This window comes from Somniosus microcephalus, unplaced genomic scaffold, assembly GCF_052327205.1.
Source record: "Somniosus microcephalus isolate GS21.2 unplaced genomic scaffold, FLI_Smic_1.0 unresolved_chr2, whole genome shotgun sequence".
Classification (NCBI taxonomy): domain Eukaryota; kingdom Metazoa; phylum Chordata; class Chondrichthyes; order Squaliformes; family Somniosidae; genus Somniosus; species Somniosus microcephalus.
The window spans coordinates 89955097-90024662 of NW_028225180.1; the positions used below are offsets into that span (position 1 = coordinate 89955097).

General features: G+C 54.5%; 1 protein-coding gene across 1 annotated transcript; it reads left to right on the forward strand.

Moving 5' to 3' along the window:
• The first annotated feature begins 43039 nt into the window (after positions 1 to 43039).
• On the forward strand, positions 43040 to 52430 carry LOC147092987 (putative transcription factor Ovo-like 1). The gene is made up of 4 exons (XM_085976329.1): positions 43040 to 43700; positions 46174 to 46355; positions 47569 to 47755; positions 51150 to 52430. The coding sequence occupies exons 1-4, from the start codon at positions 43601 to 43603 to the stop codon at positions 51440 to 51442; spliced, it is 762 nt and encodes a 253-aa protein (XP_085832455.1). The 5' UTR covers positions 43040 to 43600; the 3' UTR covers positions 51443 to 52430.
• The last annotated feature ends 17136 nt before the right edge of the window (positions 52431 to 69566 follow it).

Genomic DNA, 69566 nt, shown 5'->3' on the forward strand with positions numbered 1-69566 from the left:
ACTCGGGAAAGGCGCTATCCAGAAAGGATCAGAAAGCCTCCCCAAAGACTGAATTTATAAATAGACTATTTTCAGCTAATGTTGCATGTTAAAAGTGTAAATTGTAGTTAGTTTGATATTTAATTGTTAAATGAGTGTTATGGTACTGTTAATCTAAAAGGGGAGGAATTGTAATGTATGTACCTTTAAGGGGGGGAACTACATTTTACAGCTCATGAATACTGAAGTACCGGCAGTGACCACACCTGTATATAACGTTGAGTAGTAATCTGTACAGATCAGTTGCAGTCTGAGCCACGTTGAGTAAACACCGTTTGTACCGTTCTCCGCAGTCTGTGTCTTATTATACACGGACACAACAGGTTCCACACACACAGGCTCTCGCTGGGGTACGGGTTCCACACACACTGACTCTCACTGGGGTACGGGTTCCACACACACTGACTCTCACTGGGGTACGGGTTCCACAGACACTGACTCTCACTGGGGTACGGGTTCCACAGACACTGACTCTAACTGGGGTACGGGTTCCACACACACTGTCTCTCACTGGGGTACGGGTTCCACACATACGGACTCTCACTGGGGTACGGGTTCCACAGACACTTACTCTCACTGGGGTACGGGTTCCACAGACACTGACTCTCACTGGGGTATGGGTTCCACAGGCACTGATTCTCACTAGGGTACGGGTTCCACACACACTGACTCTCACTGGGGTATGGGTTCCACACACACTGACTCTCACTGGGGTATGGGTTCCACAGACACTGACTCTCACTGGGGTACGGGTTCGACACACACTGACTCTCACTGGGGTACGGGTTCCACACACACTGACTCTCACTGGGGTACGGGTTCCACACACTCTGATTCTCACTGGGGTACGGGTTCCACACACGCTGACTCTCACTGGGGTATGGGTTACACAGACACTGACTCTCACTGGGGTACGGGTTCCACACACACTGGCTCTCACTGGGGTACGGGTTCCACACACACTGACTCTCACTGGGGTACGGGTTCCACAGACACTGATTCTCACTGGGGTACGGGTTCCACACACACTGACTCTCACTGGGGTATGGGTTCCACACACACTGACTCTCACTGGGGTACGGGTTCCACACACACTGATTCTCACTGGGGTATGGGTTCCACAGACACTGACTCTCACTGGGGTACGGGTTCCACAGACACTGACTCTAACTGGGGTACGGGTTCCACACACACTGTCTCTCACTGGGGTACGGGTTCCACACATACGGACTCTCACTGGGGTACGGGTTCCACAGACACTTACTCTCACTGGGGTACGGGTTCCACAGACACTGACTCTCACTGGGGTATGGGTTCCACAGGCACTGATTCTCACTAGGGTACGGGTTCCACAGACACTGACTCTCACTGGGGTACGCGTTCCACAGACACTGACTCTCACTGGGGTACTGGTTCCACACACACTGACTCTCATTGAGGTACGGGTTCCACAGACACTGCCTCTCCCTGGGGTACGGGTTCCACAGACACTGACTTTCACTGGAGTCCTGGTTCCACACACACTCACTCTCACTGGGGTACGGGTTCCACAGACACTAACTCTCACTGGGGTACGGGTTCCACAGACACCGACTCTCACTGGGGTATGGGGTCCACAGGCACTGACTCTCACTGGTGTACGGGTTCCACACACACTGACTCTCACTGGGGTACGGGTTCCACAGACACTGAATCTCACTGGGGTACGCGTTCCACACACACTGACTCTCACTGGGGTACGGGTTCCACACACACTGATTCTCACTGGGGTACGGGTTCCATACACACTGACTCTCGCTGGGGTACGGGTTCCACACACACAGTCTCTCACTGGGGTACGGGTTCCAAACACACTGACTGTCACTGGGGTACGGGTTCCACAGGCACTGACTCTCACTGGGGTACGGGTTCCACACACACTGATTCTCACTGGGGTACGGGTTCCACAGACACTGATTCTCACTGGGGTACGGGTTGCACAGACACTGACTCTCACTGGGGTACGGGTTCCACAGACACTGATTCTCACTGGGGTACGGGTTGCACAGACACTGACTCTCACTGGGGTACGGGTTCCACAGACACTGAATCTCACTGGGGTACGGGTTGCACACACACTGACTCTCAATGGGGTACGGGTTCCACACATACTGACTCTCACTGGGGTACGGGTTCCACAAACACTGACTCTCACTGGGGTACGGGTTCCACAGACACTGAATCTCACTGGGGTATGGGTTCCACACACACTGACTGTCACTGGGGTACGGGTTCCACACACACTGACTCTCACTGGGGTACGGGTTCCACACACACTGACTCTCACTGGGGTATGGGTCCAACACACACTGACTCTCACTGGGGTACGGGTCCCACACACACTGACTCTCACTTGGGTACGGGTTCCACACACACTGACTCTCACTGGGGTATGGGTTCCACACACACTGACTCTCACTGGGGTACGGGTACCACACACACTGACTCTCACTGGGGTACGGGTTCCACACACTGACTCTCAGAGGGGTATGGGTTCCACACACACTGACTCTCACTTGGGTACGGGTTCCACAGACACTGACTCTCACTGGGGTACGGGTTCCACAGACACTGACTCTCACTGGAGTACGTGTTCCACAGACACTGACTCTCACTGGGGTATGGGGTCCACACACACTGACTCTCACTGGGGTACGGGTTCCACACACAGTAACTCTCACTGGGTTACGGGTTCCACAGACTGTCACTGTCACAGCGGTACGGGTTCCACACAAACTGACTGTCACTGGGGTACGGGTTCCACAGACAATGACTCTCAATGGGGTGCGGGTTCCACAGACACAGACTCTCACTGGGGTACGGGTTCCACACACACTGTCTCTCACTGGGGTACGGGTTCCACACACACTGACTCTCATTGGGGTACGGGTTCCACATACACTGACTCTCACTGGGGTACGGGTTCCACACACACTGACTCTCACTGATGTACGGGTTCCACAGACACTGACTCTCACTGGGGTACTGGTTCCACAGACACTGACTCTCACTGGGGTACGGGTTCCACAGACACTGACTCTCACTGGGGTACTGGTTCCACACACACTGACTCTCACTGGGGTACGGGTTCCACAGACACTGACTCTCACTGGGGTACGGGTTCCACAGGCACTGATTCTCACTGGGGTACGGGTTCCACAGACACTGACTCTCACTGGGGTACGCGTTCCACAGACACTGACTCTCACTGGGGTACTGGTTCCAAACACACTGACTCTCACTGGGGTATGGGTTCCACACACACTGACTCTCACTGGGGTACGGGTACCACACACACTGACTCTCACTGGGGTACGGGTTCCACACACTGACTCTCACAGGGGTATGAGTTCCACACACACTGACTCTCACTGGGGTACGGGTTCCACACACTGACTCTCAGAGGGGTATGAGTTCCACACACACTGACTCTCACTGGGGTATGAGTTCCACACACACTGACTCTCACTGGGGTACGGGTTCCACACACACTGACTCTCACTGGGGTATGGGTTCCACACACACTGACTCTCACTGGGGTACGGGTACCACACACACTGACTCTCACTGGGGTACGGGTTCCACACACTGACTCTCACAGGGGTATGAGTTCCACACACACTGACTCTCACTTGGGTACGGGTTCCACAGACACTGACTCTCACTGGAGTACGGGTTCCACAGACACTGACTCTCACTGGGGTATGGGGTCCACACACACTGACTCTCACTGGGGTACGGGTTCCACACACAGTGACTCTCACTGGGTTACGGGTTCCACAGACTGTCACTGTCACAGCGGTACGGGTTCCACACAAACTGACTGTCACTGGGGTACGGGTTCCACAGACAATGACTCTCAATGGGGTGCGGGTTCCACAGACACAGACTCTCACTGGGGTACGGGTTCCACACACACTGTCTCTCACTGGGGTACGGGTTCCACACACACTGACTCTCATTGGGGTACGGGTTCCACATACACTGACTCTCACTGGGGTACGGGTTCCACAGGCACTGATTCTCACTGGGGTACGGGTTCCACAGACACTGACTCTCACTGGGGTACGCATTCCACAGACACTGACTCTCACTGGGGTACTGGTTCCACACACACTGACTCTCACTTGGGTACGGGTTCCACAGACACTAACTCTCACTGGGGTACGGGTTCCACAGACACTAACTCTCACTGGGGTACGGGTTCCACAGACACTGAATCTCACTGGGGTACGGGTTCCACACACACTGACTCTCACTGGGGTACGGGTTCCACAGACACTGACAGAGATAGGGAGGGTTGTAGGGCTGGAGGAGGTTACAGTGATAGTGAGGTTTGTAGGGGCTGGAGGAGGTTACAGAGATAGGGAGGGGTGTAGGGCTGGAGGAGGTTACAGAGATAGGGAGGGGTGTAGGGGCTGGAGGAGGTTACAGAGATAAGGAGGGGTGTAGGGGCTGGAGGAGGTTACAGAGGTAGGGAGGGTAGTAGGGGCTGGAGGAGGTTACAGAGATAGTGAGGGTTGTGGGGGCTGGAGGAGGTTACAGAGATAGGGAGGGTTGTAGGGCTGGAGGAGGTTACAGAGATAGGGAGGGGTGTAGGGCTGGAGGAGGTTACAGCCATAGGGAGGGTTGTAGGGACTGGAGGGGGTTACAGAGATAGGGAGGGTTAGTGGGGTGGAGGAGCTTACAGAGATAGGGAGGGTTGTATGGCAGGAGGAGATTAGAGAGATAGGGAGGGTTGTAGGGCTGGAGGAAGTTATAGAGATAGGGAGGGTTGCAGGGGCTGGAGGAGGTTACAGAGATCGGGAGGGTTGTAGGGCTGGAGGAGGTTACAGAGATAGGGAGGGGTGTAGGGCTGGAGGAGGTTACAGAGATAGGGAGGGTTGTGGGGCTGGAGGAGGTTCCAGAGATAGGGAGGAGGGAGAGGAAGCCATGGAGGGATTTGAACACCAGGATGAGACTTTTAAAATCGAGGCGTTGCTGGACCGGGAGCCAATGTCGCTCAGCAAACACAGGGGGTGATGGGTGAACGGGACTGGGTACGAGTTAGGACACGGGGCAGAGGCAGAGTTTGGAACGAGCTGGTGGACTTAAATCCGAAGCAAGCTCAGGGGGTTAACAGCAGAGCAGTGTTCAGTTGCCAGTTATAGCACAGCACCGGGCTTGCATGACATGAGAGTGCGAGTAGCTGTTGTTTGTCAGAGCACACGCTGTGGGCGAGAGCGCAGACCGGATCGACCGGTTTGATGGCAGCCTGCAGCATTCTGTAGAAGCAAACAGCAGACATTCTGTTTTTTTAGCAGCCCTGGGTGTCTTGTTATAGCTTGTTTTTATTTCCAGGGACCTATGAGGACGCTCGGGTGAATTCCACCTCATTGCAAAACCAACAACCACCTTCTTTGACACATCATAGGTGGGTATTCAAGATGCTGCAGATGATATATAAATTGCTCTAAAATTGCAGGGTTGTGCACACCCCGCCTTACCAATTAAGCATTGTGTTATAACAGTACCGCAGTTACAAGGCTGCTGATTAACAGGCTAATGGTGTCGGCCGTAGTTCAGTAGGTAGCATGCTCTCGCCTCGGAGTCAGGAAGTTGTGGGTTCGAGCCCCACTGCAGAAACTTGAGCCCAAAAAATCTAGGCTAAGACTCCAGCCCAGTACTGAGGGAGAGCCGCACTGTCGGAGGGGCAGTACTGAGGGAGAGCCGCACTGTCGGAGGGGCAGTGCTGAGGGAGCGCCGCACTGTCGGAGGGGCAGTGCTGAGGGAGCGCCGCACTGTCGGAGGGGCAGTACTGAGGGAGCACCGCACTGTCGGAGGGGTAGTGCTGAGGGAGTGCCGCACTGTCGGAGGGGCTGTACTGAGGGAGCGCCGCACTGTCGGAGGGGCAGTACTGAGGGAGCGCCGCCCTGTCGGAGGGGCAGTACTGAGGGAGCGCCGCACTGTCGGAGGGGCAATACTGAGGGAGCGCCGCACTGTCGGAGGGGTAGTACTGAGGGAGCGCCGCACTGTCGGAGGGGCAGTACTGAGGGAGCGCCGCACTGTCGGAGGGGCAATACTGAGGGAGCGCCGCACTGTCGGAGGGGTAGAACTGAGGGGCAGTACTGAGGGAGCGCCGCACTGTCGGAGGGGCAATACTGAGGGAGCGCCGCACTGTCGGAGGGGTAGTACTGAGGGAGCGCCGCACTGTTGGAGGGGCAGTACTGAGGGTGCGCCGCACTGTTGGAGGGGCAGTACTGAGGGTGCGCCGCACTGTCGTAGGGGCAGTACTGAGGGAGCGCCGCACTGTCGTAGGGGCAGTACTGAGGGAATGCTGCGCTGTCAGAGGGGCCATCTTTCGGATGAGACGTTAAACCGAGGCCCCGTCTGCCCTCTCAGGTGGACGTAAAAGATCCCATGGCACTATGTCAAAGAAGAGCAGGGGGAGTTCTCCCCGGTGTCCTGGGGCCAATGTTTATGCCTCCACTAACATCACTAAAACAGATTATCTGGTCATTATCACATTCCTGTTTGTGGGAGCTTGCTGTGTGAAAATTGGCTGCCGCGTTTCCTACATTACAACAGTGACTACACTTTAAAAAGTACTTCATTGGCTGTAAAGTGCTTTGGGACGTCCTGAGGTGGTGAAAGACGCGGCAGAAATGGGAGACTTTCTTTTGTCTATCCAGTTAGTCCCACTCCCCCCTGCTCTTTCCCCAGAGCCCTGCAAATTTGTTCCTTTTCAAGTATTTATCCAATTCTCTTTTGAAAGTTACTATTGAATCTGCTTCCACCGCCCTTTCAGGCAGCGCATTCCAGATCACAACAACTCGCTGCGGAAAAACATTCTCCTCATCTCCCCTCTGGTTCTTTTACCGATTGTCTTCAATCTGTGGCCTCTGGTTACCGACCCTCCTGCCACTGGAAACACTTTCTCCTTATTTACTCCATCAAAACCCCTCGTAATTTTGAACACCTCTATTAAATCTCCCCTTAACCTTCTCTGCTCTAAGGAGAACAACCCCAGCTCCTCCAGTCTCTCCACATAACTGAAGTCCCTCATCCCCTGGGACCATTCTAGTAAATTCTGGGGAAGAGCAAAACTAGAGGCCATTAATAGAAGAGAGTCACTAATAAATCCAGTCGGGAATTGAGGAGAAACTTCTTTACCCAGAGAGTGGGGAGAATGTGGAACTCGCTACCACAGGGAGTGGTTGAGGCGAATAGCAGAGATAGATTTAAGGGGAAGCTGGATAAACACATGAGGGAGAAAGGAATAGAGGGTTATGCTGGTCGGGCCAAAAGGCTTGTTTCTTTGCTGTATATCCTATGTAATCCAATAGGAACATAGGAACAGACGTGGGCCATTCAGCCCCTCGAGCCTGTTACACAGGAACAGGAGGAGGCCATTCAGCCCCCTCGAGCCTGTTACACAGGAACAGGAGGAGGCCATTCAGCCCCTCGAGCCTGTTACACAGGAACAGGTGGCCATTCAGCCCCCTCGAGTCTGTTACACAGGAACAGGAGGAGGCCATTCAGCCCCCTCGAGCCTGTTACATAGGAACAGGAGGAGGCCATTCAGCCCCCTCGAGCCTGTTACACAGGAACAGGAGGAGGCCATTCAGCCCCTCGAGCCTGTTACACAGGAACAGGTGGCCATTCAGCCCCCTCGAGTCTGTTACACAGGAACAGGAGGAGGCCCATTCAGCCCCTTGAGCCTGTTACACAGGAACAGGAGGAGGCCATTCAGCCCCCTCGAGCCCGTTACACAGGAACAGGAGGAGGCCATTCAGCCCCTCGAGCCTGTTACACAGGAACAGGAGGAGGCCATTCAGCCCCTCGAGCCTGTTACACAGGAACAGGAGGAGGCCATTCAGCCCCTTGAGCCTGTTACACAGGAACAGGAAGAGGCCATTCAGCCCCTCGAGACTGTTACACAGGAACAGGAGGCCATTCAGCCCCCTCGAGCCTGTTACACAGGAACAGGAGGAGGCCATTCAGCCCTTCGAGCCTGTTACACAGGAACAGGAGGAGGCCATTCAGCCCCTCGAGCCTGTTACACAGGATCAGGAGGAGGCCATTCAGCCCCTTGAGCCTGTTACACAGGAACAGGAGGGGGCCATTCAGCCCCTCGAGCCTGTTACACAGGAACAGGAGGAGGCCATTCAGCCCTTCGAGCCTGTTACACAGGAACAGGAGGAGGCCATTCAGCCCCTCGAGCCTGTTACACAGGAACAGGAGGAGGCCATTCAGCCCCTTGAGCCTGTTACACAGGAACAGGAGGAGGCCATTCAGCCCCTCGAGCCTGTTACACAGGAACAGGAGGGGGCCATTCAGCACCCTCGAGCCTGTTCCGCCATTCAATGAGATCCTGACTGATCAGTGACCTAACTCCATATACCTGCCTTTGGCCCATATCCCTTAATACCTTTGGTTAACAGAAATCTATCAATCTCCGGGTATCACTGCTGCTCTGTAGACCATGAGCTTAGTGCCGGGTTTGAGGTCCTGGTCTTCAAACACTCTCTTCCTCAGGTAACCGAAGGCTGCACTGGCACACTGAAGGCTGTGTTGGACTTCGTCATCGATGTCTGCCCTTGTTGACAGTAGGCTCCCGAGGTATGGAAAGTGGTCCACATTGTCCAAGGCCTTGTCGTGGATTTTGATAATCGGGGGGCAGTACTGTGTGGCGGGGGCAGGTTGGTAGAGGACCTTTGTCTTACGGATGTTTAGTGTAAAGCCCGTGCTCTCGTACGCTTCAGTGAAGGTGTTGACGATGGTTTGGAGTTCGACCTCAGAGTGTGCGCAGATGCAAGCGTCGTCTGCATACTGTAATTCAATGACATATCCTTCCTAAGGTGTGGTGCCCAGAACTGCTCCCAGTGCTCCAGGTGTGGTCTAACCAGGGCTTTGTACAGCTGCAGCATAACTTCTACCCCCTTGTATTCTAGTCCTCTAGATATAAAGGCCAGCATTCCATTAGACTTTTTGATTATTTTCTGGACCTGTTCCTGACATTTTAATGATCGATGTACCTGGACCCCTCAAGTCTCTTTGGACTTCCACTGTTTTTAGCTTTTTACCATTTAGAAAGCCCCCTGTTTGATCCTTTTTAAGTCCAAAGTGGATGACCTTACATTTGCCTACATTGAAATCCATTTGCTACAGTTTTGCCCATTCACTGAATCTGTCGATATCCCTCTGTAATTTTATGCTTCTATCTTTGTGTCATCAGTGAATTTGGATATATGACTTTCTAGCCCATCATTTAAGTCATTAATAAATACTGTGAATAGTTGAGGCCCCAACACAGTAACCTCCTGCCCATTTGAGTACCTGCCCATTATCCCTACTCTCTGTCTCCTGCCGCTCAGCCAATCTCCGAACCAGCTCAATAATTTGCCCTCAATTCCGTGGGCTTCTACCTTAGGTAACAGTCTCTTATGCAGGACTTTATCAAATGCCTTCTGGAAGTCCATATAAATAAGATCCACAGTATTAAGGGTTACAGAACCAAGGCGGTTAGATGGGAGTTGAGATAAAGATCAGCCATGATCTGATTGAATGGCGGAACAGGCTCAAGGGGCTAAACGGCCTCCTCCTGTTCCTGTGTAACAGGCTCGAGGGGCTGAATGGCCTCCTCCTGTTCCTGTGTAACAGGCTCGAGGGGCTGAATGGCCTCCTCCTGTTCCTGTGTAACAGGCTCGAGGGGCTGAATGGCCTCCTCCTGTTCCTGTGTAACAGGCTCAAGGGGCTAAACGGCCTCCTCTTGTTCCTGTGTAACAGGCTCGAGGGGCTGAATGGCCTACTCCTGTTCCTGTGTAACAGGCTCGAGGGGCTGAATGGCATCCTCCTGTTCCTGTGTAACTGGCTCGAGGGGCTAAATGGCCTCCTCCTGTTCCTGTGTAATAGGCTCGAGGGAGCTGAATGGCCTCCTCCTGTTCCTGTGTAACAGGCTCGAGGGGCTGAATGGCCTCCTCCTGTTCCTATGTAACAGGCTCGAGGGAGCTGAATGGCCTCCTCCTGTTCCTGTGTAACAGGCTCGAGGGGGCTGAATGGCCTCCTCCTGTTCTTGTGTAACAGGCTCGAGGGAGCTGAATGGCCTCCTCCTGTTCCTGTGTAACAGGCTCAAGGGGCTGAATGGCCTCCTCCTGTTCCTGTGTAGCAGGCTCGAGGGGCTGAATGGCCTCCTCCTGTTCCTGTGTAACAGGCTCAAGGGGTTGAATGGCCTCCTCCTGTTCCTGTGTAACAGGCTCGAGGGGGCTGAATGGCCTCCTCCTGTTCCTATGTAACAGGCTCGAGGGAGCTGAATGGCCTCCTCCTGTTCCTGTGTAACAGGCTCAAGGGGCTAAACGGCCTCCTCCTGTTCCTGTGTAACAGGCTCGAGGGGCTGAATGGCCTCCTCCTGTTCCTGTGTAACAGGCTCAAGGGGCTAAACGGCCTCCTCCTGTTCCTGTGTAACAGGTTCAAGGGGCTGAATGGCCTCCTCCTGTACCTGTGTAACAGGCTCGAGGGGCTGAATGGCCTCCTCCTGTTCCTGTGTAACAGGCTCGAGGGGGCTGAATGGCCTCCTCCTGTTCCTATGTAACAGGCTCGAGGGAGCTGAATGGCCTCCTCCTGTTCCTGTGTAACAGGCTCGAGGGGCTTAACGGCCTCCTCCTGTTCCTGTGTAACAGGCTCGAGGGGCTTAACGGCCTCCTCCTGTTCCTGTGTAACAGGCTCGAGGGGCTTAACGGCCTCCTCCTGTTCCTGTGTAACAGGCTCAAGGGGCTAATCGGCCTCCTCCTGTTCCTGTGTAACAGGCTCGAGGGGCTGAATGGCTTCCACCTGTTCCTGTGTAACAGGTTCGAGGGGGTTAAACGGCCTCCTCCTGTTCCTGTGTAACAGGCTCGAGGGGGCTGAATGGCTTCCTCCTGTTCCTGTGTAACAGGCTCGAGGGGCTCAACAGTTTCCTCCTGTTCCTGTGTAACAGGCTCGAGGGGCTGAACAGCCTCCTCCTGTTCCTGTGTAACAGACTCGAGGGGCTGAATGGCCTCCTCCTGTTCCTGTGTAAAAGGCTCGAGGGGCTGAATGGACTCCTCCTGTTCCTAATTAGCATCAGTGCCCCCGTGCTTTAGGGAGGTGGAAGATCTGCCAGGGTTCGTGCGCCCTGATTGCTACCCAGTGAGACCTGCTGGAAGTCGCACATGGGTGTTCGCAGGGTGAGGACGCAATCGGACTTGGCTACGATACGCCCCATCCCCCACGCATGCTCCCTCAGTACTGCCCCTCCGACAGTGCGGCGCTCCCTCAGTACCGCCCCTCCGACAGTGCTGCGCTCCCTCAGTACTGCCCCTCCGACAGTGCGGCCCTCCCTCAGTACTGCCCCTCCGACAGTGCGGCGCTCCTTCAGTACTGCCCCTCCGACAGTGCGGCGCTCCCTCAGTACTGATCCCCGACAGTGCGGCGCTCCCTCAGTACTGCCCCTCCGACAGTGCGGCACTCCCTCAGTACTGCCCCTCCAACAGTGCGGCGCTCCCTCAGTACAGCCCCTCCGACAGTGCGGCGCTCCCTCAGTACTGCCCCTTCAACAGTGCGGCGCTCCTTCAGTACTGCCCCTCCGACAGTGCGGCGCTCCCTCAGTACTGCCCCTCCGACAGTGCGACGCTCCCTCAGTACTGACCCTCCGACAGTGCGGCGCTCCCTCAGTACTGCCCCTTCAACAGTGCGGCGCTCCTTCAGTACTGCCCCTCCGACAGTGCGGCGCTCCCTCAGTACTGCCCCTCCGACAGTGCGGCGCTCCCTCAGTACTGCCCCTCCGACAGTGCGGCGCTCCCTCAGTACTGCCCCTCCGACAGTGCGGCGCTCCCTCAGTACTGCCCCTCCGACAGTGCGGCACTCCCTCATTACTGCCCCTCCGACAGTGCGGCGCTCCTTCAGTACTGCCCCTCCGACAGTGCGGCGCTCCCTCAGTACTGCCCCTCCGACAGTGCGGCGCTCCTTCAGTACTGCCCCTCCGACAGTGCGGCGCTCCTTCAGCGCTGCCCCTCCGACAGTGCGGCGCTCCCTCAGTACTGCCCCTCCGACAGTGCGGCGCTCCCTCAGTACTGCCCCTTCAACAGTGCGGCGCTCCCTCAGTAATGCCCCTCCGACAGTCCGGTGCTCCCTCAGTACCGCCCCTCCGACAGTGCGGCACTCCCTCAGTACTGCCCCTCCGACAGTGCGGCGCTCCCTCAGTACTGCCCCTCCGACAGTGCGGCGCTCCCTCATTACTGCCCCTCCGACAGTGCGGCGCTCCCTCAGTACCGCCCCTCCGACAGTGCGGCGCTCCCTCAATACTGCCCCTCCGACAGTGCGGCACTCCCTCAATACTGCCCCTCCGACAGTGGGGCGCTCCCTCAGTACTGCCCCTCCGACAGTGCGGCGCTCCCTCAATGCCGCCCCTCCGACAGTGCGACGTTCCCTCAGTACTGGCCCTGGGAGTGTCAGCCTGGATTATGGGTTTCAGGTAACTGAAGAGGGGGCTCGAACCCACGACCTTCTGACTCAGAGGCGAGAGAGAGTGAGTGTGCTACCCACTGAGCCACGGCTGACTCCTAACTGGCGGAGAAAGATTTAGAACGAAGATCCAACGTGTCCCTGCGTTTCTGATTGGCTGCTGGAACTGAGAGAGACTAGTTTCAATGGTGACTCAGATGTTGGGGATGAACAGTCTTGCTGATTTCATCACTCTCGCACTTAGCAATCTCTATTCAATTCAGAATAGGAGTGCGTCCAAAAAAAACACTGGCCTGCCCACTGAAACCTGGCACGAAAGACAGATTTTGCGATCCCTGTTATATTTCTTTCAGGAGGGCAGGGTACATTATTCTACATTATTCTCACTGATAAAGGGAGAAAAGAAAGTACTCCCATTTCTCCCGCGCCGTTCACCAGCTCAGAACGTCCCAAAGCGCTTTACAGCCAATGAAGTACTTCATTTCACTGTCAACCGTGAGGGATCATGGAGTGTCCTCCTCAAATTCGGCTGCCCTCAAAAGTTTGTCACCATCCCTCCGCCTGTTTCACCGCGACATGCAAGCCGTGATCCTGACCAACGGTTCCACCACAGACCCAATTCACGTACGAACCGGGGTCAAGCAAGGCTGTGTCATCGCACCAACGCTCTTCTCGATCTTCCTTGCTGCAATGCTCCATCTCACCCTCAGTAAGTTCCCCGCTGGAGTGGAGCTAATTTACAGAACAAATGGGAAACTGTTCAACCTCCATCGCCTCCAGTCCACATCCAAGGTCGTCCCATCCTCTGTCATCGAATTACAGTATGCAGACAACGCTTGCGTCTGCGCTCACTTGGAGGTCGAACTCCAAATCATCGTCAACACCTTCACCGAAGCGTACGAGAGCATGGGCCTTACACTAAACATCTGTAAGACAAAGGTCCTCTACCAACCTGGCCCAGCCACACAGTACTGCTCCCCGATTGTCAAAATCCACGACAAGGCCTTGGACAACGTGGACCACTTTCCATACCTCAGGAGACTACTGTCAACAAGGGCAGACGTCGACGACGAAGTCCAACACCGCCTTCAGTGTGTCAGTGCAGCCTTCGGTCGCCTGAGGAAGAGAGTGTTTGAAGACCAGGACCTCAAACCCAGCACCAAGCTCATGGTCTACAGAGCAGTAGTGATACCCACCCTGCTGTATGCCTCAGAGACATGGACCATGTACAGCAGGCACCTCAAAGCACTGGCGAGGTACCACCAATGCTGCCTCCGCAAGATCCTGCAAATCCATTGGCAGGATAGACACACCAACGTCCGTGTCCTCGCTCAGGCCAACATCCCCAGCATCGAAGCTTTGACCATGCTCGATCAGCTCCGATGGACAGGTCACATTGTCCGCATGCCCGATATGAGACTCCCAAAACAAGCGCTCTACTCGGAGCTCCGACACAGCAAGAGAGCCCCAGGCGGGCAGAGGAAACGCTTCAAGGACACCCTCAAAGCCTCGTTGAAAAAGTGCAACATCCCCACCGACGCCTGGGAATCCCTGGCCCAAGACCGCACAAAGTGGAGGAGAAGCATCCGGGAAGGCGCCGAACACCTCGAGTCTCCTCGCCGGGAGCAAGCGGAAGCCAAGCGCAGGCAGCGCAAGGAGCGCACGTCAACCCAAGCACCCCACCCACCCGCCCCTTCAACCACCGTCTGCCCCACCTGTGACAGAGACTGTAGGTCCCGCATTGGACTCATCAGTCACCTGAGAACTCATTTTTAATGTGGAAGCAAGTCATCCTCGGTTCTGAGGGACTGCCTAAGAAGAAGAAGACCTTTTATTAAAATGTGGTCACTGTTGTAATGTAGGAAACGTGGCAGCCAATTTGCGCACAGCAAGCTCCCACAAACGGCAATGAGATAAATGACCAGATAATCTGTTTTAGTGATGTTGGTTGAGGGATAAATATTGGCCCCAGGACACCGGGGAGAACGCCCCGCTGCTCTTCTTCCACTATTGACGGTGACATATTTTACGTCCACCTGAGAGGGCAGATAGGGCCTCGGTTTAACATCTCATCCGAAAATGGTCCCTCTGACAGTGCGGTGCTCCCTCAGTACTGCCCCTCCGACAGTGCGGCGCTCCCTCAGTACTGCCCATCCGACAGTGCGGCGCTCCCTCAGTACTGAGGGAGCGCCGCTCTGTTGGAGGGGCAGTACTGACGGAGCGCTGCACTGTCGGAGGGGCAGCGCTGACGGAGCGCTGCACTGTCGGAGGGGCAGTGCTGAGGGAGCGCCGCACTGTCGGAGGGGCATTACTGAGGGAGTGCCGCACTGTCGGAGGGGCAGTACTGAGGGAACGCCGCACTGTCGGAGGGGCAGCGCTGACGGAGCGCTGCACTGTCGGAGGGGCAGTGCTGAGGGAGCGCCGCACTGTCGGAGGGGCATTACTGAGGGAGCGCCGCACTGTCGGAGGGGCAGTACTGAGGGAGCGCCGCACTGTCGGAGGGGCAGCGCTGACGGAGCGCTGCACTGTCGGAGGGGCAGTGCTGAGGGAGCGCCGCACTGTCGGAGGGGCATTACTGAGGGAGCGCCGCACTGTCGGAGGGGCAGTACTGAGGGAGCGCCGCTCTGTCGGAGGGGCAGTACTGAGGGAGCGCCGCACTCTCGGAGGGGCAGCGCTGACGGAGCGCTGCACTGTCGGAGGGGCAGTGCTGAGGGAGCGCCGCACTGTCGGAGGGGCATTACTGAGGGAGCGCCGCACTGTCGGAGGGGCAGTACTGAGGGAGCGCCGCACTGTCGGAGGGGCAGCGCTGAGGGAGCGCCGCTCTGTTGGAGGGGCAGTACTGACGGAGCGCCGCACTGTCGGAGGGGCAGTACTGAGGGAGCGCCGCACTGTTGGAGGGGCATTACTGAGGGAGTGCCACACTGTCGGAGGGGCAGTACTGGGGGAGCGCCGCTCTGTTGGAGGGGCAGTACTGAGGGAGCGCCGCACTGTCGGAGGGGCAGCGCTGAGGGAGCGCTGCACTGTCGGAGGGGCAGTACTGAGGGAGCGCCGCACTGTCGGAGGGGCAGTACTGAGGGAGCGCCGCTCTGTTGGAGGGGCAGTACTGAGGGAGCGCCGCACTGTCGGAGGGGCAGTACTGAGGGAGCGCCGCACTGTCGGAGGGGCAGCGCTGAGGGAGCGCTGCACTGTCGGAGGAGCAGTACTGAGGGAGCGCCGCACTGTCGGAGGGGCATTACTGAAGGAGTGCCGCACTGTCGGAGGGGCAGTACTGAGGGAGCGCCGCTCTGTCGGAGGGGCAGTACTGAGGGAGCGCCGCACTGTCGGAGGGGCAGCGCTGAGGGAGCGCTGCACTGTCGGAGGGGCAGCACTGAGGGAGCGCCGCACTGTCGGAGGGGCAGCGCTGAGGGAGCGCCGCACTGTCGGAGGGGCAGTACTGAAGGAGCGCCGCTCTGTCGGAGGGGCAGTACTGAGGGAGCGCCGCACTGTCGGAGGGGTAGTACTGAGGGAGCGCCGCACTGTCGGAGGGGCATTACTGAGGGAGTGCCACACTGTCGGAGGGGCAGTACTGAGGGAGCGCCGCTCTGTCGGAGGGGCAGTACTGAGGGAGCGCCGCTCTGTCGGAGGGGCAGTACTGAGGGAGCGCCGCACTGTCGGAGGGGCAGCGCTGAGGGAGCGCTGCACTGTCGGAGGGGCAGCACTGAGGGAGCGCCGCACTGTCGGAGGGGCAGCGCTGAGGGAGCGCTGCACTGTCGGAGGGGCAGTACTGAGGGAGCGCCGCACTGTCGGAGGGGCAGTACTGAGGGAGCGCCACACTGTCGCAGGGGCAGCGCTGAGGGAGCGCTGCACTGTCGGAGGGGCAGTACTGAGGGAGCGCCGCACTGTCGGAGGGGCATTACTGAGGGAGTGCCGCACTGTCGGAGGGGCAGTACTGAGGGAGCGCCGCTCTGTCAGAGGGGCAGTACTGAGGGAGCGCCGCACTGTCGGAGGGGCATTACTGAGGGAGCGCCGCACTGTCGGAGGGGCGGTACTGAGGGAGCGCCGCACTGTCGGAGGGGCATTACTGAGGGAGCGCCGCACTGTCGGAGAGGCAGTACTGAGTGAATGCCGCACTGTCGGAGGGGCGGTACTGAGGGAGCGCCGCACTGTCAGAGGGGCAGTACTGAGGGAGTGCCGCTCTGTCGGAGGGGCAGTACTGAGGGAGCGCCGCACTGTTGGAGGGGCAGTACTGAGAGAGCGCCGCACTGTCGGAGGGGCAGTACTGAGGGAGCGCCGCACTGTCGGAGGGGCAGCGCTGAGGGAGCGCTGCACTGTCGGAGGGGCAGTACTGAGGGAGCGCCGCACTGTCGGAGGGGCAGTACTGAGGGAGCGCCGCTCTGTTGGAGGGGCAGTACTGAGGGAGCGCCGCACTGTCGGAGGGGCAGTACTGAGGGAGCGCCGCACTGTCGGAGGGGCAGCGCTGAGGGAGCGCTGCACTGTCGGAGGAGCAGTACTGAGGGAGCGCCGCACTGTCGGAGGGGCATTACTGAAGGAGTGCCGCACTGTCGGAGGGGCAGTACTGAGGGAGCGCCGCTCTGTCGGAGGGGCAGTACTGAGGGAGCGCCGCACTGTCGGAGGGGCAGCGCTGAGGGAGCGCTGCACTGTCGGAGGGGCAGTACTGAGGGAGCGCCGCACTGTCGGAGGGGCAGCGCTGAGGGAGCGCCGCACTGTCGGAGGGGCAGTACTGAGGGAGCGCCGCACTGTCAGAGGGGCAGTACTGAGAAAGCGCCGCACTGTCGGAGAGGCAGTACTGAGAGAGCGCACCCTCATTACTGGCACCGGGGAGTGTCGGGCCTGGATTACGAGGCTGGTGTCTCTGGAGTGGGGACTCGAATGTACGACCTTCCGACTCAGTTGGGAGAGAGAGAGTGCGAGTGGGTACCCACTGAACCACGGCCGACACACACACACACAGAATGAGGGGTGGTCGGAGCTGAATTCAGGCAACTGAGACATCGCAGCTCTCGCGACTTTCAGCTCAGCCACAGTCACTGCCGCGGAGCCGCCCCATCGCCACCGCCGCGGGGAGGAGGCGAGCTGAATGTATGTAGCCCTGCTGCTACTACCCGTCTCAAGCTACATTCCTGACAACCCGCTGTCTCAATTCTCACTCTCTCTCGATCGAGCCTGGCTCCTACTTGACACGAAAGCAGTAAAACCTCGTCGAGCGCCAAGACCTTTCCAAGGCGGCCCGCATGAAACAATACAATTGGGCACGAGTTTAGCCGGTTCTGCGAAGGTATGAGCTGTGAACTGGTTCCACAGGAACTGTTATTTCTCTCCTCCACCCCGCTTGCGAGCAGCAACTTGTGCAGCGGTACAGTACTGCCGAACCACCCCCACATCCTCTCCCTTCCCCCAATACCTCCATCCAACCAGGTCTCTCATCAGGAATATAGTTACACAAGCTCTGGCTGCAAGAACTGAATTTCCCAGAGTTGCAAAAAATGTCCCAGGGTAGGTACAGCATGGGTTAGATACAGAGTAAAGCTCCATCTACACTGTCCCATCAAACACTCCCAGGGCAGGTACAGCACGGGTTAGATACAGAGTAAAGCTCCCTCTACACTGTCCCATCAACCACTCCCAGGGCAGGTACAGCACGGGTTAGATACAGAGTAAAGCTCCCTCTACACTGTCCCATCAAACACTCCCAGGGCAGGTACAGCACGGGTTAGATACAGAGTAAAGCTCCCTCTACACTGTCCCATCAAACACTCGCAGGGCAGGTACAGCATGGGTTAGATACAGAGTAAAGCTCCCTCTACACTGTCCCCTCAAACACTCCCAGGGCAGGTACAGCATGGGTTAGATACAGAGTAAAGCTCCCTCTACACTGTCCCATCAAACATTCCCGGGGCAGGTACAGCACGGGTTAGATACAGAGTAAAGCTCCCTCTACACTGTCCCATCAAACACTTCCAGGGCAGGTACAGCACGGGTTAGATACAGAGTAAAGCTCCCTCTACACTGTCCCATCAAACATTCCCAGGGCAGGTACAGCACGGGTTAGATACAGAGTAAAGCTCCCTCTACACTGTCCCATCAAACACTCCCAGGGCAGGTACAGCACGGGTTCGGTACAGAGTAAAGCTCCCTCTACACTGTCCCATCAAACACTCCCAGGGCAGGTACAGCACGGGTTAGATACAGAGTAAAGCTCCCTCTACACTGTCCCATCAAACACTCCCAGGGCAGGTACAGCACGGGTTAGATACAAAGTAAAGCTCCCTCTACACTGTCCCATCAAACACTCCCAGGGCAGGTACAGCATGGGTTAGATACAGAGTAAAGCTCCCTCTACACTGTCCCATCAAACACTCCCAGGGCAGGTACAGCACGGGTTAGATACAGAGTAAAGCACCCTCTACACTGTCCCATCAAATACTCCCGGGGTAGGTACAGCACGGGTTAGATACAGAGTAAAGCTCCCTCTACACTGTCCCAACAAACACTCCCAGGGCAGGTACAGCACAGGTTAGATACAGACTAAAGCTCCCTCTGCACTGTCCCATCAAACACTCCCAGGGCAGGTGCAGCACATGTTAGATACAGAGTAAAGCTTCCTCTACACTGTCCCATCAAACACTCCCAGGGCAGGTACAGCACGGGTTAGATACAGAGTAAAGCTCCTTCTACACTGTCCCCTCAAACACTCCCAGGGCCGTTGTATCCGTGTGTTAATGAGACATGGAATGCAGGAGTTGGTTTAACAGGTGTTTACTGAACAAGGTCTGGAGGTGAACTAAAAGATACAAGACACTATACAGGCTTATATAGCCCGAGTGGCCACTACCGACATTACAGTACACAGGAGCTCTTAAAGGCACATACACCACAATTCCCCCCCTTTTAGACAACCAGTACATAACATTTTAAGTAATCATTAATTAACATGTTTACAAGAACAATAATCTACACATTTGCTGCAGTTAATCAATTATAAGTCAGTCTCTCTGGAGGCTTCCTGACTCGGTCCGGATAACACCTCGGTGGTGCAGTAGTTTTCGGTGGTGTAGTAGGTTCTTTTGGCAAGGTCGATTCGGCTTGAATGCCAGTGTCGGGTTCATCTGGTTCCAGTATCACCGGATCGGAGGTAGATACTATGGGTATCTCTGCTTCATCATTAGGCGTATAGAGTTGTGGTGTAGGTTGTCCCTTTTCGGGTGACTCTATGATCTGGTCAGCATGGCGCCTTATTATGCTTTCTCCAATGTCCACGGTATACATCAGCGGTCCTAGTCGTGTGCAAATAGTTCCAGGCTGCCATTTCTCGGTACAGTAGTCCTGGGCCAAAACTTGTTGACCTATCTGGAAGGTTCTAGTTGGCCTTTCATTCATGCCTTGAAATTGCCAGTTCTCTATGTCCCTCCTGATGTTTGGCTTGATCAAATCCAGCCGGCATCTTAGTCTTCTATTGATAAACATCATGGCGGGAGTTTGGTTTGTAACCACATGTGTTGCATTCCTGTATGCAAACAAGAAGTTATCTACCTTATGCTGTAGATTTATGTCTTCATTACCCATGGCCTTTATGGCCTTCTTGAAGGTTTGGACAAACCTTTCAGCCAATCCATTGGTGGCGGGATGGTATGGGGCGGACGTGTAGTGCTTAACCCCATTGTTTTTTAAGAACTTCCTGAATTCTTCGGACACAAATTGCGGTCCATTATCAGAACAGATCTGTTCAGGCAGCCCATTCCTGGCAAATATGGTCCTTAATACTGTGATGGTTTTTTCCGTGGTGGTGGAGGACATCTTTATTACCTCCGGCCACTTGGAGTGTGCATCAACCGCGATTAAGAACATTGAGTCCATAAATGTACCAGCAAAGTCGATGTGTACCCTTTGCCATGGAGATGAGGGCCACTCCCATGGATGTAGAGGGGCTTGTGGTGGGGCGTTTTGGACCTTCTGGCATCCTAGACAGCCCTTGGTCATTTCTTCGATGTCTCCATCGATACCTGGCCACCACACAAACGCTCTGGCTAGGTTCTTCATTTTCACTCCACCCAGATGCCCCTCGTGAAGCTCCTTTAGCACTTTATCCTGGAGTTTGGGTGGAATCACCACTCTGGATCCACACATCAAGGTTCCTCGGCACACTGACAGCTGTTCTCTTCTTTGCGAGAATGCTGGCAACAGTGGTTCGCCATGTGCTGGCCATCCCTTCACCGTTAAATCATAGACTCGTGAGAGAGTCGGGTCATTTCTCGTTTCCTTTTCAATGGTAGAATTTGTTACTGGTAGACATTCCACTATGGTTGAGTGGAACATCTCCAGTGGGTCCGCTGTAGGTGTCTCTTCTACCGTTGGCAACGGTAGGCGCGATAACCCGTCAGCATTTCCATGCTGTTTTGATCCTTTGTATTCTATGTCATATTGGTGTGCCCCTAGGAAAAGGGACCACCTCTGTAGCCTTTGCGCTGTCATAATGGGAACGCCCTTTTTAGGGTTGAATATGGAGACGAGGGGTTGATGGTCAATCAACAAGGTAAATTTTTGTCCGTGTAGGTAATGGTTGAATTTCTTCACTCCCCATACCAGGCTGAGTGCTTCCCTGTCGATCTGGGCATAGTTACGCTCAGCTGAGTTCAATGAGCGTGACGCAAAAGCTATCGGCCGCTCCGAGCCATCAGGGAATCTATGCGATAATACCGCTCCTATGCCGTAAGGGGATGCATCGCACGCCAGTCTGATTGGCAGTGATGGGTTGTAATGAGCCAAAACTTCCTTGGACGTGATCAAGCCTTTGCATTTATGGAAGGCACGTTTACAGTCTTCACTCCATTTCCAAATTACTCCCGTTTGTAGCAGTTCATTAAGAGGGTGCAGAACAGTTGACAAGTTCGGTAAAAATTTATGATAGTAATTTATCAATCCCAGGAACGACCTTAATTGTGAGACATTTTCAGGTGCTGGGGCTTTTATGACCGCTTCAATTTTTTCAGGTGACTTATGCAACCCTTCTTCGTTAATTATATGGCCACAATATGATATTTGTTTCTGGAAAAATTCGCACTTGGGGCGATTTGCTCGTAGGCCCCGTTCTTTCAGCGTAGTGAGCACCTGCTCCAAATTGGCAAGGTGCTCGTTGTCGTTTTCTCCTGTTACAAGGATGTCGTCTAGGTAGCATTGAGTCCCCGGAATCCCTTGCAGGACTTGCTCCATAGTTCCTGGGACTAGGGACAGAGTCACTGGCAAGGCTTGGAAGCTAAGCAGAGCCAGGCCTAGTTAGTACCTTGGAGGAGGGAAGATCAGGTGTAGAAGGTCACGGAAGGAGCCCCGAGGAGGGGCGGTTGGTGAGAAGGTCACGGAAGGAGCCCCGAGGAGGGGCGGTTGGTGAGAAGGTCACGGAAGGAGCCCCGAGGAGGGGCGGTTGGTGAGAAGGTCACGGAAGGAGCCCCGGGAGGGGCGGCTGGTGAGCAGGCCCGGGCGTTGGGCTGAAGATTGTCGGACAGGAGGAATGGTGGAAATGGAATGGCGGCGCGCACAGACGCAGCGGCTTTGCTTCTCCCAGGACGGTGCTATTTACGTTTAATGTTAATGTTATTTGTACTGGACTCATGGGAGCTTGCAAGATCACATTTCGTTGTTCATGTACTTGTGCATTGTACAATGACAATAAAGTTGAATTATTATTATTATTATAGCTCTTTGCCAGATAGCTGGAGCTGATGCTACTCCGAAAACCAGTCAATTGTACTGGTACAGGCCTTTGTGTGTGTTTATTGTGAGATACTTTTTAGAGGCCTCCTCAACCTCCATCTGTAGATATGCCTGTGCCAAGTCAATTTTGGTGAAACGTTTCCCTCCGGATAGTGAGGCGAAAATATCTTCTATCCTCGGAAGAGGATACTGTACCGTGTGAAGGACCGGGTTTACAGTCACCTTGAAGTCCCCACAGATGCGAATTTTTCTCTGTTCTTCAGATTTATCATTATTCAACGTTTTCTTCATGACCGGGACGATGGGTGTTGCCCACTCGCTCCAATCTATCTTGGATAACACACCTGCCTTTTCCAAATTCTCCAGCTCTGCCTCGACTGCTGGACGAATTGCGTATGGCACCGGCCTTGCCTTAAAAAATTTGGGAATTGCCGCATCTTCCACTTTTATTGAAGCGGTGACGCCTTTCAAGGTTCCTAGTTCCTGTTGAAACACTTCTTTGGCGTTGGCCAAGATGTCTTTTAATCGTTCAGGTATGACGTCATCGTCATTTTTTTTCTTACTGGTCACTGTCAGTGCCTGAATGGAGTGCCAGTCTAAATGTATCTTCCTGATCCATTCACGTCCCAACAGCGGTGGACCACCATCTTGCAGAACGTATAAATACAACTTCTGTATTTCCTTGCCGTTGTATACAACAGGCACCCTTATTTTCCCTCTGGGGTATACTTTCTGCCCCGTATATGTTTTCAAGATAATGGATGTGTCTTTCAAAGGTATATGCGGAAATAGCCGCTCGTAATCCCGTCGACTTATGACGGTCAGAGCTGATCCTGTATCTAGCTCCATTTTAACTGGGGACCCCGCTATCGTGAGGGTAACCCAAATGGTCTGGTAATCTTCTTTGGCAATTACATTATGTAATTTGAGACAGCTTAGTCTCTTGTTTCCGGAGTCGCTATTGCTCTTCTGGTCTTCGGAGCTACTGTCCGTCATCATTTGTACCTTTCTGTACTTTTCCTTATTGATTTTTTTTCTGTCAGTGGATTTTTTGTTTCCAGATCGGCATACACGTGCAATGTGTCCCATCTTTCCGCATTGCCTGCATGCTTTGTCCTTGAACCAGCAGTCCCTCTGGTCATGGGTGGATCTGCCGCAGCGATAACATCTCTCGAAACCCTGTGTCATTTCATGGGTGCCGAAGTCCTGTGGCTTTTGCTGTATCTCTGCAGCTCCTCTTGCTGCTGCTTTGTATGATACAGCCACACTGAAAGCCTTGTCCAGTGTTAAATCTTTCTCAGAAAGTAGCCTTTTCTGTGTTCCTTCACTTAGGAGACCACAGACGAATTTGTCTCGAAGAGAATCTGCCAGTCCTGCCCCGAATTGGCAGTGCTTTGACAGCTTCCTTAATTCGGTGAGGTAATCAGCGTTACTTTCATTCTTGTGCTGATTCCTCCTGAAGAATTTGAATCGTTCCGCTATCAGCAGCGGTGTTGGGTTTAAGTGCTCCTGGAGGGTATCAACAATCTGCTTAAAATTCTTGTCCATCGGTTTGGCTGGAGTGATTAAGTTTCGTAACAGCCCGTATGTCCTTGCGCCCATTAGATTTAGAAGTACCGATGCCTTTTTATCATCCTCTATTTCATTCGCTGTGCAATATACCTCCACTCTTTCCACATATGTAGTCCAATCCTCTATATCACTATCGAAAGCAGTAATATTGCCAGTCTTAGGCATCCTGAAAAAAAAATGGCGCCTCCCGCGCTTTCCTTTCTTCCCTGCCGAGAAAAAATGGCGCTTCCCACGCTTTCCCGCTGCTGCTGCTGACAACGCTGTTTTCCGCGGTTTTTATTTATACAGGTATTTTTAATAGTTGGAGACTCGTTCCCGCCGGACTCTCTGGGACTTTTCCCTCCCTCTGCTTGGTCCGAACGCCGACCTGCTTTGCAGCGCCGGCCGTCTCCCGAGTGCTCCACCCTCCGTCTCTGTTTGCCTCCGTCTTCGCTGCTCGGCCCCGCTGCAGAGCCAGCCAATCGAGCCCCAGCCCGCCGCCCAGGAAGGATTATTGCAGTACCTGCCACCAGCCCGGCTAGCTGGTGAAACCACAGTTTTTTCTTTCTCTTTTTTTTTCTTCGACCTTCATCTGAGGAATCGATCTCCTTGAGGTGCTATCGAATTGCAGGTAAGTCCGTTTCCAATTCGTCACCACTGTTGTATCCGTGTGTTAATGAGACACGGAATGCAGGAGTTGGTTTAACAGGTGTTTACTGAACAAGGTCTGGAGGTGAACTAAAAGATACAAGACACTATACAGGCTTATATAGCCCGAGTGGCCACTACCGGCATTACAGTACACAGGCGCTCTTAAAGGCACATACACAAGGGCAGGTACAGCACGTGTTAGATACAGAGTAAAGCTCCCTCTACACTGTCCCATCAAACACTCCCAGGGCAGGTACAGCACGGGTTAGATACAGAGTAAAGCTCCCTCTACACTGTCCCATCAAACACTCCCAGGGCAGGTACAGCACGGGTTAGATACAGAGTAAAGCTCCCTCTACACTGTCCCATCAAACACTCCCAGGGCAGGTACAGCACAGGTTAGATACAGAGTAAAGCTCCCTCTACACTGTCCCATCAAACACTCCCAGGGCAGGTACAGCACGGGTTAGATACAGAGTAAAGCTCCCTCTACACTGTCCCATCAAACACTGCCAGGGCAGGCACAGCATGGGTTAGATACAGGGTAAAGCTCCCTCTACACTGTCCCATCAAACACTCCCAGGGCATGTACAGCACAGGTTAGACACCTCAATAATTAGCTTAGTCACACAGAGCTGCAGGTTCTGTCCCAGCCTGTGCCGTGTTCGCTGGTGTCAGCTCAGTCCGCAGTTAGGACTCCGACCCTCTGTGTTAAGGAGTGGAATAATCAGGCAGGGCCCCTGCTCACTATCTCCTTCATGTTTTAGAGAGGGCAGAATCCGGTTTAACCTGCAATATCCCCACACAAGAACAAGCATCTACATATATAGAGCCACTTTAATTCTTCATCCCACTCTGTCATTGGCCTTCTACATTGTTCAAATGCAGCTGAACGGGAGCTCGAGAAACAGCACCTCATCTTTGACTGGGCACTTCACAGCCTTCCAGACTCAACATTCAGTTCAACAACTCAATGTTGAAGCAGAGTATTTTTCAAATGGTGTGAGACTGGGAAATGTCGGCGTTCAGAGGGACCTGGTTGTCCTTGTACACGAATCACTGAAAGTTAACAGGTACAGCAAGCAATTAGGAAAGCAAATGGTATGATGGCCTTTATTACAAGAGGGTTTGAGTATAAGAGTAAAGACATCTTACTGCAATTATATAGGGCCCTGGTGAGACCACACCTGGAGTATTTATTAATAATAATAATCATAATCAACTTTATTGTCATTGTTAGTGCACAAGTGCAGTACAACGAAATGTAGGCTTGCGGCTCCCGAGAGTGTACATTTAGATTAAGACATTTAAACATTCAACATACATTTGGCTTGTAATACATTAACATAAATATAACCATAATAAAGTGCATTGGCAGATGTGCAGGCTTTAGAGTTTATTTGTGGAGTTCAGTAGGATGACAGCCCTGGGAAAGAAGCTGTTCCTAAATCTGGTCGTTCGGGTGCGAATGCATCTGTAGCGTCTCCCAGATGGCAGGAGGGTGAACAGACTGTGGCTGGGGTGGGTAGGGTCTTTGATGATGGACCGTGACCTCCGTAGACAGCGTTTCTGGTATATGTGCTCTATGGTCGGTAGCCGGGTGCTGGTAATGCGTTGGGCAGTTTTGACTACCAGCTGCAGGGCTTTCCGGTCATAGTAGCTACAGCTGCCATACCATACTGTGATACAGTTTGTCAGGATGCTCTCTATTGTGCAGCAGTAAAAGTTAGAGAGGATCAGGGGTGACAGGTTACATCCCTTCAGCCTCCTTAGGAAATATAGGCGCTGCTGGGCCTTCTTCACCAGAGAGGAGGTATTGAGGGACCAGGAGAGGTCTTCCGTGATGTGGACTCCGAGGAAATTGTGCACAGTTTTGGTCTCCTTATCTAAGGAAGGTGTTGGAGGAAAATTTAAAATGGCACCGTAGTGCCTGCTGAAATACTTGACATTTATTGACATTTTGCAGACACTGGCATAACAGACAGCTGACTTGATCTGCTTGCACCAACTTGTGATATCACTTGTACAGACGTAAGACAGGAACGGCTAGTCAACTGTTGGGGTAAAACTGTAAGAGCGAAAAATGATGTTTTGGAAGAACAAGGGAGGTAAAGGGTGTTTAAGGGCGGGGTTACGCAACAGGCAGGACATAGGTATCAATGTGAGAATAGGGTTGCGAAATACCAATATGTCACATGAAAGAAGCCAGCTAACAGTAATATAATTAAGTTGTTTGTGAAAGAAGCTGGCTAACGGTATAATAATATAATTAACTTGTTTTTGACAGAATGTGATTAAGGGTTGCTAAGGTATCGGATTGGCCAAAGTTGAAGGATGCTAAAGTACCAGATTGGCCAAGGAATTAATGTAATAACTGCTGATATGGTACCTTTCCTGTTTTTAAACTGTATAAAAGAAGCTTGGCTACTATTGTAAAACCGAGAAGCTGGCAGCTGAGACCACGGGGTCCACTGTTCTCCTTCTCCCAGAGCGCTCTGGCAGCTGAGACCGCGGGGTCCACTGTTCTTCTTCTCCCAGAGCACTCTGTCAGCTGAGACCACGGGGTCTACTGTTCTCCTTCTCCCAGAACGCTCTGTCAGCTGAGACTGCGAGGTCCACTGTTCTCCTTCTCCCAGAGCGCTCTGTCAGCTGAGACTGCGGGGTCCACTGTTCTCCTTCTCCCAGAACGCTCTGTCAGCTGAGATCACGGGGTCCACTGTTCTTCTTCTCCCAGAGCGCTCTGTCAGCTGAGACCGCGGGGTCTACTGTTCTCCTTCTCCCAGAGCGCTCTGTCAGCTGAGACCGCGGGGTCTACTGTTCTCCTTCTCCCAGAGCGCTCTGTCAGCTGAGACCGCGGGGTCCACTGTTCTTCTTCTCCCAAAGCGCTCTGTACATTAAACTGTGCATTTTTACTTCTCTCTGACTATTTGGTTGTGTGAGTTTATTCACATAAGTCTAAGTTGGGTAACGCGTCGACCTCGTATATCACTTGGCCCGCTCAGGCTCCAATTAGACCCTAACAGAAGGATATACTTGCATTGGAGGCGGTGCAGCGAAGGTTCACTAGATTGATTCCTGGGATCAGAGGGCTGTCCTATGAGGAGAGATTGAGTAGAATGGGCCGATACTCTCTGGAGTTTAGAAGAATGAGAGGTGATCTCATTGAAACATATAAGATTCTGAGGGGGATTGACAGGGTAGATGCAGGGAGGATGTTTCCCCCTGGCTGGAGAGTCTAGAACCAGGGGTCACAGTCTCAGGATAAGGGGTCGGCCATTCAGGACTGAGATGAGGAGAAATTTCTTCACTCAGAGGGTGGTGAATCTTTGGAATTCTCTGCCCCAGAGGGCTGTGGAGGCTCAGTCGTTGAGCATATTGAAGGCTGAGATCGATAGATGTTTGGACTCTAGGGGAATCGAGGGATATGGGGATCCGGCGGGAAAGTGGAGTTGAGGTCGAAGATCAGCCATGATCTTATTGAATGGCGGAGCAGGCTCGAGGGGCCGAATGGCCGACTCCTGCTCCTATTTCTTATGTTCTTATGTAACTTTCAATCACAACCATTGCTCCCATTTTTTCGGACAGCAGCTGTTGATAGTGATCCTGCTGTTGCCATTTTTTTAAATTCGTTTATGGGATGTGGACGTCACTGGCGAGGCCCAGCATTTATTGCCCATCCCTAGTTGCCCTCGAGAAGGTGGTGGTGAGCCGCCTTCTTGAACCGCTGCAGTCTGTGTGGTGAAGGTGCTCCCACAGCGCTGTTAGGGAGGGAGTTCCAGGATTTTGAACCAGCGACGATGAAGGATCGACGTTTTATTTCCAAGTCAGGATGGTGTGTGACTTGGAGGGGAACTTGGAGGTGGTGGTGTTCCCATGCGCCTGCTGCCCTTGTCCTTCTAGGTGGTGGAGGTCGCGGGTTTGGGAGGTGCTGCCGAAGAAGCCTCTTGACCCATCTTGTGTTCCTTAACTTGTCCCATTACCATCTCCTTTTGCCTTGCACCATCATCCCTTCTGTCTTTTAATCCCTCCTGCCTTCCAGCCTATCACAGACCTTCCCTTCTGTTGTTTCCTCCCCTCCCCCCTCTCCGGGCCTCTACACTTGCTTAAAACCTGTTACATCTCCAACTTCTTCCAACAAAAGGTCACAGAGCTGAGACGTTAACTTTGTTCCTCTCGCCACAGATGCTGCCTGACCTGCTGAGCATTTCAAGCATTTTCTGTTTTTATTTCAGATTTCCAGCATCCGCAGTATTTTGCTTGCATTTGTGGGCCTTCGAGTTCGGAAACCTTCAACGGGGAAGGAAGGAATATGCTGAAGGAATGAAGGATAGGACGCACAACCATGGTGGGATCTGTTCAGAAAGGTGTCTGACAAGTTGTTTTGGAGAGACTGGAGAAGCTGGGATTGTTCTCCTTGGAGCAGAGACGGTTAAGAGGAGATTTAATTGAGGCGTTCAAAATTACATGGGGTTTTTGATGGAGTAAATAAGGAGAAAGTGTTTCCAGTGGCAGGAGGGTGGGTAACCAGAGGACACAGATTGAAGATAATCGGTAAAAGAACCAGAGGGGAGATGAGGAGAATGTTTTTCCGCAGCGAGTTGTTGTGATCTGGAATGCGCTGCCTGAAAGGGCGGTGGGAGCAGATTCAATAGTAACTTTCAAAAGGGAATTGGAGAAATACTGGAAAAGGAGAAATGTGCAGGGCTGTGGGGAGAGAGCAGGGGGGAGTGGGACTAACTGGAGAGCTCTTTCAAAGAGCCGGCACAGGCACGATGGGCCGAATGGCTTCCTCCTGTGCTGTGTGGTCCTAGGGTTCCATGATGTTGAGGCGGAAGCGGAGAGGTTGAGGGGGTAGTTTAGGGAGAGGGGCTTGGGTGGCTGAAGAGTCTCCCAGCAACGAGGGAATGAAGGGACGGGGGCAGCAGGGAAGGGTAGAGTCGGAGAGACAAAGGGACCGTTTAGTGGGGGGGTTTCATCGAGAGAGTGGGCCGAGGCCAGGGGCAAACTTGCAGACGTAGATAGGGTACGGGCGGCTGAGGATTGGATGTCGGCAAGGGGGATATTGGAGGAATTGAGCAGAGAGGAGACAAACTAATGGATAAAGTCTTGAGTGGCAGGCAATATTCCGGAGGTGGAAAGAGGGACAGACTTCCATTTATAAAGCGTCTTACACCCTCTCAGGACGTCCCAAAGTGTGTTCAAGTCCCACTCCAGGGACTTGAGCCCATAATCCAGGAGACCACGCCAGGACTGAGGGAACGCCGCACTGTCGGAGGGGCAGTACTGAGAGAGCGCCGCACTGTCGGAGGGGCAGTACTGAGGGAGCGCCGCACTGTCGGAGGGGTAGTACTGAGGGAGCGCCGCACTGTCGGAGGGGCGGTACTGAGAGAGCGCCGCACTGTCGGAGGGGCAGTACTGAGAGAGCGCCGCACTGTCGGAGGGGCAGTACTGAGGGAGCGCCGCACTGTCGGAGGGGTAGTACTGAGGGAGCGCCGCACTGTCGGAGGGGCGGTACTGAGAGAGCGCCGCACTGTCGGAGGGGCAGTACTGAGGGAGCGCTGCACTGTCGGAGGGGTAGTACTGAGGGAGCGCCGCAGTGTCGGAGGGGCAGTACGGAGGGAGCGCCGCACTGTCGGAGGGGCAGTACGGAGGGAGCGCCGCACTGTCGGAGGGGCAGTATGGAGGGAGCGCCGCAATGTCGGAGGGGCAGTACGGAGGGAGCGCTGCACTGTCGGAGGGGCAGTACTGAGGGAGCGCCGCACTGTCGGAGGGGCAGTACTGAGGGAGCGCCGCACTGTCGGAGGGGCAGTACTGAGGGAGCGCCGCACTGTCGGAGGGGCAGTACGGAGGGAGCACCGCACTGTCGGAGGGGCAGTACGGAGGGAGCGCCGCACTGTCGGAGGGGCAGTACTGAGGGAGTGCCGCACTGTCGGGGGGCAGTACTGAGGGAGTGCCGCACTGTCGGGGGGGCAGTTCTGAGGGAGCACCGCACTGTCGGAGGGGCAGTACTGAGGGAGCGCTGCACTGTCAGAGGGGCAGTACTGAGGGAGCGCCGCACTGTCGGAGGGGCAGTACTGAGGGAGCGCCGCACTGTCGGAGGGGCAGTACTGAGGGAGCGCCGCACTGTCGGAGGGGCAGTACTGAGGGAGAGCCGCACTGTGGGAGGGGCAGTACTGAGGGAGTGTCGCACTGTCAGAGGGGCAGTACTGAGGGAGAGCCGCACTGTGGGAGGGGCAGTACTGAGGGAGTGTCACACTGTCAGAGGGGCAGTACTGAGGGAGAGCCGCACTGTCGGAGGTGCCATCTTTCAGGTGAGATGTTAAACCGAGGCTCTCTCAGGTGGGTGTAAAAGATCCCACGGCCACTATTGGAAGAAGAGCAGGGGGAGTTCTCCTCGGTGTCCTGGGGCCAATATTGATCCCTCAACCAACATCACTAAAACAGATGATCTGGTCATTATCACATTGCTGTTTGTGGGAGCTTGCTGTGCGCAAATTGGCTGACGCGTTTCCTACATTATAACTATGACTACAATTCAAAAAAACTACTTCATTGGCTGTGAAGCGCTTTGGGACGTTCTGAGGTGGTGAAAGGCGCGGGAGAAATGGGAGTTCTTTCTTTTTATTCAAAGAGCTGGCACAGGCACGATAGGCCGAATTCTACACATTAAGGCGCCAGGAGTCCACTTTTTGGACCCTTACGTTGAGTGACTGGCGCATTGTTATAGTCTGGGTCGGGTGCAGCTAAAACTCCCGGAGGCAAACGTAAGAATATAAGAAATAGGAGCTGGAGTCGGCCATTCGGCCCCTCGAGCCTGCTCCACCATTCAATAAGATCATGGCTGATCATCGACCTCAACTCCACTTTCCCGCCCGATCCCCAGATCCCTTGATCCCCTTAATATTCAAAAATCTATCGATCTCTGCCTTGAATATACTCAACGACTGAGCCTCCACAGCCCTCTGGGGCAGAGAATTCCAAAGATTCACCACCCTCTGAGTGAAGAAATTCCTCCTCATCTCAGTCCTAAATGGCCGACCCCTTATCCTGAGACTGTGACCCCTGGTTCTAGACTCCCCAGCCAGGGGAAACATCCTCCCTGCATCTACCTTGTCAAGCCCTGTAAGAATTTTGTATGTTTCAATGAGATCACCTCTCATTCTTCTAAACTCTAGAGAATATAGGCCTAGTCTACTCAATCTCTCCTCATAGGACAATCCACCCATCCCAGGAATCAGTCTGGTGAACCTTCGTTGCACTCCCTCGATGGCAAGTACATCCTTCCTTAGGTAAGGAGACACAAACTGTCCACAATACTCCAGGTGTGGTCTCACCAGGGCCCTATATAATTGCAGTAAGACGTCTTTACTCTTATACTCAAATCCTCCTGTAATAAAGGCCAACATACCATTTGCTTTCCTAATTGCTTGCTGTACCTGCATGTTAACTTTCAGTGATTCGTGTACAAGGACACCCAGGTCCCTCTGAACACCAACAGTTCCCAATCTCACCATTTAAAAAATACTCTGCTTTTCTATTTCTCCTACCAAAGTGGATAACTTCACATTTCTCCACACTATATTCCATTTGCCATGTCCTTGCCCACTCACTTAGCCAGTCTATATCCCCTTGAAGCCTCTTTGCATCCTCCTCACAACTTACATTCCCACCCAGCTTTGCATCATCAGCAAACTTGGATATATTACATTTTGTCCCCTCATCCAAATCATTGATGTAGATTGTGAATAGCTGAGGCCCAAGCACTGATCCTTGTGGTACCCCACTAGTTACAGCCTGCCAACCCGAAAATGACCCGTTTATTCCTACTCTGTCCGTTAACCAATCCTCAATCCATGCTAGTATATTACCCCCAATCCCATGAGCCCTAACTTTGTTTAATAACCTCTTAGAAACATAGAAACATAGAAGATAGGAGCAGGAGTAGGCCATTCGGCCCCTCGAGCCTGTTCTGCCATTTAATGAGATCATGGCTGGTCGTCCAAATTCAGTACCCTGTCAATGCTTTCTCCCCATTTCCATTGATCCCTTTAGCCTTAAGAAATATATCCAACTCCTTCTTGAATATATTTAATGAATTGCCCTCAACTGCCTTGTGTGGTAGAGAATTCCACAGGTTCACCACTCTCTGGGTGAAGAAATTCCTCCTCATTTCAGTCCTAAATGGCTTACCCCTTATCCTTAGACTGTGACCCCTGGTTCTGGACTCCCCACCATCGGGAACATCCTTCCTGCATCTAGTCTGTCTAGTCCTGTTAGAATTTTATAAGTTTCAATGAGATCCCCTCTCATTCTTCTAAACTCCAGCGAATACAAGCCCAATCGACCCAATCTCTCCTCATACGTCATTCCTGCCATCCCAGGTATCCGCCTGGTGAATCTTCGCTGCACTCCCTCCATGTCAAGAACATCCTTCCTCAGATAAGGGAGGATAAGCTGGGAGCTGGTTGCAGCCGACTTCTAGACTTGCTAGCAATGACTTTCCAGTACGCAGCTCCCAGTTGCCTACAAGCTGCGGCTGTGTCGTAACACGCTGCGAAGGCTCAGTTCCAGAATTATTCTCAAAGCTCATCAGAAATCTTGTCAGGCGTTTTTTTCTTTGGGGAGTGGAGGTGTGCGGTGGGCTGGCGGGGGAGCTCTCTCCGGGATTGTAAATAGGCCTGTTTTTGGCCCCTCTGTTTCTAGGTAAAGGCCTCAGCGCGCGATGACACGTTGCTCATTTCTCTGTTGGGGCTGAATGCCGCCGCACATCCCGTGTGGGTGAGGCTCCCCGCCCTCTGTCTCATGCTGCATACCATTAGACAACTCACGCTATGTCCTGATTACATTCCACCCTGTGCTGGCAGGTCCTGTTGCATAGGAGCATTTTTGTAACAGTGTCGGCCCTGGCTTAGTGGGTCTCTCTCTCTCTCTCGCCTCTGAGTCAGATGGTCCTGGGTTCAAGCCCCCACTCCGGAGACTTGAGCCCCATAAACCAGGCCGACACTCCCCAGTGGCAGTACTGAGGGAGCGTCGCACTGTCGGAGGGGTAGTACTGAGGGAGCGCCGCACTGTTGGAGGGGCAGTACTGAGGCAGTGCTGCACTGTCGGAGGGGCAGTGCTGAGGGAGCACTGCACTGTCGGAGGGGCAGTACTGAGGGAGCGCCGCACTGTCGGAGGGGCAGTACTGAGGGAGCGCCGCACTGTCGGAGGGGCAGTACTGAGGGAGCGCCACACTGTCGGAGGGGCAGTACTGAGGGAGTGCTGCACTGTCGGAGGGGCAGTACTGAGGGAGTGCTGCACTATCGGAGGGGCAGTACTGAGGGAGCGCCGCACTGTCGGAGGGGCAGTACTGAGGGAGCGCCGCACTGTCGGAGGGGCACTACTGAGGGAGTGCTGCACTGTCGGAGGGGCAGTACTGAGGGAGCGCCGCACTGTCGGAGGGGCGGTATTGAGGGAGCGCCGCACTGTCGGAGGGGTAGTACTAAGGGAGCACCACACTGTCGGAGGGGTAGTACTGAGGGAGCGCCGCACTGTCGGAGGGGCAGTACTCAGGGAGCGCCGCGCTGTCGGAGGGACAGTACTGAGGGAGAGCCGCACTGTGGGAGGGGCAGTACTGAGGGAGTGTCGCACTGTCAGAGGGGCAGTACTGAGGGAGAGCCGCACTGTCGGAGGGGCAGTTCTGACGGAGCACTGCACTGTCAGAGGGGCAGTACTGAGGGAGCGCAGCACTGTCGGAGGGGCAGTACTGACGGAGCGCCGCACTGCCGGAGGGGCAGTACTGAGGGAGCGCCGCACTGTCGGCGGGGCGGTACTGAGGGAGTGCTGCACTGTCAGAGGTGCAGTACTGAGGGAGCGCCGCACTGTCGGAGGGGCAGTACTGAGGGAGCGCCGCACTGTCGGAGGGGTGGTACTGAGGGAGCACCGCATTGTCGGAGGGGCAGTACTGAGGGAGCGCCGCACTGTCAGAGGGGCAGTACTGAGGGAGATCCGCACTGTCGGAGGGGCAGGACTGAGGGAGCGCCGCATTGTCGGAGGGGCAGTACTGAAGGAGCGCTGCACTGTCGGAGGGGCAGTAGTGAGGGAGCGCCGCACTGTCGGAGGGGCAGTTCTGAGGGCGCACCGCACTGTCGGAGGGGCTGTACTGAGGGAGCGCCGCACTGTTGGAGGGGCAGTACTGAGGGAGCGCCGCACTGTCGGAGTTGCCATCTTTCGGATGAGACGTTAAACCGAGGCCCTGTCTGCCCTCTCGGGTGGATGTAAAAGATCCCACGGCCACTATTGGAAGAAGAGCAGGGGGCGTTCTCCCCGGTGTCCTGGGGCGAATATTTATCCCTCAACCAACATCCCTAAAACAGATGATCTGGTCATCGTCACATTGCTGTTTGTGGGAGCTTGCTGTGTGCAAATTGGCTGCCGCGTTTCCTACATTACAACAGTGACCACACTTGAAGAAAAGTAGTTCATTGGCTCTGAAGCGCTGTGGGACGTCCGGAGGTGGTGAAAGGCGGGGGGAGAAATGGGAGTCCTTTCTTTTTTCCTTTGGTTTGGGTTTGGGCATCAATCAGTTACTGAAGGAAGCTCAGTTTCACCTGCAGTTTCTACTCTGCATTAGTTACAGACCGTTACAGCAACACGTCGGGACACGCTCGCACAGCAACTGCAGCGGCCTGGTATCGATGGGTGAGGTGCGGACGGCGATTATTTATAAGCTGTGGTATTGTGCGGCATGTGACTGACATCATTGAATCGACGGTCACATTTGCCTCTTTCTCTTCCTTTCGTCAATCTTTTACAAGGAGACGGCTAGTTTGTCGGGTGACGGGGAAGGAGCGCTGGGGCCGGGGAGAAGTGGGACTCATTGGACAGCTCTTGCCAAGAGCCAGCACAGGCACGGTGGGCCGAATGGCCTCCTTCTGTGCTAATAAACAGAGAAAACACGCAGCCGGTCAGGCAGCGTCTGTCCATGCGCGACTCTAGAGGAGCCTGTATTTCTCCCACGCCTTTCACCACCTCAGGACGTCCCAAAGTGCTTCACAGTCAATGAACTGCTCTTGAAGTGTCCTCACTGTTGTAATGTAGGAAACGCAGTGGCCAATTTTCGCACAGCAGGATACCGCAAACAGCAACGAGATAAACGACCAGATAATCTGGATTTTTTTTTTAAGTGATGTTGGTAGAGGGATTCATATTATGCCCAGGACACCTGGGAGAGATCCCCCTGCTCTTCTTCCAATAGTGGCCATGGGATTGTTTACATCCACCTGAGAGGGCAGACGGGGCCTCGGTTTAACGTCTCATCCGAAAGATGGCAACTCCGACAGTGCGGCGCTCCCTCAGTACTGCCCCTCCGACAGTGCGGTGCGCCCTCAGAACTGCCCCTCCGACAGTGCAGCGCTCCCTCAGTACTGCCCCTCCGACAGTGCGGCACTCCCTCAGTACTGCCCCTCTGACAGTGCGGCACTCCCTCAGTACCGCCCCTCCGACAGTGCGGCGCTCCCTCAGTACTGCCCCTCCGACAGTGCGGCGCTCCCTCAGTACTGCCCCTCCGACAGTGCGGCACTCCCTCAGTACTGCCCCTCTGACAGTGCGGCACTCCCTCAGTACTGCCCCTCTGACAGTGCGGCACTCCCTCAGTACCGCCCCTCCGACAGTGCGGCGCTCCCTCAGTACCGCCCCTCCGACAGTGCGGCGCTCCCTCAGTACTGCCCCTCCGACAGTGCAGTGCTCCCTCAGTACTGCCCCTCCGACAGTGAGGCGCTCCCTCAGTACTGCCCCTCCGACAGTGCGGCGCTACCTCAGTACTGCCCCTCCGACAGTGCGGCGCTCTCTCAGTACTGCCCCTCTGACAGTGCGGCACTCCCTCAGTACCGCCCCTCCGACAGTGAGGCGCTCCCTCAGTACTGCCCCTCCGACAGTGCGGCGCTCCCTCAGTACTGCCCCTCTGACAGTGCGGCACTCCCTCAGTACCGCCCCTCCGACAGTGCGGCGCTCCCTCAGTACCGCCCCTCCGACAGTGCAGTGCTCCCTCAGTACCGCCCCTCTGACAGTGCAGCGCTCCCTCAGTACCGCCCCTCCGACAGTGCAGTGCTCCCTCAGTACTGCCCCTCCGACAGTGAGGCGCTCCCTCAGTACTGCCCCTCCGACAGTGCGGCGCTACCTCAGTACTGCCCCTCCGACAGTTCGGTGCTCCCTCAGTACTGCCCCTCTGACAGTGCGGCACTCCCTCAGTACCGCCCCTCCGACAGTGCGGCGCTCTCTCAGTACTGCCCCTCTGACAGTGCGGCGCTCCCTCAGTACCGCCCCTCCGACAGTGCGGCGCTCCCTCAGTACCGCCCCTCCGACAGTGCAGTGCTCCCTCAGTACTGCCCCTCCGACAGTGAGGCGCTCCCTCAGTACTGCCCCTCCGACAGTGCGGCGCTACCTCAGTACTGCGCGGTGGGGTCAGCCTGTACTGCGGGTGTCGATTCGACAGAGATCAAGTGGTGTTTCTGCGGGAGTGCTCCTTTAAGAGCACCACACCCCCTTTAAGTGCTGTGTAAACAGACTGTCGCTGTCAGTTCCTGCCAGAGGGGCATTTACAGCCTCTCTTAACTGTAGGTTAAAGGAACTAACAGGTCCTCTAACCTAACAGGTTTGTATTCTTTTCTTAAATCAGGTAGCTTGTTTTCGAAAGCAAGCATCTGGTTCTTGGCCTTGGCATCGTTGTGAATTACCCAAAAATGCAACCCTCCTTGTTATTTTTCAAAGAAATACATATATGTATATCCTTTTGCAAATGCTTTAATCTCGCTCTGTGAAAAGCAAAAAAAAGGTTCTGACATGAGTTTGCCAAGTTCGCAAAGAGAACACTTCACACCCTTTTATCTCCAGTTTGACCCACCCTAATGCTTTGAATACACAGAATCCTGCAGCAATTAACTCTGTGCGTGTAAGCGATTGCCACTAATAAATATAACTCAGCAAATTTTCCCCTCCAACCGGCTTGCTGGGTTGAGCGCTGGAACTATCAGAAAAATTGACAAAAGGTCATCGACCTGAAACGTTAACTCTGTTTCTCTCTTCACAGATGCTGCCTGGCCTGCTGAGTGTTTCCAGCATTTTCTGTTTTTATTAAGACGGAGAGAGAAGATGTTTCCACTTGTGGGGGAGACCAGAACTAGGGGCCGTCAATATAAGATCGTCACTAATAAATCCAATCGGGAATTCAGGAGAAACTTCTTTACCCAGAGAGTGGGGAGAATGTGGAACTCGCTACCACAGGGAGTGGTTGAGGCGAATGGCAGAGATGGATTTAAGGGGAAGCTGGATAAACACATGGGGGAGAAAGGAATAGAAGGATATGTGATATGTGAGGGGCAGTACTGAGGGAGCGCCGCACTGTCGGAGCGGCAGTACTGAGGGAGCGCCGCACTGTCGGAGGGGCAGTACTGAGGGAGCGCCGCACTGTCGGAGCGGCAGTACTGAGGGAGCGCCGCACTGTCGGAGCGGCAGTACTGAGGGAGCGCCGCACTGTCGGAGGGGCAGTACTGAGGGAGCGCCGCACTGTCGGAGCGGCAGTACTGAGGGAGCGCCGCACTGTCGGAGGGGCGGTACTGAGGGAGCGCCGCACTGTCGGAGCGGCAGTACTGAGGGAGCGCCGCACTGTCGGAGGGGCAGTACTGAGGGAGCGCCGCACTGTCGGAGGGGCAGTACTGAGGGAGCGCCGCACTGTCGGAGGGGCAGTACTGAGGGAGCGCCGCACTGTCGGAGGGGCAGTACTGAGGGAGCGCCGCACTGTCGGAGGGGCAGTACTGAGGGAGTGCTGCACTGTCGAAGGGGCAGTACTGAGGGAGCGCCGCACTGTCGGAAGGGCAGTACTGAGGGAGCACCGCACTGTCGGAGGGGCAGTACTGAGGGAGCGCCGCACTGTCGGAGGGGTAGTACTGAGGGAGAGCCGCACTGTCGGTGGGGCAGTACAGAGGGAGCGCCGCACTGTTGGAGGGGCAGTACTGAGGGAGCACTGCACTGTCGGAGATGCCGTCTTTCGGATGAGACGTTAAACCGAGGCCCCGTCTGCCCTCTCAGGTGGATGTAAAAGATCCCACGGCCACTATTGGAAGAAGAGCAGGGGGAGTTCTCCCTGGTGTCCGGGGGCCAATATTTATCCCTCAACCAACATCACTAAAACAGATGATCTGGTCATTATCACGTTGCTGTTTGTGGGAGCTTGCTGTGCACAGATTGGCTGCCGCGTTTCCCACATTACAACAGTGACTACACTTCAAAAAAAGTACTTCATTGGGTGTGAAGCACTGTGGGACGTCCTGAGGTGGTGAAAGGCGGGAGAGAAATCCGAGTCTGATCTGTATTATGTGACCTAATTTCACCTGGGGGCAAAAAGTAAAAGCTGCAATTGGTCTCAGGTTCCTCGGTTAGGGGAGGGAAAAATAGAATCGTACAACACGAGAGGAGACCCTTCGGCCCACCGTGCCTGTGCCGGCTCTTTGAACGAGCTCTCCAATTAGTCCCACTCCCCCCTGCTCTCTCCCCACAGCCCTGCACATTTCTCCTTTTCCAGTATTTCTCCAATTCCCTTTTGAAAGTCACTATTGAATCTGCTTCCACCGCCCTTTCAGGCAGCGCATTCCAGATCACAACAACTCGCTGTAAAAACATTCTCCTCATCTCCCCTCTGGTTCTTTTACCGATTATCTTCAATCTGTGTCCTCTGGAGAGGGTGCAGAAAAGATTTACAAGAATGGTCCCAGGGATGAGGGACTTCAGTTAATGTGGAGAGACTGGAGAAGCTGGGGTTGTTCTTCTTGGAGCAGAGAAGGTTGAGAGGAGATTTGATAGAGGTGTTCAAAATCATGTGGGGTCGGGACAGAGTAGAGGGAGAGAAACTGCTCCCATTGGTGGAAGGGTCGAGAACCAGAGGACACAGATTCAAGGTGATTGGCAAAAGAAGCAAAGGCGACATGAGGAAAAACTTTTTTACTAAGCGAGTGGTTAGGATCTGAAATGCGCTGCCTGAAAGGGTGGTGGAGGCAGACTCAATCACGGCTTTGAACAGGGAGTTGGATCAGTATCTGAAAGAAAACAATTTGCAGGGCTACGGGGAAAGGGCGGGGAAGTGGGACTAGCTGAGGTGCTCTTGCAGAGAGACGGCACGGGCTCGATGGGCCGAATGGCCTTCTCCCGTGCTGTAACCATTCTATGATTCTCTGATTCTACTGACCCTCCTGCCACTGGAAACAGTTTCTCCTTATTTACTCCATCAAAACCCCTTGTAATTTTGAACGCCTCTATTAAATCTGCTCTTAACCTTCTCTGCTCTAAGGAGAACAACCCCAGCTTCTCCAGTCTCTCCACGTAACTGAAGTCCCTCATCCCCTGGTACCATTCTAGTAATAGGCAGGGTTCCTGATCACTAGCCGGTAACCCCTGCTGGTCAGGGTTGTGTGTGAACGTGCAGCAGCTAAAGTCAGGATCGCGTTCAGTTGTGATATTTCCGGCAGCTAGATCCTACGGACTCTTGGGGGGTGGGGTAATCTAGAACAGCCAACAAGGATCAAGACCATTAGGAGAGAGCAGAAGAATTAAGGAAAAAAACTCGAATTGATCTGCTGTGGTGCTGCAGCGCCTCCCCTGGTTGGTGGGGGTAATTACAATGTGACACGCTTACATAGCCATTCTCCATTGCAAATCTGGATTTAGGAATTTACCATGAAAAAAGTTAAAAAGTGCATGCAGATTTAAGACTTTTATTGCATAGACTGGGCTTGTATTCCCTTAAATATAGGCTGATCTAATCGAGGTGTTTAAGATGATTAAAGGATTCGATCGGGTCGAGAGAGAGAAACTATTTCCTCTGGTGGGGGGAGTCCAGAACAAGGGGGCAGAACCTTCAAATTAGAGCCAGGCCGTTCAGGGGTGATGTCAGGAAGCACTTCTTCACACAAAGGGTGGTGGAAATCGGGAACTCTCTCCCCCAAAAAGCTGTTGAGGCTGGGGGTCAATTGAAAATATCAAAACTGAGATTGATAGATTTTTGTTAGGTAAGAGTATTAAGGGTATTGGAACCAAAGCGGGTAGATGGAGTTAAGATACAGATCAGCCATGATCTAATTCAATGGCGGAACAGGCTCAAGGATCTGAACGGTCTCCTCCTATTCCTCTGTAACAGGCTCGAGGGGCTGAATGGCCTCCTCCTATTCCTGTGTAACAGGCTCAAGGGGCTGAATGGCCTCCTCCTGTTCCTGTGTAACAGGCTGGAGGGGCTGAATGGCCTCCTCCTGTTCCTGTGTAACAGGCTCGAGGGGCTGAATGGCCTCCTCCTGTTCCTGTGTATCAGGCTCGAAGGGCTGAATGACCTCCTCCTGTTCCTGTGTAACAGGCTTGAGGGACTGAATGTCCTCCTCCTGTTCCTGTGTAACAGGCTCGAGGGGGCTGAATGGCCTCCTCCTGTTCCTGTGTAACATGCTTGAGGGGCTGAATGGCCTCCTCCTGTTCCTGTGTAACAGGCTCAAGGGGCTGAATGGTCTCCTCCTGTTCCTGTGTAACAGGCTCGAGGGGGCTGAATGGCCTCCTCCTGTTCCTGTGTAACAGGCTCGAGGGGGCTGAATGGCCTCCTCCTGTTCCTGTGTAACAGGCTCGAGGGGGCTGAATGGCCTCCTCCTGTTCCTGTGTAACATGCTCGAGGGGCTGAATGGCCTCCTCCTGTTCCTGTGTAACAGGCTCGAGGGGCTGAATGGTCTCCTCCTGTTCCTGTGTAACAGGCTTGAGGGGCTGAATGGCCTCCTCCTGTTCCTGTGTAACAGGCTCGAGGGGCTGAATGGCCTCCTCCTGTTCCTGTGTAACAGGCTCGAGGGGCTGAATGGCCTCCTCCTGTTCCTGTGTAACAGGCTCGAGGGGCTGAATGGTCTCCTCCTGTTCCTGTGTAACAGGCTCGAGGGGCTGAATGGCCTCCTCCTGTTCCTGTGTAACAGGCTCGAGGGGCTGAATGGCCTCCTCCTGTTCCTGTGTAACAGGCTCGAGGGGCTGAATGGCCTCCTCCTGTTCCTGTGTAACAGGCTCAAGGGACTGAATGTCCTCCTCCTGTTCCTGTGTAACAGGCTCGAGGGGGCTGAATGGCCTCCTCCTGTTCCTGTGTAACATGCTTGAGGGGCTGAATGGCCTCCTCCTGTTCCTGTGTAACAGGCTCAAGGGGCTGAATGGTCTCCTCCTGTTCCTGTGTAACAGGCTCGAGGGGGCTGAATGGCCTCCTCCTGTTCCTGTGTAACAGGCTCGAGGGGGCTGAATGGCCTCCTCCTGTTCCTGTGTAACAGGCTCGAGGGGCTGAATGGCCTCCTCCTGTTCCTGTGTAACAGGCTCGAGGGGCTGAATGGCCTCCTCCTGTTCCTGTGTAACAGGCTCGAGGGGGCTGAATGGCCTCCTCCTGTTCCTGTGTAACATGCTCGAGGGGCTGAATGGCCTCCTCCTGTTCCTGTGTAACAGGCTCGAGGGGCTGAATGGTCTCCTCCTGTTCCTGTGTAACAGGCTTGAGGGGCTGAATGGCCTCCTCCTGTTCCTGTGTAACAGGCTCGAGGGGCTGAATGGGCCTCCTCCTGTTCCTGTGTAACAGGCTTGAGGGGGCTGAATGGCCTCCTCCTGTTCCTGTGTAACAGGCTCGAGGGGGCTGAATGGCCTCCTCCTGTTCCTGTGTAACAGGCTCGAGGGGCTGAATGGCCTCCTCCTGTTCCTGTGTAACAGGCTCGAGGGGCTGAATGGCCTCCTCCTGTTCCTGTGTAACAGGCTCGAGGGGGCTGAATGGCCTCCTCCTGTTCCTGTGTAACATGCTCGAGGGGCTGAATGGCCTCCTCCTGTTCCTGTGTAACAGGCTCGAGGGGCTGAATGGTCTCCTCCTGTTCCTGTGTAACAGGCTTGAGGGGCTGAATGGCCTCCTCCTGTTCCTGTGTTACAGGCTCGAGGGGCTGAATGGCCTCCTCCTGTCCCTGTGTAACAGGCTCGAGGGGCTGAATGGCCTCCTCCTGTTCCTGTGTAACAGGCTCGAGGGGCTGAATGGCCTCCTCCTGTTCCTGTGTAACAGGCTCGAGAGGCTGAATGGCCTCCTCCTGTTCCTGTGTAACAGGCTCGAGGGGCTGAATGGCCTCCTCCTGTTCCTGTGTAACAGGCTCGAGGGGCTGAATGGCCTCCTCCTGTTCCTGTGTAACAGGCTCAAGGGACTGAATGTCCTCCTCCTGTTCCTGTGTAACAGGCTCGAGGGGGCTGAATGGCCTCCTCCTGTTCCTGTGTAACATGCTCGAGGGGCTGACTGGCCTCCTCCTGTTCCTGTGTAACATGCTCGAGGGGCTGAATGGACTCCTCCTGTTGCTATGTTCAGCATATTGTACGGAAAAAAAGTGAAAATGTTGTAGGAATTAAATAAGTTAAACGAGGTATATTCATAAATATTTTTGTGAATTGTAAATGGTTTTCTTATGCCCCAATTTTCTGGAAGTTTAATTTTGCGCAGATGAAATGCATTCAAAAAAACTTTAATCCAAATGTTATTTTAGTTTCGATACTGGGCTGAGACGATGAGGGAGGGTGGGTGGTGATGAGTGAGGTGCATGTGTGTGTGAGAGGTTGTTTTTAGCGGAATGTGGAACAGGACAGACAGGTGTGATACAGACAATTGCCACCGTTATTTGGGAGCGCATTCGCCACTCCCCATTGCTCCTGCTCTCCAACTTTCAGTCTATGTCTCTGTTAGCTGGGACTAACCATCTCTCAGTTTGTGTCTGAGCGTCTCTCTACCCTGTTATCTCTTTCTCTCTCTTCTACTGTCCGGGGTGAGGAGAATGCTTGACAGTGGAGAGGGCTCACCTTTCTGGTGAAATCCACACTGAGAGAGAGAGAGAGAGAGAAAGAGAACGAGAAAGAGAGAGAGAGAGAGAGAGGAGAGCTGGTTACAGGAACCTGTTTGTATTTCAGATTACACAGGTGCCTTTTCTGTCAGAGAGAGAGACAGAAAGGGGAGAGAGAGAGGGAGATAGAGAGAGACAGAAAGGGGAGAGAGAGAAGGTAGAGAAAGAAGAGAGAAAACGAACGAGGAAGAAGGAAGAGATTGGGGGAACTTTTTGAAACACAGTTTCTCTCCCTCTTGAACCTATTGGGATCAGGGAAGGTAGGCAACATGCCCAGAGCATTTCTGGTCAAAACCCGGAGCGTCAACGCCAGAACCCGGAGCTGGGGTGAAATCCCGGACGAAATGAGAGCGGATATTTACATTCCACGTAAGTGTACAGAACTGCTTTTAACAACAACAAAAAATCCACACAAAAAAAAAATGTTTTTGTTGTTAAAGTGTTCCAAGGGCCGATCAGCTTTAAGCTGACTTTCAAACGGTTCCCTGTTTGCAGATGGCACAGAGATAGCGTTCGGACTTTCAGCAGAGAGTGTGGGACTATCTGAAAAGTTTCAGATTGGTTCAGTTCCTTTCCCCTGGGAGGAGAAGGAGCTGGGGATCAGGATGGTCGATGTTTCTATTTGTGATGAAATAACAGTTTTGTTTCGGGGGAAAAAAAAGCTAAACCGTTTAAACATAAATAAATAAATAAACCCACCCAAGTTTTAGAGATTGGAATTAACTCTTGTGTGTGTGTTTTTGGGGGGGATCGTTTAAGACAGCGTGAACAAGTTGTGTAAACAAAAAGTTCAGTTTATACACTAACGAGTTCTTACAAGTTTAAAAACTTTTGACAACACTTGCAGGCGAGATTGTTGGTGTTTCGAAATGTCCTCCCCGCGCCAATCGATAAAGGTGTGATTGTCCCTTTTGAAATGATAATAATAATTAGCACTCCCTCCCTCCTGGCAGCACATTTTGAATTAAAAGCGGGGTCCAAGGGGCATGGAGTTAAAAAAATATAACGGTAACAAAGTCAGCAATGATATTTTGTGTTAAAAGTTATTAACCCACTTCAGTTTATAGGGAATGCTTGATAACTGGCTACTGGCTATAACATAGGTGGAAAACTTTATTGTAAAACTTCCACCAGTATTCTCCTAGCACTTCATAGAAACACAGAAACATAGAAGATAGGAGCAGGAGTAGGCCATTCGGCCCCTCGAGCCTGCTCCCATTCAATAAGATCATGGCTGATCATCCAAATTCAGTACCCTGTCCCTGCTTTCTCCCCATATCCCTTGATCCCTTTAGCCTTAAGAAATATATCTAACTCCTTCTTGAATATATTTAATGAATTGGCCTCAACTGCCTTCTGTGGTAGAAAATTCCACAGGTTCACCACTCTCTGGGTGAAGAAATTCCTCCTCATCTCTGTCCTAAATGGCTTACCCCTTATCCTTAGACTGTGACCCCTGGTTCTGGACTCCCCGACCATCGGGAACATCCTTCCTGCATCTAGTCTGTCTAGTCCTGTTAGAATTTTATCTCTCATTCTTCTAAACTCCAGCGAGTATCAGGCCAATCGACCCAATCTCTCCTCATATGTCATTCCTGCCATCACAACATCCTTCACTCAGAAAGGACGTGTATAATTGGTGATAGTTCAGATAGTCTAGTGTGTGTGTGTTGCTGTTTTATAAGCAACTAGCTAGGGGGGCCCGGCGTTGCCAAGGCTTTTTTGTAAAACGGCAGTTTACAGGGCCGCACGGTTGACGGCCGGCCGCTGCCACTCCCCCGCTCTGTGTCTCGGGTCGAGCGGTTGTCAGGCCCGGCCCGAGTGACCCCAACTCACCTCCCGCTCCGGTGGGCTGCCGCAGCTGCCCCGCTCGCTGTTGAGTAAAAGCAGTGGAAAAAATGGCGGCTACGTTTCGGGAGGCTGCAGGATTAGGTCCCGCCCACACACGGAATGAAACGCCCCCTGTGACGCACCGATTGGTCAACCATCAGGTCACTGAACTGTAGGATTGGTCAACCATCACGTCACTCAACGCTAATGAGCGATAGGATTGGTCAACCACTAATGAGCGGATTTTTGAACGTTTTTTGCATGCTGTCCTAACAATTTTTGTCTGACCAAAAAGTAAATATGCCTATGAGACTCCCCTAATCATAAGCTTTCTTTTGATATAACATATGTGTAGGTATGCTCTATAACTTTTGAGTGTATAGCGGACAGACAGACATACAGACAGACAGACATACAGACAGACATACAGACGGACGGATCCTTTTATATATATAGATTTAGACATGCCTCTAGCAGTTTGGCAACTGGATTTCAGTCTCCTTGCAGGTTAGCAAGTAACTGCTTCACCACAGAAAATTAATTTAACCGTATTCTGCCCTCAGCCAAGATGACTCCATGGGCCTTGCCCTCTCCCTATCTCTGTAACCTCCTCCAGCCCCACAACCCTCCGAGATCTCGGCGCTCCTCCAATTCTGGCCTCTTGGGCATCCCCCGATTTCCATTGCTCCACCATTGGCGGCCGTGCCTTCAGCCGCCTGGGCCCCAAACTCTGGAATTCCCTCCCTAAACCTCTCCGCCTCACTCTCCTCATTAAAACCGACCTCTTTGACCAAGCCTTTGGTCACCTGTCCTAATATCTCCTTATGTGGCTCGGTGTTTTTGTCTGATGACGCTCCTGTGAAGCGCCTCGGGACGTTTTACTACGTTAAAGGCGCGGTATAAATATGTTGTTGAAAAATCGGGTCCATTTCCTAGACCCCTTCTAATGAAAATATACATGGAACCCATTTGCCTTTGTCGAGAAAGATATTTTAACAGAATTTTTCTTTAGACCCCTTGGATATTATTCAATACAAAGAGACAGAAATCTACGAGGCCCCGTTATGTCTGACCACGGAGGACAACATGGAGAAGGAGTCTGCCTATGACACAGACTCGAGTACATCTGCGCAGGATGTTGAAAATGGAATTCACCACAACATCCAACAGGGATTCATTCGCTCCAAGATCAAGGTATAGTCCATGACATGAATCCTGTCATTCATGGGAAAATGACTTATGTAATAACACTGGGCGGCCTGCGGGTGGCGCTGTCCAGGGAGAGTGTAAATACTCGGGCACAGGCCCAGCTTGCTCAGGACATTCTTTAACAGGAACTAGTGAAGGACACAACTAGACCTCCATGTTGTAAAACAGTTGATTAAAGCCTTGTTTAATACTCAGACCAAATGCCTAGTAGTTTTCTTACCTCAGTCAACATCTTCTATTGAAAGAAATAACTTGTGTTTCTCCCCCGCCTTTCACCACCTCGGGACTTCCCAAAGTGCTTTACAGCCAATGAAGTACTTTTTTGAAGTGTGGTCACTGTTGTAATGTAGGAAATGCGGCAGCCAATTTGCACACAGCAAGCTCCCACAAACAGCAATGTGATAATGACCAGATCATCTGTTTTTAGTGATGTTGGTTGAGGGATAAATATTGGCCCCAGGACACCGGGGAGAACTCCCCCTGCTCTTCTTCCAATAGTGGCCGTGGGATTTTTTACATCCACCTGAAAGGGTAAACAAGGCCTCGGTTTAACGCCTTATCTGAAAGACGGCACCTCCGACAGTGCGGCGCTCCCTCAGTACTGCCCCTCCGACAGTGCGGCGCTCCCTCAGTACTGACCCTCCGACAGTGCGGTGCTCCTTCAGTACTGCCCCTCCGACAGTGCGGCGCTCCCTCAGTACTGCCCCTCCGACAGTGCAGCACTCCCTCAGTACTGCCCCTCCGACAGTGCAGTGCTCCCTCAGTACTGCCCCTCCGACAGTGCAGTGCTCCCTCAGTACTGCCCCTCCGACAGTGCGGCGCTCCCTCAGTACTGCCCCTCCGACAGTGCAGTGCTCCCTCAGTACTGCCCCTCCGACAGTGCAGTGCTCCCTCAGTACTGCCCCTCCGACAGTGCGGCGCTCCCTCAGTACTGCCCCTCCGACAGTGTGGCGCTCCCTCAGTACTGCCCCTCCAACAGTGCAGCGCTCCCTCAGTACTGGCACTGGGGAGTGTTGGCCTGGATTATGGGGCTCAAGTCTCTGGAGTGGGAGGCTCGAACCCACGACCTTCTGACTCGGAGGGAAGAGCGAGTGCTACGTACTGTGCCACTTCTCCGGAGCGGATCCAGAGGGGAACGACGGGAGGCAATCGGATGCTTTTCAATCCAATGTAAATGTGTGTGTGTTTGTGCGTGCAGGACACTATCGGAGAGTGCATGGATGGTAAATTCTCTTGCCCCTTCTGTCAGAAGACCTTTCAGTACCAGCGCATGCTCAACAGGCACATGAAAAGCCACAACGATATCAAACGCCACCTGTGCACCTTCTGTGGGAAAGGCTTCAACGACACATTCGACCTCAAGAGACATGTCCGAACACACACAGGTAAAGGAGGGGAACAGCCCCGTTTTATTTCTTTCACTTCTATTGTCCCACTTGTCTCTTCTTGGGAAGGTGCCCTGGCTAAGGCTGAGGAACGTTGGCACCTCCAGATTGCCCAAGTAATTCAGTTCTGGGCCCCGCACCTCGGGAAGGATATATTGGCCTCGGAGGGGGGGCAGCGCAGATTCACCAGAACGATACCCGGGGCTAAAAGGGTTAAATTACGAGGACAGGTTGCACAGACTGGGCTTGTATTCCCTCGAGTTTAGAAGATTAAGGGGTGATCTGATCGAGGTGTTTAAGATGATTAAAGGATTCGATCGGGTCGAGAGAGAGAAACTATTTCCTCTGGTGGGGGGAGTCCAGAACAAGGGGGCAGAACCTTCAAATTAGAGCCAGGCCGTTCAGGGGTGATGTCAGGAAGCACTTCTTCACACAAAGGGGGGTGGAAATCTGGAACTCTCTCCCCCAAAAAGCTGTCGAGGCCGGGGGTCAATTGCAAATTTCAACACTGAGATGGAGAGATTTTGTTGGGTCCGGGTATTCAGGGTTACGGAACCAAGGCGGGTCAATGGAGTTAAGATATAGATCAGCCGTGATCGAATCGAATGGCTGAACAGGCTCGAGGGGGCTGAATGGCCTCCTCCTGTTCCTGTGTAACAGGCTCGAGGGGGCTGAATGGCCTCCTCCTGTTCCTGTGTAACAGGCTCGAGGGGCTGAATGGCCTCCTCCTGTTCCTGGGTAACAGGCTCAAGGGGCTGAATGGCCTCCTCCTGTTCCTGGGTAACAGGCTCGAGGGGCTGAATGGCCTCCTCCTGTTCCTGTGTAACAGGCTCGAGGGGCTGAATGGCCTCCTCCTGTTCCTGTGTAACAGGCTCGAGGGACTGAATGGCCTCCTCCTGTTCCTGTGTAACAGGCTCGAGGGACTGAATGGCCTCCTCCTGTTCCTGTGTAACAGGCTCGAGGGGGCTGAATGGCCTCCTCCTGTACCTGTGTAACAGACTCGGGGGGCTGAATGGCCTCCTCCTGTTCCTGTGTAACAGGCTCGAGGGGCTGAATGGCCTCCTCTTGTTCCTATGTAACAGCCGCTCTTTGTGTGCGAGCCTAGACTTTGTCAGCAGGGGGCAGCACAGCCCAGACCTTGTCTGTCTGACACGTGTTCCAGCCGGAGTTACATGATGCTGAGATTTGTTTTTAGTGATGTTGGTTGAGGGATAAATATTGGCCACCGGACACCGGGGAGAAATCCCCTGCTCTTCTTCCAATAGTGGCCGTGGGATCTTTTACGTCCACCTGAGAGGGCAGACGGGGCCTCGGTTTAACGTCTCATCCGAAAAACGAAACCTCCGGCAGTGCGGCGCTCCCTTAATACTGCCCCTCCGACAGTGCGGCGCTCCCTCAGTACTGCCGCTCCGACAGTGCGGGGCTCCCTCAGTGCTGCCCCTCCAACAGTGCAGCACTCCGTTAATACTGCCCCTCCGACAGTGCGGCGCTCCCTCAGTACTGCCCCTCCGACACTGCGGCGCTCCCTCAGCACTGACCCTCCGACAGTGCGGCGCTCCCTCAGTACTGTCCCTCCGACAGTGCAGCACTCCCTCAATACTGCCCTCCGACAGTGCAGCGCTCCCTCACTACTGCCCCTCCGACACTGCAGCGCTCCCTCAGCACTGACCCTCCGACAGTGCGGCGCTCTCTCAGTACCGCCCCTCCGACATGCAGCACTCCCTCAGTACTGCCCCTCCGACAGTGCGGCGCTCCCTCAGTACTGCCCCTCCGACAGTGCGGCGCTCCCTCAGTACTGCCCCTACGACAGTGCGGCTCTCCCTCAGTACTGCCCCTCCGACAGTGCGGCTCTCCCTCAGTACTGCACCTCCAACAGTGCAGCACTCCCTCAATACTGCCCCTCCGACAGTGCGGCGCTTCCTCAGTACTGCCCCTCCGACACTGCGGCGCTCCCTCAGTACTGACCCTCCGACAGTGCAGCGCTCCCTCAGTACAGCCCCTCCGACAGTGTGGCGCTCCCTCAGTACTGCCCCTCCGACAGTGCGATGTTCCCTCACTACTGGCACTGGGAGTGTCGGCCTGGATTATGGAACTTAAGTCTCTGGAGTGGGGTCTCACTCCCATGAGCTTCTGATTCAGAGGCGAGAGAGAGAGAGATATACCCACTGAGCCAAGGACGACACCCAGAATGAGCGGAAGAGGTTTTTTTTGGTGACTAGAAGCAGACGGTTGGAAGTAGAAAATCTCACCTCTTCTGCTGCCCTGTATCCCAACCCGTTCAGCCATCACCCCCTGTGCTCGCTGACCTACAGTGGTGTCTGGTCCGGCAACACCTCAATTTTAAAATCCTTAGATTTGTGTTCAAATCCCTCATTCCGTCCCTATCCCTGTAACCTCCTCCAGCCCCTATACCCCTCCCTATCTCTGTAACCTCCTCCAGCCCTACAACCCTCCCTATCTCTGTAACCTCCAGCCTTACAACCCTCCCTATCTCTGTAACCTCCTCCAGCCTTACAACCCTCCCTATCACTGTAGCCTCCTCCAGCCCCTATACCCCTCCCTATCTCTGTAACCTCCTCCAGCCCTACAACCCTCCCTATCTCTGTAACCTCCTCCAGCCTTACAACTCTCCCTATCTCTGTAACTTCCTCCAGCCCCTACAACCCTCCCTATCTCTGTAACCTCCTGCAGCCCCTACAACCCTCCCTAATTCTGTAACCTCCTCCAGCCCTACAACCCTCCCTATCTCTGTAACCTCCTGCAGCCCCTACAACCCTCCCTATCTCTGTAACCTCCTCCAGCCCCTACAACCCTCCCTATCTCTGTAATCTCCTCCAGCCCCACAACCCTCCCTATCTCTGTAACCTTCCCCAGCCCCTACAACCCTCCCTATCTCTGTAACCTCCTCCAGCCCCTACAACCCTCCCTATCTCTGTAACCTCCTCCAGCCCCATAACCCTCCCTATCTCTGTAACCTCCTCCAGCCCCTCCCTATCTCTGTAACCTCCTCCAGCCCCTACAACCCTCCCTATCTCTGTAACCTCCTCCAGCCCTGCAACCCCCCGGTTCTCTGCGCTCCTTCAATTCTGGCCTCTTGAGCATCCCCCGATTTCCATCGCTCCACCATTGGCGGCCGTGCCTTCAGCCGCCTGGGCCCCGAGCTCTGGAATTCCCTCCCTAAACCTCTCCGCCTCTCTCTCCTCCTTTAAGACGCTCCTTAAAACCGACCTCTTTGGCCAAGCTTTTGGTCTCCTGTCCCTGATATCTCCTGATGTGGCTCGGTGTCTGGTTTTTTTGTGTCTTATTCACGCTCCGGTGATGTTTTTCTGATGTTAAAGGTGCTGTATACAAATGCGAGTTGTTGTCACTGACGTCTGTCTCTGTCCGTGCCCAGGGATCCGCCCGTACAAGTGCCACCTGTGCGAGAAGGCCTTCACCCAGCGCTGCTCGCTGGAGTCGCACCTCAAGAAGATCCACGGCGTCCAGCAGGCCTACGCCTACAAGGAGCGGCGGGCCAAGCTCTACGTCTGCGAGGAGTGCGGCTTCACGGCCGAGAGCCAGGAGAGCCACTTCGTCCACGTCAGGGACAAGCACCCGGACAGCCCGGCGCTGTGCAAGGCCTCGAAGAAAGCGGCGGGGGCGCTGCAGTCCACCCTCAGCTCGTTGCTGGACGGCAAACGTTCGTGATGCCGCCCTCCCCCACAGCCTCGAGGTGGGGCGGGGGGGGACGGGGGGCCCCCGCGGGAGGTTCCGTCGCGCCTTAAGACCGGACGCTCTGTCGATGCTGGACATACGAACACCGATGCTACCCCTCCTCAACCCCCCACCACCCCGGCTTTTTCCTTGTAATCCGAGCCCCTCGGGCGATTGAAACCCGGCCCAGGAGATCGCAGGGGATCTCGCACCTTCTACACGCGAACTGGGCCCCAGTCAGGAAGCGGTCCGGCTCCCTCTCTGCATGCGATGCCGAACGTCAGCACCCAGCCCGGCCAGCCGGCCCATGCATCACGTCGGACTCACGTTGACGCCTCTGCCATTATCTCTCCCCCGCCCCCTCCCTTCAGCCTTTGACGCCGGCCGGGGCATGGGTTGCACAGCCAGGGGGCTTGGCCAGCATAGGAACAGGAAGGAGGCCATTCAGCCAGCTCGAGCCTGTGTCGTGACTCCCATCCGTCCGCCTTGGTTCCCCAACCCTTAATCCCAAGAATAACCCAAGAAAAACCGATCAGTTGACCCCCCGCCCCCAGCAGGGTGGGGTGGGGGTGAGATTTCCAAATTTCTACTGCCACGCGGGGCTATTCGACTACGCAAGCGTCGCAATCTGATCCTGTCCTCGTCTACTTGCAATCGGAATCGCCGGCTGACCGTCCCACTTGTCCCGGAGACACTGAAGCTCTAACGCAGGGCGGACCGGTGGGGAAGCGGGATTGTGGGGGGTAAAGATGGAATCTGCGGCGTTCCTGGACCTTCTCGCACGATCGGACAATACCCACTCTTGCTTAAAGGGGAGAAATATGAAAAGTAATATTTGTTTCTGATTTGCTGGCTTGAGATAATGTGGAGAAACAAATATTTCGTGGGGCAGTGTGTGTGTGTGTGTGTACAATATTTTTATTTTTTAATCGACCTGGACCTTCACTCCCTGCTTGTAAAAAATAATTGTTGGAATCACGGATCTGGGGTAATCTTGTATCAAGTTTTTATGCTTGGCTTATTGTTTCAACCACTCGAAGCTGGGACATTGTGCAACAGATTTTATGAACTGTGTGTGTAGCAGGTATGGATTGTACATAATGTAAAGAATCGTTAGTGAGATTTTTGGGTGCGTTTCATGTTTAGAAATGTCAGCACTGGGAATGGAGCACCTTCTGTTTCATCCACCCACTGCCCCATCAAATACTCCCGAGGCAGGTACAGCACGGGTTAGATACAGAGTAAAGCTCCCTCTACACTCTCCCATCAAACACTCCCAGGGCAGGCACAGCACGGGTTAGATACAGAGTAAACCTCCCTCTACACTGTCCCGTCAAACACTCCCAGGGCAGGTACAGCACGGGTTAGATACAGAGTAAAGCTCCCTCTACACTGTCCCATCAAACACTCCCAGGGCAGGTACAACACGGGTTAGATACAGAGTAAAGCTCCCTCTACACTGTCCCATCAAACACTCCCAGGGCAGGTACAGCACGGGTTAGATACAGAGTAAAGCTCCCTCTACACTGTCCCATCAAACACTCCCAGGGCAGGTACAGCACAGGTTAGATACAGAGTAAAGCTCCCTCTACACTGTCCCATCAAACACTCCCAGGGCAGGGACAGCACAGGTTGGATACAGAGTAAAGCTCCCTCTACACTGTCCCATCAAACACTCCCAGGGCAGGGACAGCACGGGTTAGATACAGAGTAAAGCTCCCTCTACACTGTCCCATCAAACACTCCCAGGGCAGGTACAGCACGGGTTAGATACAGAGTAAAGCTCCCTCTACACTGTCCCATCAAACACTCCCAGGGCAGGTACAGCACAGGTTAGATACAGAGTAAAGGTCTCTCCTAGGTGGGGTAAGTTAAAATTGGGTCTTGTGTTTCGGAAGGTGGGTGGGGGAAGGGGAGTCCCAACAGCAACCTCGGAGAAGCAGACACATATGGGAAACCGGCTGTTCAGACGTTGGGCTAAATGCGGGATTTGCAAACACCTTAAATAAGATTTGGATAGTTTCAAGCAAAGTTCTGATCTTTATAACGTATGATGTTGACTTTTTGTCGGCCCTGCAACCCTCCCTATCTCTGTAACCTCCTCCAGCCCCCTACAACCCTCCCTGTCTCTGTAACCTCCTCCAGCCCCACAACCGTCCCTATCTCTGTAACCTCCTCCAGCCCCTACAACCCTCCCTATCTCTGTAACCTCCTCCAGCCCCCTACAACCCTCCCTATCTCTGTAACCTCCTCCAGCCCCACAACCGTCCCTATCTCTGTAACCTCCTCCAGCCCTACAACCCTCCCTATCTCTGTAACCTCCTCCAGCCCCCACAACCCTCCCTATCTCTGTAACCTCCTCCAGCCCCCTACAACCCTCCCTATCTCTGTAACCTCCTCCAGCCCCACAACCGTCCCTATCTCTGTAACCTCCTCCAGCCCCCACAACCCTCCCTCTCTCTGTAACCACCTCCAGCCCCACAACCCTCCCTATCTCTGTAACCTCCTCCAGCCCCACAATCCTCCCTATCTCTGTAACCTCCTCCAGCCCCACAACCCTATCTCTGTAACCTCCTCCAGCCCTACAACCCTCCCTATCTCTGTAACCTCCTCCAGCCCCACAACCCTCCCTATCTCTGTAACCTCCTCCAGCCCTACAACCCTCCCTATCTCTGTAACCTCCTCCAGCCCCACAACCCTCCCTATCTCTGTAACCTCCTCCAGCCCTACAACCCTCCCTATCTCTGTAACCTCCTCCAGCCCCCTACAACCCTCCCTATCTCTGTAACCTCCTCCAGCCCCTACAACCCTCCCTATCTCTGTAACCTCCTCCAGCCCTACAACCCTCCCTATCTCTGTAACCTCCTCCAGCCCCTACAACCCTCCCTATCTCTGTAACCTCCTCCAGTCCCTACAACCCTCCCTATCTCTGTAACCTCCTCCAGCCCCCTACAACCCTCCCTATCTCTGTAACCTCCTCCAGCCCCTACAACCCTCCCTATCTCTGTAACCTCCTCCAGCCCCTACAACCCTCCCTATCTCTGTAACCTCCTCCAGTCCCTACAACCCTCCCTATCTCTGTAACCTCCTCCAGCCCCTACAACCCTCCCTATCTCTGTAACCTCCTCCAGTCCCTACAACCCTCCCTATCTCTGTAACCTCCTCCAGCCCCCTACAACCCTCCCTATCTCTGTAACCTCCTCCAGCCCCTACAACCCTCCCTATCTCTGTAACCTCCTCCAGCCCCTACAACCCTCCCTATCTCTGTAACCTCCTCCAGTCCCTACAACCCTCCCTATCTCTGTAACCTCCTCCAGCCCCCTACAACCCTCCCTATCTCTGTAACCTCCTCCAGTCCCCACAACCCTCCCTATCTCTGTAACCTCCTCCAGCCCCACAATCCTCCCTATCTCTGTAACCTCCTCCAGCCCTACAACCCTCCCTATCTCTGTAACCTCCTCCAGCCCTACAACCCTCCCTATCTCTGTAACCTCCTCCAGCCCCACAACCCTCCCTATCTCTGTAACCTCCTCCAGCCCTACAACCCTCCCTATCTCTGTAACCTCCTCCAGTCCCTACAACCCTCCCTATCTCTGTAACCTCCTCCAGCCCCTACAACCCTCCCTATCTCTGTAACCTCCTCCAGCCCCTACAACCCTCCCTATCTCTGTAACCTCCTCCAGCCCCTACAACCCTCCCTATCTCTGTAACCTCCTCCAGTCCCTACAACCCTCCCTATCTCTGTAACCTCCTCCAGCCCTACAACCCTCCGAGATCTCTGCGCTCCTCCAATTCTGGCCTCTTGCGCATCCCCCGATTTCCATCGCTCCACCATTGACGGCCGTGCCTTCAGCCGCCTGGGCCCCTGAGCTCTGGAATTCCCTCCCTAAACCTCTCCACCTCTCTCTCCTCCTTTAAGACACTCCTTAAAACCGACCTCTCTGACCCAGCTTTTGGTCGCCTGCCTAATATCTCCTGACCTGGCTCGGTGTAGAATTCTGTCTGATTGACGCTCCTGTGATGCGCCCTGGGACGTTTTACTGAGTTAAAGGCGCTGTGTAAATACAAGTTGTTGTTTGCAAGAAAAAATGTTTTGGAATTTGAGGATAAACTTGTTTATTGATGTATTTTTATAACTATTTTTGATGATTGTATCTATGAGTAGGGCTTGGGCTAAAATTTATTTTTATAAAGAATCTTTGAGAATAGTCAGCGGGACTTAACCGATATCAGGCGGGAGGGCGCTAGGGGTCATAATGGGCCACAGTGGCTCGGGAGAGGAGAATCAGCTCTCCACTGACACCTGCTGGTGGGTGTGAAGGCGTGTAGACCTCTGGCAAGGGGAGAATAGGGCCCCGATTGTGATTTCACATCCCCACGCTCCCCCCACCGCCCCCAGTCCAATAGCCCGCAGACGTCCACTGCTTAGGCTTATGTGTGGAGGGGAGGGGAGGGGGGAGGAGGTGAGGCGAGGGGAGAGAGGAGGGGAGAAGAGAAGGAAGGGAGGAGAGAAGGGGGGGAGACAGGAGGGGACGGGGACAGAGGGGTGGAGAGAGGAGAGGAGGGGAGGACAGAGAGAGGAGGTGAGGGGGAGAGAGGATGTGAGGGGAAGGGGGGAGAGAGGAGGGGAGTGGAAGAGAGGAGGGGAGAGAGGAGGTGAGGGGGGAGAGAGGAGGGGAGAAGAGAAGGAAGGGAGGAGAGAAGGGGGGAGAGGGGAGGGGGACAGAGGGGTGGAGAGAGGAGAGGGGGGAGGGGAGGGCGGCGAGAGGAGGTGAGGTGGGGAGAGAGGAGGGGAGAAGAAAAGGAAGGGAGGAGAGAGGAGGGGAGGGGGACAGAGGGGTGGAGAGAGGAGAGGAGGGGAGGGCAGAGAGAGGAGGTGAGGGGGAGAGAGGATGTGAGGGGAAGGGGGAGAGAGGAGGGGAGTGGCAGAGAGGTGGGGAGGGCGGAGAGAGGAGGTGAGGGGGAGAGAGGAGCGAGGGGGAGAGGAGGGGAGAGAGGAGCGAGGGGGAGAGGAGGGGAGGGGGGAGAGAGGAGGTGAGGGGGAGAGAGGAGCGAGGGGGAGAGGAGGGGAGAGAGGAGCGAGGGGGAGAGGAGGGGAGGGGGGAGAGAGGAGGGGAGGGGGTAGAGAGGAGGGGAGGGGGGAGAGAGGAGGGGAGAGGAGGAGAGATGGGGAGAGGGGGAGAGGAGGGAAGGGGGGAGAGAGGAGGGGAGAGAGAGGAGAGGAGAGCCAGAAGGCGGACGCAGTGCCGGTGGAACCGGTACCCCAGCGAGAGTCATTTCCTTGGGGAGACGAGAGGGCCAATGGGTGGGGGAACTGAACCAAATTGACGCACGGTCAGATCTGAGCGAGTGGAAACTGGAAGAGAGGGACCGTTGGTATTTTGTACATGGACCGTTTGCTACTAAACTGTTTTTGTTTACACTGTACAGCATCTCGGGAAGGGGCACGGGGATTCGTTCCTTTTCCAGGTCGTCAGCTTGGCTCAGTTGGTGCCACTCCCCTTCCCAGTCAGAAAGGTGGTGAGTTCGGCCCCCACTCCGGGACTCAAGCCCCCCCAACACTGAGGGAGCGCCGCACTGTCGGAGGGGCAGTATTGAGGGAGCGCCGCACTGTCGGAGGGGCAGCACTGAGGGAGCGCCGCACTGTCGGAGGGGCAGTCCTGAGGGAGAGCCGCACTGTCGGAGGGGCAGTATTGAGGGAGCGCCGCACTGTCGGAGGGGCAGTATTGAGGGAGCGCCGCACTGTCGGAGGGGCAGTACAGAGGGAGCGCCGCACTGTCGGAGGGGCAGTATTGAGGGAGCGCCGCACTGTCGGAGGGGCAGTATTGAGGGAGCGCCGCACTGTCGGAGGGGCAGTACTGAGGGAGCGCCGCACTGTCGGAGGGGCAGTACTGAGGGAGCACAGCACTGTCGGAGGAGCGGTACTGAGGGAGAGCCGCACTGTCGGAGGGGCGGTACTGAGGGAGCGCCGCACTGTCGGAGGGGCAGTACTGAGGGAGCACAGCACTGTCGGAGGGGCAATACTGAGGGAGCGCCGCACTGTCGGAGGGGCAGTACTGAGGGAGCGCCGCACTGTCGGAGGGGCAATACTGAGGGAGCGCCGCACTGTCGGAGGGGCAGTACTGAGGGAGCGCCGCACTGTCGGAGGGGCAGTACTGAGGGAGCGGCGCACTGTCGGAGGGGCGGTATTGAGGGAGCGCCGCACTGTCGGAGGGGCAGTACTGAGGGAGCGCCGCACTGTCGGAGGGGCGGTACTGAGGGAGCGCCGCACTGTCGGAGGGGCAGTACTGAGGGAGTGCCGCACTGTCGGAGGGGCAGTACTGAGGGAGCGCCGCACTGTCGGAGGGGCAGTATTGAGGGAGCGCCGCACTGTCGGAGGGGCAGTACTGAGGGAGCGGCGCACTGTCGGAGGGGCAGTACTGAGGGAGCGCCGCACTGTCAGAGGTGCCATCTTTCAGATGAGACGTTAAACCGATGCCCCGTCTGCGCTCTCAGGTGGACGTAAAAGATCCCACGCTAACTATTGGCAGAAGAGCAGGGGGAGTTCTCCCCAGGGTCCTGGGGCCAATATTTATCCCTCAACCAACATCACCAAAAAAAACCCAGATTAACCGGACTTTGTCTCATCGCTGCAGGTGGGGTCCTGCAGTGTGCAGAATGGCTGCCGACATTTGCTCACACGTCAGCTGTCCCTGCAGTTTGAACTAATGCACTCGACGTGAGCTGAGCTACTTCTGAGCGGTGACGAGGCGAAACACAAAGGCGCCTTTTTATTAATCTGTTCTTGCAGTGCAACGCAGTGAAACAGTCAAAGTTCAGGGAGATGGCGAGGTGAGACCTGGACTTTGTACCCTTTGCTAGTGCTGCTGCCTTGACCTCAGTGGGATGGCAGGGACTGTAAATACCGATCGATACTGAACAGGGGGATGGCTGTGTTGCCGTATTCTACTGGGCATGTTTTCATGAGAATGAAGTATGAAACAAAGTGAAACTTAACCTGGAATGGTGTGTTCCAGACTGCAATCTCTCTACCTTGGCTCCCAGTCCAACAAAGCCTCGATTTAAAAATTCTCATCCTTCTTTCCAAAGGCCTCTTCGCCTCCCCTCCCTATCTCTGTAACCTCCTCCAGCCCCTACAACCCTCCCTATCTCTGTAACCTCCTCCAGCCCTACAACCCTCCCTATCTCTGGAACCTCCTCCAGCCCTACAACCCTCCCTATCTCTGTAACCTCCTCCAGCCCCTACAACCCTCCCTATCTCTGTAACCTCCTCCAGCCCCAACAACCCTCCCTATCTCTGTAACCTCCTCCAGCCACTACAACCCTCCCTCTCTGTAACCTCCTCCAGCCCCTACAACACTCCCTATCTCTGTAACCTCCTCCAGCCCCTACAACCCTCCCTATCTCTGTAACCTCCTCCAGCCCCGACAACCCTCCCTATCTCTGTAACCTCCTCCAGCCCCTACAACCCTCCCTATCTCTGTAACCTCCTCCAGCCCTACAACCCTCCCTATCTCTGTAACCTCCTCCAGCCCCTACAACCCTCCCTATCTCTGTAACCTCCTCCAGCCCCTACAACCCTCCCTATCTCTGTAACCTCCTCCAGCCCCTACAACCCTCCCTATCACTGTAACCTGCTCCAGCCCCTACAACCCTCCCTATCACTGTAACCTCCTCCAGCCCCTACAACCCTCCCTATCTCTGTAACCTCCTCCAGCCTCTACAACCCTCCCTATCTCTGTAACCTCCTCCAGCCCTACAACCCTCCCTATCTCTGTAACCTCCTCCAGCCCCTACAACCCTCCCTATCTCTGTAACCTCCCCCAGCCCTACAACCCTCCCTATCACTGTAACCTCCTCCAGCCCTACAACCCTCCCTATCTCTGTAACCTCCTCCAGCCCCTACAACCCTCCCTATCTCTGTAACCTCCTCCAGCCCCTACAACCCTCCCTATCTCTGTAACCTCCTCCAGCCCCTACAACCCTCCCTATCACTGTAACCTCCTCCAGCCCCTACAACCCTCCCTATCACTGTAACCTCCTCCAGCCCCTACAACCCTCCCTATCTCTGTAACCTCCTCCAGCCTCTACAACCCTCCCTATCTCTGTAACCTCCTCCAGCCCCTACAACCCTCCCTATCTCTGTAACCTCCTCCAGCCCTACAACCCTCCCTATCTCTGTAACCTCCTCCAGCCCCTACACCCCTCCCTATCTCTGTAACCTCCCCCAGCCCCTACAACCCTCCCTATCTCTGTAACCTCCTCCAGCCCTACAACCCTCCTTATCTCTGTAACCTCCTCCAGCCCCTACAACCCTCCCTATCTCTGTAACCTCCTCCAGCCCCGACAACCCTCCCTATCTCTGTAACCTCCTCCAGCCCCTACAACCCTCCATATCTCTGTAACCTCCTCCAGCCCCTACAACCCTCCCTATCTCTGTAACCTCCTCCAGCCCCTACACCCCTCCCTATCTCTGTAACCTCCTCCAGCCCTACAACCCTCCCTATCTCTGTAACCTCCTCCAGCCCCTACAACCCTCCCATCTCTGTAACCTCCTCCAACCCCACACCCCTCCCTATCTCTGTAACCTCCTCCAGCCCCTACAACCCTCCCCATCTCTGTAACCCCCTCCAGCCCCGACAACCCTCCCTATCACTGTAACCTCCTCCAGCCCCTACAACCCTCCCTATCTCTGTAACCTCCTCCAGCCCCTACAACCCTCCCTATCTCTGTAACCTCCTCCAGCCCCACAACCCTCCCTGTCTCTGTAACCTCCTCCAGCCCCAACAACCCTCCCTATCTCTGTAACCTCCTCCAGCCCCTACAACCCTCCCTATCTCTGTAACCTCCTCCAGCCCCTACAACCCTCCCTATCTCTGTAACCTCCTCCAGCCCCTACAACCCTCCCTATCTCTGTAACCTCCTCCAGCCCCTACAACCCTGCCTATCTCTGTAACCTCCTCCAGCCCCTACAACCCTCCCTATCTCTGTAACCTCCTCCAGCCCCTACAACCCTCCCTATCTCTGTAACCTCCTCCAGCCCCTACAACCCTCCCTATCTCTGTAACCTCCTCCAGCCCCTACAACCCTCCCTATCTCTGTAACCTCCTCCAGCCCCTACAACCCTCCCTATCTCTGTAACCTCCTCCAGCCCCTACAACCCTCCCTATCTCTGTAAACTCCTCCAGCCCCTACAACCCTCCCTATCTCTGTAACCTCCTCCAGCCCCTACAACCCTCCCTGTCTCTGTAACCTCCTCCAGCCCCTACAACCCTCCCTATCTCTGTAACCTCCTCCAGCCCCCTACAACCCTCCCTATCTCTGTAATCTCTTAAGGAGGTGGCCCTGGAGATAGCAGATGCTCTAAGGATCATCTTCCGGAACTCCATTGACTCGGGAACAGTACCCGTGGATTGGAGGGTAGCTAATGTTACCCCAATATTTAAAAAGGGGGGTAGAGAGAAAGCAGGGAATTATAGACCAGTAAGCCTTACATCGGTTGTGGGCAAAATGCTAGAGTCCATTATTAAGGATAAAATAGCGGAGCACTTGACAAATGGGGAAAGGATCGGACAGAGTCAACATGGATTTACAAAGGGTAAATCGTGTTTGACTAATCTGCTGGAATTTTTTGAGGAAGTAACTGGTAAAATAGATGGGGGAGAGCCAGTGGATGTGGTGTACCTTGACTTCCAGAAAGCCTTCGATAAGGTTCCACACAAAAGATTGTCATGCAAAATTAAGGCTCATGGGATTGGGGGCAAAGTATTAACGTGGATAGAGAACTGGCTGGCGGATAGAAAACAGAGAGTTGGAATAAACGGCTCGTTTTCAGAGTGGCAGGCAGTGACCAGCGGGGTGCCGCAAGGATCTGTCCTGGGACCCCAGCTGTTCACAATATATATAAATGATCTGGATCAGGGAATTGGATGCAATATTTCCAAATTCGCTGACGACACTAAACTAGGAGGAGGGGTGGGCTCTGATGAGGATGTCAGGAGGCTACAGTGCGATTTGGACAGGTTGGGGGAATGGGCGGATACGTGGCAGATGCACTATAATGTGGATAAATGCGAGGTTATCCACTTTGGGGGTAAAAACAGGAGGGTAGATTATTATCTAAATGGCAATAGATTGGGAGATGGGGAAGTGCAGAGGGACCTGGGTGTTCTTGTGCACCAGTCACTGAAGGAGAGCATGCAGGTGCAACAGGCGATTAAGAAGGCAAATGGTATGTTGGCCTTCATATCAAGGGGGTTCGAGTATAGGAATAGGGATACCTTACTACAGCTGTACAAGGTGCTGGTGAGACCGCATCTGGAGTATTGTGTACAGTTTTGGTCGCCCCATCTGCGGAAGGATGTTCTTGCCATGGAAAGAGTGCAACGGCGATTCACCAGGCTGATACCTGGAATGGCGGGAATGACCTACGAAGAGAGATTAAATAGTTTGGGCTTGTACTAACTGGAGTTTAGAAGATTGAGAGGGGATCTCATCGAAACATATAAAATTATGGCAGGCCTGGACAGGCTGAATTCAGAGAGAATGTTTCCAATGGCCAGGGAGCACAGAACCAGGGGCCACAGTCTAAAAATAGCGGGCAAATCATTTAAAACAGAGATGAGGAAGAATTTCTTCACTCAAAGAGTGGTGAGCCTGTGGAATTCCCTGCCACAGAGGGCTGTGAAGGCTAATTCAATAAATATTTTCAAGAGAGAATTGGATATATTTCTGAAGGCTAAGGGGATTAAGGGTTACGGAGAAAAGGCGGGGACGGGGTACTGAACTGGTAAGATCAGCTATGATCTCAGACGAGGATCAGCCATGATCTCATTGAATGGCGGAGCAGGCTCGAAGGGCCGAATGGCCTACTCCTGTTCCTATCTCTATGTTAACCCCACACCCCTCCCTATCTCTGTAACCTCCTCCAACCCCACACCCCTCCCTATCATTGTAACCTCCTCCAGCCCTACAACCCTCCCTATCACTGTAACCTCCTCCAGCCCCTACAACCCTCCCTATTTCTGTAACCTCCTCCAGCCCCACAACGCTCCCTATCTCTGTAACCTCCTCCAGCCCTACAACGCTCCCTATCTCTGTAACCTCCTCCAATCCCACACCCCTCCCTATCTCTGTAACCTCCTCCAGCCCTGCAACCCTCCCTATCTCTGGAACCTCCTCCAGCCCCACAACACTACCTATCTCTGTAACCTCCTCCACCCCTACAACCCTCCCTATCTCTGTAACCTCCTCCAGCCCTACAACCCTCCCTATCTCTGTAACCTCCTCCAGCCCTACAACCCTCCCTATCTCTGTAACCTCCTCCAGCCCTACAACCCTCCCTATCTCTGTAACCTCCTCCAGCCCCTACAACCCTCCCTATCTCTGTAACCTCCTCCAGCCCGTACACCCCTCCCTATCTCTGTAACCTCCTCCAGCCCTACAACTCTCCCTATCTCTGTAACCTCCTCCAGCCCCTACAACCCCCCCATCTCTGTAACCTCCTCCAACCCCACACCCCTCCCTATCTCTGTAACCTCCTCCAGCCCCTACAACCCTCCCTATCTCTGTAACCTCCTCCAGCCCCTACAACCCTCCCTATGTCTGTAACCTCCTCCAGCCCCAACAACCCTCCCTATCTCTGGAAACTCCTCCAGCCCCTACAACCCTCCCTATCTCTGTAACCTCCTCCAGCCCCTACAACCCTCCCCGTCTCTGTAACCTCCTCCAGCCCCTACAGCCCTCCCTATCTCTGTAAACTCCTCCAGCCCCCTACAACCCTCCCGATCTCTGTAACCTCCTCCTGCCCCTACAACCCTCCCTATCTCTGTAACCTCCTCCAGCCCCTACAACCGTCCCTATCTCTGTAACCTCCTCCAGCCCCTACAACCCTCCCTATCTCTGTAACCTCCTCCAGCCCGTACACCCCTCCCTATCTCTGTAACCTCCTCCAGCCCTACAACTCTCCCTATCTCTGTAACCTCCTCCAGCCCCTACAACCCCCCCATCTCTGTAACCTCCTCCAACCCCACACCCCTCCCTATCTCTGTAACCTCCTCCAGCCCCTACAACCCTCCCTATCTCTGTAACCTCCTCCAGCCCCTACAACCCTCCCTATGTCTGTAACCTCCTCCAGCCCCAACAACCCTCCCTATCTCTGGAAACTCCTCCAGCCCCTACAACCCTCCCTATCTCTGTAACCTCCTCCAGCCCCTACAACCCTCCCCGTCTCTGTAACCTCCTCCAGCCCCTACAGCCCTCCCTATCTCTGTAAACTCCTCCAGCCCCCTACAACCCTCCCGATCTCTGTAACCTCCTCCTGCCCCTACAACCCTCCCTATCTCTGTAACCTCCTCCAGCCCCTACAACCGTCCCTATCTCTGTAACCTCCTCCAGCCCCTACAACCCTCCCTATCTGTAACCTCCTCCAACCCCACACCCCTCCCTATCTCTGTAACCTCCTCCAACCCCACACCCCTCCCTATCATTGTAACCTCCTCCAGCCCTACAACCCTCCCTATCACTGTAACCTCCTCCAGCCCCTACAACCCTCCCTATCTCTGTAACCTCCTCCAGCCCCACAACGCTCCCTATCTCTGTAACCTCCTCCAGCCCCACAACCCTCCCTATCTCTGTAACCTCCTCCAATCCCACACCCCTCCCTATCTCTGTAACCTCCTCCAGCCCTGCAACCCTCCCTATCTCTGTAACCTCCTCCAGCCCCACAACCCTCCCTATCTCTGTAACCTCCTCCAACCCCACACCCCTCCCTATCATTGTAACCTCCTCCAGCCCTACAACCCTCCCTATCACTGTAACCTCCTCCAGCCCCTACAACCCTCCCTATCTCTGTAACCTCCTCCAGCCCCACAACGCTCCCTATCTCTGTAACCTCCTCCAGCCCTACAACCCTCCCTATCTCTGTAACCTCCTCCAACCCCACACCCCTCCCTATCTCTGTAACCTCCTCCAACCCCACACCCCTCCCTATCACTGTAATCTCCTCCAGCGCTACAACCCTCCCGATCTCTGTAACCTCCTCCAGCCCCTACAACCCTCCCTATCTCTGTAACCTCCTCCAGCCCTACAACCCTCCCTACCTCTGTAACCTCCTCCAGCCCCACAACCCTCCCTATCTCTGTAACCTCCTCCAGCCCGACAACCCTCCCTATCTGTGTAACCTCCGCCAGCCCCTACACCCCTCCATATCTCTGTAACCTCCTCCAACCCCACACCCCTCCCTTTCTCTGTAACCTCCTCCAGCCCTACAACCCTATCTCTGTAACCTCCTCCAACCCCACACCCCTCCCTATCTCTGTAACCTCCTCCAGCCTCACACCCCTCCCTATCACTGTAACCTCCTCCAGCCCCACAACCCTCCCTATCTCTGTAACCTCCTCCAGCCCTACAACCCTCCCTATCTCTGTAACCTCCTCCAGCCCCACAACCCTCCCTATCTCTGTAACCTCCTCCAGCCCCACAACCCTCCCTATCTCTGTAACCTCCTCCAGCCCTACAACCCTCCCTATCACTGTAACCTCCTCCAGCGCTACAACCCTCCCTATCTCTGTAACCTCCTCCAGCCCCTACAACCCTCCCTATCTCTGTAACCTCTTCCAGCCCTACAACCCTCCCTATCTCTGTAACCTCCTCCAACCCCACACCCCTCCCTATCTCTGTAACCTCCTCCAGCCCCACAACCCTCCCTATCTCTGTAACCTCCTCCAGCCCCACAACCGTCCCTATATCTGTAACCTCCTCCAGCCCTACAACCCTCCCTATCTCTGTAACCTCCTCCAACCCCACACCCCGCCCTATCTCTGTAACCTCCTCCAGCCCCACACCCCTCCCTATCACTGTAACCTCCTCCAGCCCCACAACCCTCCCTATCTCTGTAACCTCCTCCAGCCCTACAACCCTCCCTATCTCTGTAACCTCCTCCAACCCCACACCCCTCCCTATCTCTGTAACCTCCTCCAGCCCCACAACCCTCCCTATCCATGTAACCTCCTCCAGCCCTACAACCCTCCCTATCTCTGTAACCTCCTCCAGCCCTACAACCCTCACTATCTCTGTAACCTTCTCCAGCCCTACAAACCTCCCTATCTCTGTAACCTCCTGCAGCCCTACAACCCTCCCTATCTATGTAACCTCCTCCAGCCCTACAACCCTCTCTATCTCTGTAACCTCCTCCAGCCCTACAAACCTCCCTATCTCTGTAACCTCCTCCAGCGCCTACAACCCTCCCTATCCCTGTAACCTCCTCCAGCCCTACAACCCTCCCTATCTCTGTAACCTCCTCCAGCCCCTACAACCCTCCCTATCTCTGTAACCTCCTCCAGCCCCACAACCCTCCCTATCCATGTAACCTCCTCCAGACCTACAACCCTCCCTATCTCTGTAACCTCCTCCAGCCCTACAACCCTCACTATCTCTGTAACCTTCTCCAGCCCTACAAACCTCCCTATCTCTGTAACCTCCTGCAGCCCTACAACCCTCCCTATCTATGTAACCTCCTCCAGCCCTACAACCCTCTCTATCTCTGTAACCTCCTCCAGCCCTACAAACCTCCCTATCTCTGTAACCTCCTCCAGCGCCTACAACCCTCCCTATCCCTGTAACCTCCTCCAGCCCTACAACCCTCCCTATCTCTGTAACCTCCTCCAGCCCCTACAACCCTCCCTATCTCTGTAACCTCCTCCAGCCCCTACAACCCTCCCTATCTCTGTTACCTCCTCCAGCCCTACAAACCTCCCTATCTCTGTAACCTCCTCCAGCCCCTACAACCCTCCCTATCTCTGTAACCTCCTCCAGCCGCTACAACCTTCCCTATCTCTGTAACCTCCTCCAGCACCTACAACCCTCCCTATCTCTGTTACCTCCTCCAGCCCCACAAACCTCCCTATCTCTGTTACCTCCTCCAGCCCTACAACCCTCCCTATCTCTGTAACCTCCTCCAGCCCCTACAACCCTCCCTATCTCTGTAACCTCCTCCAGCCCCTACAACCCTCCCTATCTCTGTAACCTCCTCCAGCCCGTACACCCCTCCCTATCTCTGTAACCTCCTCCAGCCCTACAACTCTCCCTATCTCTGTAACCTCCTCCAGCCCCTACAACCCTCCCATCTCTGTAACCTCCTCCAACCCCACACCCCTCCCTATCTCTGTAACCTCCTCCAGCCCCTACAACCTGCCCTATCTCTGTAACCTCCTCCAGCCCCTACAACCCTCCCTATGTCTGTAACCTCCTCCAGCCCCTACAACCCTCCCTATCTCTGGAAACTCCTCCAGCCCCTACAACCCTCCCTATCTCTGTAACCTCCTCCAGCCCCTACAACCGTCCCTATCTCTGTAACCTCCTACAGCCCTACACCCCTCCCTATCTGTAACCTCCTCCAGCCCCTACAACCCTCCCTATCTCGGTAACCTCCTCCAGCCCCTACAACCCTCCCTATCTGTAACCTCCTCCAACCCCACACCCCTCCCTATCTCTGTAACCTCCTCCAACCCCACACACCTCCCTATCATTGTAACCTCCTCCAGCCCTACAACCCTCCCTATCACTGTAACCTCCTCCAGCCCCTACAACCCTCCCTATCTCTGTAACCTCCTCCAGCCCCACAACGCTCCCTATCTCTGTAACCTCCTCCAGCCCCTGCAACCCTCCCATCTCTGTAACCTCCTCCAACCCCACACCCCTCCCTATCTCTGTAACCTCCTCCAGCCCCTACAACCTGCCCTATCTCTGTAACCTCCTCCAGCCCCTACAACCCTCCCTATGTCTGTAACCTCCTCCAGCCCCTACAACCCTCCCTATCTCTGGAAACTCCTCCAGCCCCTACAACCCTCCCTATCTCTGTAACCTCCTCCAGCCCCTACAACCGTCCCTATCTCTGTAACCTCCTCCAGCCCTACACCCCTCCCTATCTGTAACCTCCTCCAGCCCCTACAACCCTCCCTATCTCGGTAACCTCCTCCAGCCCCTACAACCCTCCCTATCTGTAACCTCCTCCAACCCCACACCCCTCCCTATCTCTGTAACCTCCTCCAACCCCACACACCTCCCTATCATTGTAACCTCCTCCAGCCCTACAACCCTCCCTATCACTGTAACCTCCTCCAGCCCCTACAACCCTCCCTATCTCTGTAACCTCCTCCAGCCCCACAACGCTCCCTATCTCTGTAACCTCCTCCAGCCCTACAACCCTCCCTATCTCTGTAACCTCCTCCAATCCCACACCCCTCCCTATCTCTGTAACCTCCTCCAGCCCTGCAACCCTCCCTATCTCTGTAACCTCCTCCAGCCCCACAACCCTCCCTATCTCTGTAACCTCCTCCACCCCTACAACCCTCCCTATCTCTGTAACCTCCTCCAGCCCTACAACCCTCCCTATCTCTGTAACCTCCTCCAGCCCTACAACCCTCCCTATCTCTGTAACCTCCTCCAGCCCTACAACCCTCCCTATCTCTGTAGCCTCCTCCAGCCCCTACAACCCTCCCTATCTCTGTAACCTCCTCCAACCCCACAACCCTCCCTATCTCTGTAACCTCCTCCAACCCCCACACCCCTCCCTATCACTGTAATCTCCTGCAGCGCTACAACCCTCCCTATCTCTGTAACCTCCTCCAACCCCACACCCCTCCCTATCATTGTAACCTCCCCCAGCCCTACAACCCTCCCGATCACTGTAACCTCCTCCAGCCCCTACAACACTCCGTATCTCTGCAACCTCCTCCAGCCCCACAACGCTCCCTATCTCTGTAACCTCCTCCAGCCCTACAACCCTCCCTGTCTCTGTAACCTCCTCCAATCCCACACCCCTCCCTATCTCTGTCACCTCCTCCAGCCCTACAACCCTCCCTATCTCTGTAACCTCCTCCAGCCCCACAACCCTCCCTATCTCTGTAACCTCCTCCAGCCCTACAACCCTCCCTATCTCTGTAACCTCCTCCAGCCCTACAACCCTCCCTATCTCTGTAACCTCCTCCGGCCCTACAACCCTCCCTATCTCTGTAACCTCCTCCAGCCCTACAACCCTCCCTATCTGTGTAACCTCCTCCAGCCCCTACAACCCTCCCTATCTCTGTAACCTCCTCCAACCCCACACCCCTCCCTATCTCTGTAACCTCCTCCAACCCCACACCCCTCCCTATCACTGTAATCTCCTCCAGCGCTACAACCCTCCCTATCTCTGTAACCTCCTCCAGCCCCTACAACCCTCCCTATCTCTGTAACCTCCTCCAGCCCAACAACCCTCCCTATCTCTGTAACCTCCTCCAGCCCCACAACCCTCCCTATCTCTGTAACCTCCTCCAGCCCCACAACCCTCCCTATCTCTGTAACCTCCTCCAGCCCTACAACCCTCCCTATCTGTGTAACCTCCTCCAGCCCCTACACCCCTCCCTATCTCTGTAACCTCCTCCAACCCCACACCCCTCCCTATCTCTGTAACCTCCTCCAGCCCTACAACCCTATCTCTGTAACCTCCTCCAACCCCACACCCCTCCCTATCTCTGTAACCTCCTCCAGCCCCACACCCCTCCCTATCACTGTAACCTCCTCCAGCCCCACAACCCTCCCTATCTCTGTAACCTCCTCCAGCCCTACAACCCTCCCTATCTCTGTAACCTCCTCCAGCCCCACAACCCTCCCTATCTCTGTAACCTCCTCCAGCCCCACAACCCTCCCTGTCTCTGTAACCTCCTCCAGCCCTACAACCCTCCCTATCTCTGTAACATCCTCCAACCCCACACCCCTCCCTATCTCTGTAACCTCCTCCAACCCCACACCCCTCCCTATCACTGTAACCTCCTCCAGCGCTACAACCCTCCCTATCTCTGTAACCTCCTCCAGCCCCTACAACCCTCCCTATCTCTGTAACCTCTTCCAGACCTACAACCCTCCCTATCTCTGTAACCTCCTCCAACGCCACACCCCTCCCTATCTCTGTAACCTCCTCCAGCCCCACAACCCTCCCTATCTCTGTAACCTCCTCCAGCCCCACAACCCTCCCTATATCTGTAACCTCCTCCAGCCCTACAACCCTCCCTATCTCTGTAACCTCCTCCAACCCCACACCCCGCCCTATCTCTGTAACCTCCTCCTGCCCCACACCCCT

Bases quoted from the DNA above. Each gene is read 5' to 3' on its own strand.
- LOC147092987 (XM_085976329.1), top strand. From the start codon at position 43,601: ATGCCCAGAGCATTTCTGGTCAAAACCCGGAGCGTCAACGCCAGAACC. The intron at 43,701-46,173 runs GTAAGTGTACAG...ATTTTTCTTTAG, and splicing joins AGCGGATATTTACATTCCAC to ACCCCTTGGATATTATTCAA. The intron at 47,756-51,149 runs GTAAAGGAGGGG...GTCCGTGCCCAG, and splicing joins ACATGTCCGAACACACACAG to GGATCCGCCCGTACAAGTGC.